At 45.2% G+C, this 72,089-nt stretch overlaps 1 protein-coding gene across 1 annotated transcript; it reads left to right on the top strand.

Annotated features, from left to right (window-relative positions):
- Positions 1-14,507: 14,507 nt before the first annotated feature.
- On the top strand, positions 14,508-39,900 carry LOC144833360 (keratin, type II cytoskeletal 7-like). The gene is made up of 9 exons (XM_078689159.1): positions 14,508-15,200; positions 15,889-16,106; positions 17,494-17,554; positions 18,536-18,631; positions 19,986-20,150; positions 35,511-35,636; positions 36,448-36,668; positions 38,682-38,716; positions 38,818-39,900. Exons 1-9 carry the CDS (start codon positions 14,607-14,609, stop codon positions 39,165-39,167), a joined length of 1,866 nt encoding a protein of 621 aa, XP_078545285.1. The 5' UTR covers positions 14,508-14,606; the 3' UTR covers positions 39,168-39,900.
- The last annotated feature ends 32,189 nt before the right edge of the window (positions 39,901-72,089 follow it).

Here is a 72,089-nt window from a genome sequence, read left to right as displayed (position 1 = left end):
TCACCGGACTCGTATCTCCTCCCTGGGGCCATACCTGGGGATTGGAAGCGGTGTTTGTGCAGCCGGCAGAGCGCTGACAGAGTTCACTCGAAAAGTGAAAACACGAGGGTCTGATGTCAATCAGCGACATGCGAGCCCTGCGCAGGGGTATGCGGCGGGAACTGTACTCGGAAAGGCGCGCTTTTCATGAGGCTTTTTCGCAGAGACTTGCCTGTCTGTCAAAATAATGGACCTTCTGGTCGGTCATATCTGGTGAGTGGGATCTGAGTGACTGACGGAGGTGCTGTCAACAGTCCGCCCCTCGCGCTCCCGTCAGGTGCCCCCTGAAGCTGTATGGATTTCGCGCCCTGGGGCCCTCGCGCTTCCCCGGATCAGCCTGGCAGTGTTTTGATTGGACGCAAAGGCAGTGGAAAGACCAATGGGGAATGCCGCTGTCTGACTGAAGTTACCGGAGTGCCGTGGGAGTCCGGCTCGTTTATTATTTATTTGTGTATATTTATAAAGCTCGGACTTTACCCGAAGGTGTCAGAGCGTTGTACAATAGAGCCAGTTACATTACAAAAGAACCGTGTGAAGTGTAGGCACGAAGGAAACAAAATTAAAATGGAGGGAATAAAAATATATAGATAAGAGGTGGGAACAAGGAAGGATGTAAAACTGGGAGACAAAAAGAAAACAAGTCAGGTCCCGGCCGGCAGCCAATCATAGCGCGGCCCGGGAATGACGTCACGGGGGTGTCCCGGGCCGGCAGCCAATCGCAGCGCGGCCCGGGACAAAGGGGCGGGGCTTAAAAAAAGCACCAGAAACGCCCCCGAATCGCGTTTTCGGGAGAAAGCGCGATTGACAGCCTCTGTCTCCCAATGGCTAGCCTCCATTTATGGAGCTAGCCAATGAGAGGCAGAGGCGGGTCATCGATCATATATAGAACTCAATAGGTTTTTTAGCGAATGCTCACTACGTGAGCATTTGCAGGCAAAACCTAAAAAGGGGGGTTGTGGAACACCATACACTTAAAGAGGATGGATTTCTATTTGTATGTATTATCTATGTTTCATTGAATTTTGGGGTTTCTTTGTATATCTGTACAGGACATTGTTACACCGTATGTCACATTAGTCACACTATTTTTATTTTTGTCCTGTGATTCACTTATGTAACAGCCTTACAAAAGAGGAGACATTTAAATGAAATATGTATGTATTAAGCAAAGAATATGTTTTTTTTGTGATGTGTTTTGACCAACATTTCTGTTTTGAAAAGTGATTGATTGAATAAGGTTACGCCAAACATTCACTGATTTTGATTGACTTCGCTATTGACATTAAGCAATTAGACGACCCAACTGAGCACATTTTAGTCTATACTACTTTTAGAAAGTTGGCATTTTCTTACTTTAATCATTCTGTGCCTTCTGCCTGTCTTTGAATACACATCTGGGATCGGTGACAGGTGGGCTTTGTTTATTCCCTCTAGACAGTCACACACAAAGAGATGCGAATGGCCTAATGGGCCATTCACATCCTGATGGGCCATCACCAGGCTGATCGGTCATACTGGGAAGGATGGGAGGGAGGAGCTGCTTCTTGCAACTGAATAGAGCTGTGCCTGTCCCCACACAAAGAGCTGCAAACCTCTTTTAGTGAGTCTGGAGCCAGGTGCCTTGTACACTTAAAAGGCCTCTCTTTAAAGTCTCCCCCACTTCAAAAGCCCAACTGGGTATAAGTATTGGATCCCTGAAACTATCAACTAAGTACACCTCTTGACCTGAAGACATTCTGCTAGGAAGAAGGACTGCTGTGCTGCTGAAAGGATTGTCACTCTGCTGGACTCTGCTGGACCTTGATTGACTTCTGCTTTGCTGTGCCTGCCCTGCTGCCAGCTGCCCTCCTTGTCCGGGAGTGAAAAGGACTGGACCTGCATCTCTACATCCTCAGAACCAAAGTGACTCTAAGAGCTTGCTGGTTCTGAAGTCTCAGGGACATTCAAGACTTCGAACAACCCAAGTGTGAGTTATGGCCTGCCAAGTGGTGCCAATCCAGCCCTGTACCTTTGGAAGTGTATTTTCTGTCTGTTTGCTGCAGAAACCACACATTGCTTTTGTTGCGCCTGTTGGAACCAATGGATCTGCCCTCGACGGCAATGCATTGCCACTACTGTTGAGGAAAAAGACAGCTTGTTGCAATCAAACTGATCTAAGCTATTAATACACTTTTTGAGTTTTAGCACACCTGGTTGTTAGCTTCATATCTCCAATATAAACATATATTTCGCTTTGCTAAATGCAGTTTGTGTATACCGAAGATTTTAAAAATGCAGGTCGATGTGAAAAGAACAGAGGAGAACAGTGACTCTGAAGAGTTCCCACGACATGACAGATGCCTTGGGTGCCCAGCATCGTTACATATTGGAATAGTTTCACTGCCATCTCTGGTCGGCTTGGTAAATCCAGCAATTCAGAAAAACAGAGGGTTCTGCTGAGTAAGGGTGCAGTTTTTGTTTTAGTCAATAAAGTGGCGCTCACATGTACTGAATGTGAGTGAGATACATAGTTACGCTGACTTCGGGTTGAGGATTTTGCTTAATTAAAACCATTAAGTGGCTTTATTGGCAAGTGACCCAGTATTATCAAATTGCTTTACATTGTATACGTTATTACATTTTACAATACTTCTCCTACAAGACTATCGCTTGGAATTGACAAAAGTGGAAAAGTTACAAACAATAGCCCTAATTATAATTCTAACTCAGTTTTTAGAGGATTCAATTTGATGTGACGAAGTATTTAAATGCAACTGTCTGCATTCTTAACCATTACCAAATAGTGATAAGTCTGTAGAGACAGTGAAGTGCTGCCTTTGGGGCAGGCAGAGGTACTGCTTGCAACTGCATTGTTGGTGATTGACACTCCCTGGTGAAAATATGTCACCAAGGCATATATTTTCTTTGTCAGGTCTGTTATTCATTAAGCTGTTAAATATTATCATACAAAAATTAACAACCAAGAGACATGTTAAATCGTACAAATCTGCGTAAATGAGCTGACCTCCCATAGTACTGGTATACACAATAATATAAGTGTTAGCCTAACAGTCACATTTTGACCACTGCTCAAAAATCAGTTTCAAAAACTCGCTCCTCAAATTTACCCTGCCCTAGTACTTGTATTTTTGTACATGATTTACACACTCAAAAAAAGATTTTGAATAACATATGTGAATGGTCTCTGCACCTATTTTATACACATTATTATTACCTAATTTCCTTGCTTTGTGCTCACAATTAACAATAGAAGCTGCTGTTCAGTTAAGTCACACAACCTGACAAATTATCTCTAAATCGGTGTCACTGTGATAAAGCGTCTTGAGACCTGCAGGTGAGCTGGCGCTATACAAACTAAAGTAACAATAACAAACAAACTAAAGTAACAATAACAATAAACTGAGCAATATTTATGACTACGTCTGTTGTGAATGTTAAAATGTTTACTGTTTCACAATTCTATGAACTAACCTGACGTAGTCAGTCACTAATATCAAGGTAGGAGTGTCCTTAGAGGGCAGCTAGGGGTAGACATTGCTACTCCAATGTTATTGGTTGCAACTCCCGTAAATTGCTTTGCAGTACGATGCACAAAATGTGCACTTTGATTTCCTGTTTGGAATGTGAATAGAAATAAACCACACGAAGAATTCTTGTGACTCACTAGGAGAAGGCTTGTGAGGGGGCTTGGTCCGTTCTCTGTAACTTACGAAGAAATGCATTAATATGTCACATCCACTTAGGCAGCAACATAGCACTGCTTGCTCAAAGACTTTAGAACCAGTCATAAAGCAGAAACAGGTCACGCATGGTGAGCAATATCTTTTCTGTGTGGTTCATCTGGTCAAACCCACTAAAGGTGATTATAGAATCTTTGCAAATAGTCTAAACCAGTGGCAATCACCCTAAATAACGGCCCAACCTACCATTTTTTGCCCACTGTGTCACGCTAGATAGAGGTCTGCCTTACACATATTAGTACTGACTGGTGCTCATTCCAAACTAACTTGCCAGGCTTCCTCCAGGAACGAACACAAGCAACCTTAGACTGTTTTTGACCTTATCTGTTGCCAGTTAAGGAATACCTTGTATCATGTGCCACAGCGAGCAAGGCATATATGTCTGGGGATACCCATGGCCACTTGGGATGTTACATTAAACACTGATAAGGTGATGGGAGGAATCCTTTAAACTAGTTTACGCGACTGGCAAATGTTTAACTGGAGTCATTAGAAGGATCAGGCAATGATCCACCTGGAAACCAATTAGAAGTATCCCAGCTTGCCCTTTTTAGGTCTCGCCTGTCGATGCACATAAGCATCGAGCTTGCGAGACTATGGGGGCTTAAACAGTCTTTAACCAACTTGCAAGGAATCGTGGCGATTCCTTGCAGTGCCCGTGAAAAAGCGCGTGCACATGCCCCCAGCCGCCTGCCTTGCATGTATTTTCCCTCAGCCTCCCTCCCGCGGGCAGCTTGGCCTCGGGTATTCACCCCAGCGCGACTTCTCCTCCCCCCTAAATACATGCCTGCTGTTTACTTCTTTCACGGCCACTCTCTCGCACATCAAAGGCTGCTCACACACACCATATGCCTGCTCCCCTCCCCCACCCCCCACGCCTCGCAACAGACTTCATTGGAATGCGCTCCATGCATTCTCCCCTCCCTTTCAGCCTCTTTCCCAGCTCCAAGCCGGACCCTCCTTTCTCACCTCCTCTTTCTTTATTTACAGGGAGAACTTGTATTTTTCCCCGAGGCAACCAGTTCTGACACTGCCCGTCCCAGCACACACCAACTTAGAGCTTGACTTGTACTGACGCTGTCACCCCAGCAGACATGCAATCTGCATCAAGCATCCATATGCATCAAACATCCACAAGCAACAGACATCCACAAACATCAGACATCCACAAGCATCACAAGCAGCAGACATCCACAAGCGTCAGGCATCCACAAGCGTCAGGCATCCACAAGCGTCAGACATCCACAAGCATCACAAGCAGCAGACATCCACAAGCAGCAGACATCCACAAGCAACAGACATCCACAAGCATCAGACATCCAAGAGCATCACAAGCAGCAGACATCCACAAGCATCAGACATCCACAAGCATCACAAGCAGCAGACATCCACAAGCATCAGACATCCACAAGCATCACAAGCAGCAGACATCCACAAGCATCAGACATCCACAAGCATCAGACATCCACAAGCAACAGACATCCACAAGCATCAGACATCCACAAGCATCAGACATCCACAAGCATCAGACATGCTTAGCATCAGACATCCACAAGCATCAGACATGCTTAGCATCAGACATCCACAAGCATCAGACATCCACAAGCATCAGACATCCACAAGCATCAGACATCCACAAGCATCACAAGCATCAGACATCCACAAGCATCAGACATCCACAAGCATCAGACATCCACAAGCAACAGACATCCACAAGCAACAGACATCCACAAGCATCACACATCCACAAGCATCACAAGCATCAGACATCCACAAGCATCACAAGCATCAGACATCCACAAGCATCAGACATCCACAAGCATCAGACATCCACAAGCATCAGACATCCACAAGCATCAGACATCCACAAGCATCAGACATGCTTAGCATCAGACATCCACAAGCATCAGACATGCTTAGCATCAGACATCCACAGGCAACAGACATCCACAAGCAACAGACATCCACAAGCATCAGACATCCACAAGCATCAGACATCCACAAGCATCACAAGCATCAGACATCCACAAGCATCAGACATCCACAAGCATCAGACATCCACAAGCATCAGACATCCACAAGCATCAGACATCCACAAGCAACAGACATCCACAAGCATCAGACATCCACAAGCATCAGACATCCACAAGCATCAGACATCCACAAGCAACAGACATCCACAAGCAACAGACATCCACAAGCATCACACATCCACAAGCATCACAAGCATCAGACATCCACAAGCATCACAAGCATCAGACATCCACAAGCATCAGACATCCACAAGCATCACAAGCATCAGACATCCACAAGCATCACAAGCATCAGACATCCACAAGCATCAGACATCCACAAGCATCACAAGCAGCAGACATCCACAAGCATCAGGCATCCACAAGCGGCAGGCATCCACAAGCATCAGACATCCACAAGCATCACAAGCAGCAGACATCCACAAGCATCAGACATCCACAAGCATCACAAGCAGCAGACATCCACAAGCATCAGACATCCACAAGCATCACAAGCAGCAGACATCCACAAGCATCAGACATCCACAAGCATCAGACATCCACAAGCAACAGACATCCACAAGCATCAGACATCCACAAGCATCAGACATCCACAAGCATCAGACATGCTTAGCATCAGACATCCACAAGCATCAGACATCCACAAGCATCAGACATCCACAAGCATCAGACATCCACAAGCATCACAAGCATCAGACATCCACAAGCATCAGACATCCACAAGCATCAGACATCCACAAGCAACAGACATCCACAAGCAACAGACATCCACAAGCATCACACATCCACAAGCATCACAAGCATCAGACATCCACAAGTATCACAAGCATCAGACATCCACAAGCATCAGACATCCACAAGCATCAGACATCCACAAGCATCAGACATCCACAAGCATCAGACATCCACAAGCATCAGACATGCTTAGCATCAGTAATCCACAAGCATCAGACATGCTTAGCATCAGACATCCACAAGCAACAGACATCCACAAGCAACAGACATCCACAAGCATCAGACATCCACAAGCATCAGACATCCACAAGCATCACAAGCATCAGACATCCACAAGCATCAGACATCCACAAGCATCAGACATCCACAAGCATCAGACATCCACAAGCAACAGACATCCACAAGCAACAGACATCCACAAGCATCACACATCCACAAGCATCACAAGCATCAGACATCCACAAGCATCACAAGCATCAGACATCCACAAGCATCAGACATCCACAAGCATCAGACATCCACAAGCATCACAAGCATCAGACATCCACAAGCATCAGACATCCACAAGCATCAGACATCCACAAGCATCACAAGCAGCAGACATCCACAAGCATCAGGCATCCACAAGCGGCAGGCATCCACAAGCGTCAGACATCCACAAGCATCACAAGCATCAGACATCCACAAGCATCAGACATCCACAAGCATCAGACATCCACAAGCATCAGACATCCACAAGCATCAGACATCCACAAGCATCAGACATCCACAAGCATCAGACATGCTTAGCATCAGACATCCACAAGCATCAGACATGCTTAGCATCAGACATCCACAAGCAACAGACATCCACAAGCAACAGACATCCACAAGCATCAGACATCCACAAGCATCACAAGCATCAGACATCCACAAGCATCAGACATCCACAAGCATCAGACATCCACAAGCATCAGACATCCACAAGCATCAGACATCCACAAGCAACAGACATCCACAAGCAACAGACATCCACAAGCATCACACATCCACAAGCATCACAAGCGTCAGACATCCACAAGCATCACAAGCAGCAGACATCCACAAGCAGCAGACATCCACAAGCAACAGACATCCACAAGCATCAGACATCCACAAGCATCACAAGCAGCAGACATCCACAAGCATCAGACATCCACAAGCATCACAAGCAGCAGACATCCACAAGCATCAGACATCCACAAGCATCACAAGCAGCAGACATCCACAAGCATCAGACATCCACAAGCATCAGACATCCACAAGCAACAGACATCCACAAGCATCAGACATCCACAAGCATCAGACATCCACAAGCATCAGACATGCATAGCATCAGACATCCACAAGCATCAGACATGCTTAGCATCAGACATCCACAAGCATCAGACATCCACAAGCATCAGACATCCACAAGCATCAGACATCCACAAGCATCACAAGCATCAGACATCCACAAGCATCAGACATCCACAAGCATCAGACATCCACAAGCAACAGACATCCACAAGCAACATACATCCACAAGCATCACACATCCACAAGCATCACAAGCATCAGACATCCACAAGCATCACAAGCATCAGACATCCACAAGCATCAGACATCCACAAGCATCAGACATCCACAAGCATCAGACATCCACAAGCATCAGACATCCACAAGCATCAGACATGCTTAGCATCAGACATCCACAAGCATCAGACATGCTTAGCATCAGACATCCACAGGCAACAGACATCCACAAGCAACAGACATCCACAAGCAGCAGACATCCACAAGCATCAGACATCCACAAGCATCACAAGCATCAGACATCCACAAGCATCAGACATCCACAAGCATCAGACATCCACAAGCATCAGACATCCACAAGCATCAGACATCCACAAGCAACAGACATCCACAAGCATCAGACATCCACAAGCATCAGACATCCACAAGCATCAGACATCCGCAAGCAACAGACATCCACAAGCAACAGACATCCACAAGCATCACACATCCACAAGCATCACAAGCATCAGACATCCACAAGCATCACAAGCATCAGACATCCACAAGCATCAGACATCCACAAGCATCACAAGTATCAGACATCCACAAGCATCACAAGCATCAGACATCCACAAGCATCAGACATCCACAAGCATCACAAGCAGCAGACATCCACAAGCATCAGGCATCCACAAGCGGCAGGCATCCACAAGCATCAGACATCCACAAGCATCAGACATCCACAAGCATCACAAGCAGCAGACATCCACAAGCATCAGACATCCACAAGCATCACAAGCAGCAGACATCCACAAGCATCAGACATCCACAAGCATCAGACATCCACAAGCAACAGACATCCACAAGCATCAGACATCCACAAGCATCAGACATCCACAAGCATCAGACATGCTTAGCATCAGACATCCACAAGCATCAGACATCCACAAGCATCAGACATCCACAAGCATCACAGGCATCAGACATCCACAAGCATCAGACATCCACAAGCATCAGACATCCACAAGCAACAGACATCCACAAGCAACAGACATCCACAAGCATCACACATCCACAAGCATCACAAGCATCAGACATCCACAAGTATCACAAGCATCAGACATCCACAAGCATCAGACATCCACAAGCATCAGACATCCACAAGCATCAGACATGCTTAGCATCAGACATCCACAAGCATCAGACATGCTTAGCATCAGACATCCACAAGCAACAGACATCCACAAGCAACAGACATCCACAAGCATCAGACATCCACAAGCATCAGACATCCACAAGCATCACAAGCATCAGACATCCACAAGCATCAGACATCCACAAGCATCAGACATCCACAAGCATCAGACATCCACAAGCAACAGACATCCACAAGCAACAGACATCCACAAGCATCACACATCCACAAGCATCACAAGCATCAGACATCCACAAGCATCACAAGCATCAGACATCCACAAGCATCAGACATCCACAAGCATCAGACATCCACAAGCATCACAAGCATCAGACATCCACAAGCATCAGACATCCACAAGCATCAGACATCCACAAGCATCACAAGCAGCAGACATCCACAAGCATCAGGCATCCACAAGCGGCAGGCATCCACAAGCGTCAGACATCCACAAGCATCACAAGCATCAGACATCCACAAGCATCAGACATCCACAAGCATCAGACATCCACAAGCATGAGACATCCACAAGAATCAGACATCCACAAGCATCAGACATCCACAAGCATCAGACATCCACAAGCATCAGACATCCACAAGCATCAGACATGCTTAGCATCAGACATCCACAAGCATCAGACATGCTTAGCATCAGACATCCACAAGCAACAGACATCCACAAGCAACAGACATCCACAAGCATCAGACATCCACAAGCATCACAAGCATCAGACATCCACAAGCATCAGACATCCACAAGCATCAGACATCCACAAGCATCAGACATCCACAAGCATCAGACATCCACAAGCAACAGACATCCACAAGCAACAGACATCCACAAGCATCACACATCCACAAGCATCACAAGCATCAGACATCCACAAGCATCACAAGCATCAGACATCCACAAGCATCAGACATCCACAAGCATCAGACATCCACAAGCATCACAAGCATCAGACATCCACAAGCATCAGACATCCACAAGCATCAGACATCCACAAGCATCACAAGCAGCAGACATCCACAAGCATCAGGCATCCACAAGCGGCAGGCATCCACAAGCAACAGACATCCACAAGCAACAGACATCCACAAGCAACAGACATCCACAAGCATCAGACATCCACAAGCATCAGACATCCACAAGCATCAGACATCCACAAGCATCAGACATGCTTAGCATCAGACATCCACAAGCATCAGACATGCTTAGCATCAGACATCCACAAGCATCAGACATCCACAAGCATCAGACATCCACAAGCATCAGACATCCACAAGCAACATACATCCACAAGCAACAGACATCCACAAGCAACAGACATCCACACCCTCACTCACCCTCACCCTCACTCACCCTCAACACCTCATCCTCAACCCCTCACCCTCACTCACACTCACCCTCACTCACCCTCACCCTCACTCACCCTCACTCACCCTCACCCTCACCATCACTCACCATCAACCGCTCACCCTCACTTACCTTCACCCTCACTCACCCTTACCCTCACTCACCCTCAACACCTCACCCTCACCCTCTCACCCTCAACTCCTCACCCTCAACCCCTCACTCACCCTCACTCTCACTCACCCTCACTCACCCTCAACACCTCACCCTCACCCTCACTCACCCTCACCCTCACTCACCCTCACCCTCACCCTCAACTCCTCACCCTCACCCTCACTCACCCTCACCCTCACTCACCCTCAATGCCTCACCGTCACTCACCCTCACCCTCACTCACCCTCAACACCTCACCCTCACTCACCCTCAACCCCACAGCCTCACTCACCCTCACCCTCACCCTCACCCTCACTCACCCTCAACTCCTCATCCTCAAGCCCTCACCCTCACTCACCCTCACCCTCACTCACCCTCACCCTCACTCACCCTCAATAATCCCTCACCCTCACCCTCACTCACCCTCAACACCTCACCCTCACTCACCTTCACCCTCACTCACCCTCACCCTCACTCACATTCAACACCTCACCCTCACTCACCCTCAACACCTCACCCTCACCCTCATCACCCTCACCCTCACTCACCCTCAACTCCTCACCCTCACTCACCCTCACCCTCACCCTCACCCTCACTCACCCTCACCCTCTCTCACCCTCACCCTCACTCACCCTCACCCTCACTCACCCTCAACACCTCACCCTCACTCACCCTCACCCTCACTCACCCTCACTCACCCTCACTCACCCTCAACACCTCACCCTCACCCTCTCCCCTGCTGCACTCTCCTGCTCTCTAGAGATGTGGCATAACGACCAGAGCTGCCATATAAGTCACGTAAATACAAAACATGTTGCATTCCAAATGCTATAGGTGTCACATTCGCGAAAGTTATAACTATTGGCATTGTAAATGACAAAGCCATCAATTTAGCAATTTTAACAACCAAAAAATAAATAATATATGTCATTTACTAGACCAATAACTACAACTTTTCTAATGCGAGACCTATTGCATTCCAACCCCACTCATCCACGCAACCCCACTCATCCACGCAACGCCACTCACACACGCAACGCCACTCACACACGCAACGCCACTCACACACGCAACGCCACTCACACACGCAATGCCACTCACACACGCAACGCCACTCACACACGCAACGCCACTCACACACGCAACGCCACTCACACACGCATCGCCACTCACACACGCAACGCCACTCACACACGCAACGGCACTCACACACGCAACGCCACTCACACACGCAACGCCACTCACACACGCAATGCCACTCACACACGCAACGCCACTCACACACGCAACGCCACTCATCGACGCAACGCCACTCACACACGCAACGCCACTCACACACGCAACGGCACTCACACACGCAACGCCACTCACACACGCAACACCACTCACACACGCCACTCATCCTCGCAACGCCACTCATCCACGCAATGCCACTCATCCACGCAACGCCACTCATCCACGCAACGCCACTCATCCACGCAACGCCACTCATCCATTTGCAAAACAAAAAAGATCAAACTCTTCTATTGCGAGACCTATTGCATTTTCAATGCTTGTTGCTTTTGGGCTGCCCTTACTACTCCTAGTCTCAAGGGTCCTGAAAGTAGTGGCAAACAGTAGAGAGTGACCAGGGCTCTGAGAGCCCCGTTGGCTTTCTCCTTTATTGAACTTCTTATCCATCCCCTAGCCCCTTTAGAGCAAAAAAGATTGTGTCAAAGCACTGTGGGCACAACAATGAGTTAACCATGTGAATTAATAGTCAATGGGTTTGATGTCACATCCACTACTTCTAGTAAATTGGTCAATTAACGGCCACAGTAATTCTCCGACACCACAGCATGCTTCCCCAATGCCATTGTCACACTGCACCAATCACATTCTGTCCCTTTAACGCGGCAGGGGTGCAATGCTATTGCATTATGTAACTAAAAACATGCAGATACATCAGTTGAACCTGAAAGGCTTCTTTCTCTTCCATATGTCACCTTTGAAATATTGAAGAGGTTGCCGGAGGATGCATCGCTGAGGGCATCTCCTTTGCTCAATGAAGGATTTATGCATCTGTCATTGCAAAATGTGCTAAGTCTCCTTTGTGCATCTGACCTCTGATCATTAAAATAAATCTGCATCCTGATATTTACATTTTTATTTGCACATTGTGCATGTCTATTATCAACCGTTCCTAAGAGTACGTTAAAAGCTGTTTCAAAAAACATACCTATACCGACTAGGTGGTCAATGATATTGTGAGGTCACATTCGATATTGTTTTTTTGCTACACCAGGACTTTGGTGAAATTACAGTAGTCATTCTGAATATTTCCCAAAGTAGATGCTCATCCCTTCTGGATTGAAGCCCGGGTGAAGCTGCTAACTAGCAATCCTAGCGACATACAGCGTGCCTGCAGTAGGGTGATAGCTCAGGAGCCTTAGGTCTCCGGCATGCCACTTAACCCTATAGATATAATTGCAAGTACTAAAAATTTAAAAAATGTGAAATCAGCTTTGTGTAAGAAGGAAGTCTTAAAGCTAGAACATAAAAACTAACGAGGCTTGATGTACAAGGGTGTGTGCAACAGCGGGCACCTCCCTTATTTACACAGCAATGTCTGTGCACCCAGTGGTGGTAAGAAACAATAAGACACGGTCTTCCTATTAGGATCTGGTTAAAACATATGACTCCATGGCAGGAATGAACCTGTTCCACTCAGGCATACTTCCACACAGTACCCAAATTCGTCTGTTCCTCGTACGTCAAACACAGCGCAGATGCTTGAAATGCAAGTTGCATATCCTGGATAAAGAGAGTCAGCTTCAAAGTCTAAACCTATGTTCCGTGCATGGTTAATATAATCGCATCCAAAGTACCAAATAACCAGTTGTGAACCACGCACAGCATTGTACAAATACCGAAAAGAACAGAGGGTTAAGATTCCAAGGCGCACTTTCTGGACATGCAGGGATGTTAAGAACTCTCCAGGAGTCCGATTCCTCTGCTACAAGTCATCCAGGTCCCAAGGTAGTTGGTTCCACAGGTACACCGTAGTAATGGTGATACTAGGGTTCAAACAACCTGATCGGGTACAGCCACAACCCATCGTCATCAAATTATGAACAATACAGTCCGTTACCAATGCAATCCCCAGTTTAAGTACTTAGCCTGTAGAAGAACAGTTCCTACACCAGATTTTGAGAAAGTCACGGTCCTTTGCCAATCTTTCTTTTGAGTTCAAAATTGATGCTAGTTCCTGGAGATTTCTCTGAAATATCAATCAAGGGCATCTTTGGCAGCTACTTAGTAACCGCTGGCGAAACCGATGTGGACTGTGTTTTTCTGAAGCAGAGAGATTTAACTACTTATGCTGTTGCACAACACAAAAAGACAAAACTGCCCCTACGGGTGTAGATGAATCTTGCATCAGACGCAGCTGATAAAATCTATAAGAAAAACAGTCGCCCAGAGATCTACATTTTCTTGCATACCTTAACTGAACCCCGCTCCCTGCAGGAATAGTAGATGCAAGTATTTCACAATGCCGAAGCCTGCAAGCAAATCCCTTTTATTAAATCTCGAACTCTGCGATAGGCGTAGTTCATTTAGCACTCCATTAAACAGGTTGTGAAGGAATTGTTGCTGCCAGGCATGCCAAATGTGCCAAGCCCCTGTTGATGAGTAAATTGGCTTGTTTAGCTGCCTGTGGCCCAGCCTACCTGCCAAAACATATAAAAGGCGACAGCATCTCTTAAAATCAAAGGGGCACTCTCTCCTTTCCTTTCGGCTCTCTCGTGCACTGTGACTTTTCTGATCATTCCTTGCTTCTGCTACTCTTTCAGGAAGTCACCATGAGTTACTCCCAATATTCAGTCTCTCAGTCTGGAGGAAGAGGCAAGGGTTTCAGTGCTGCCTCCGTTGGAGGAGGAGGAGGCGGAGGAGGAAGAGTCAGCTTTAGCTCTTCTTCTGTATCTCAAAGCGGAGGCAGTGGTGGTGGTTATGGCCGTACTAGTGTTGGTGGTGGCGGTGGAGGTGGTGGTGCAAGTGGTTTTGGCAGCAGAAGCCTCTATAACCTAGGGGGCACTAAAAGAATTTCCATCAGCACAGGCAGTGTTCGGGGTGGGGGTGGTTTCGCTGGAGGATCTGGGAGCTATGGCAGTGGAGGTGGCGGTGGTGGATTTGGTGCTGGAGGTGGAGGTGGTTTCGGCAGCGGTGGAGGTTTTGGTGCTGGAGGTGGAGGTGGTTTCGGCAGTGGAGGAGGTTTTGGAGGTGCTGCTCCTGCTTTCCCAGTTTGCCCTCCTGGTGGAATCCAACAAGTGACCATTAACCAGAGTCTCCTGACACCAATGAATGTGGACATTGACCCTACCATCTCCAAGGTGCGAACCGAGGAAAGGGAGCAAATCAAGTCGCTCAATAACAAATTTGCCTCATTCATTGACAAGGTAAGCCAAGAAACTATTTTCCTTCATTTTTATAGAGACAGCTTTTAATTTGCAATTCACTATCATGTAAAATAAAGAAATGGGCTCTTTCTAGATGGTAGAGGCTGCAAAGCTTGATTGTTTTCTTTATTTTTCCATATAGCATTAAAAATACAAATGCATTTGCAGTCAACAGGACTAACATTACTATCAGTGATGCAAAACGTTGAAACTGTATAAGGACTGTTGATATTAGTAACTCTTCCTGGATTGACAAATACTTAATTTTAAGATGATGTGAATGACTGATGCATAGTGAACATGTTCTTGTGCCTCGATTCTGGGATGCAAGATCTTGAAAAATAGCCTAATTTGTAGGCGTGTATGCAACGAGCGTTTTAATAAACTGTGTTCAGTCACAATATCTCCAGGCAGGCACATTGCCACTCACAAGCTCACAGGTCCTGCTGTAGGCTGCTGTTTCGATGATATCATTCGTAGATGTTGAAACGGCTTAATGACTGACTTATACAACTAGATGAAATAGTCACAAATTAACAAGCAAATGTTTGTGGTTTGTTTGGAGAAAACTCTCTCCATCCCAAAGTGTTCCCAAAGTGAGTAAAAAAAGGTAGCAAAAGGGAGGAAATGCAGGTAAGTGGAGCATCTACTACAGAGACTTAGCTTTCGTTTCTCTTATGACTTTTAGGTCCGATTCCTGGAGCAACAGAACCAGGTGCTCGAGACCAAGTGGAAATTTTTGCAGGAACATGGCCAAACTGGGATCAAAAGGAACACCATTGAGCCCCTCTTCGAGGCGTACATTAATAACATGAGGAGGCAGCTGGATAAGCTGGTCATGGACAGATCCCGCCTGGATAACGAGCTGCGGGGCATGCAGGACCATGTGGAGGACTACAAGAACAAGTATGTGAGGCTGAGTGTGGAAACCTAGGGCACAAGCAATATAGGGATCTCTCCTTAGAATTCCAGAAATTTTGCTAGCTGAAATAATTGCCAAGCACCAAGTGCAGCCCTTGCAGCAGAAATAAACACAAAGTGCTTCTGGTTGGTGTGCCCTGGAAAGATAAACAGGAAATGGCTTGTAATTGTATTTGCATTTATATAGCACTTACCACCCAAATGAGGCATCAAAGTGCTTTTTACCGGCAAGTAGCACGGTACTCTGGACCCCAATGAGGATTATTGGTGAATTAGTATAGGGAGATATGAAATTAACGTGAGCGATGGATATGTGTTTGTTATTTCAATTGAAAAAGGATAGTGGCGGGATAGAACTGGGAAGGGTTTGCATTTATATAGCACTTACTAACCTTGATGAGGTGTCCAAGCACTTTTTGGCAGTTAGCACGCTACTCCAGAACCCAAACAGGACTAGAGGGGAATCAGTATAGGGAAATATGAAATTATTTAGAGTGGTGGACATCTTAGTCTGTTAGCTGTATTTAAAAGGATAGTGGAGGGATAGAAGAAGGGATTTTTTTGGCAGCTCATAGCAGTAGGAGGATGTTTGGGATGAGTAAAGGGGAGGTGGAGGAGTCGAAGGGAAAGGTTTAGAAAGACTTGTTTTGGAGATTTGAATGGTAAAATGAGCATGAGATGATGCAAGGAAGGGTAGAGGAGGGAATAGTCTAGAAAGGGTTATTTTGGGGGGTTCATAGTAGTAGCATGGGGGTTGGGATGAGTCAGAGATAGGAGGTAGAGGAAATATTGAGAGAGGTATGGGGTGAGAAATAGGCTAATGCATTGGAGGGAGTAGTAGAATGAGGTTTGAGATGACTCAGAGACTGGAGGTAGAAGATATATTGAGAGAGGTATAGCGGGAGATATAGGGTAGTGCATTGGATACAGAATTAGAAGTAATACATATAAATATACATAAGTACATGGAAGGTATATATGTATAAGGTAGGTGATATATGTAGATTTAAGTTGCATTTAATAAACTCAGACTTTCAAGTGTTGCTGCATTTTACAGTGTTGCCCGGATCTATTTCAGAATCAGGTGTGCAAATGTGTGCGGAATTTTAAAGGCATATTTAAAATTCTACAAACAAGCAAGATGTTCCATCTAATGCAGACAGGGTGTAGGTGCTTTGTAATCAGATACATACAGTAAATAAAAAGGTGTTAGGTTTGGGATTGTGCACATGAACGGGGTCTAGTAAATGAACTGCGGCAGTAAAGGTAAACACAAGGAGTTTTGCGTTTTGGCTGAGACCTACAACTATTAAAACGCTGCTGCGAATCTGCCACGTCGTATCCATCCTTAATCCGTATCTTACTTCAACAGATACGAAGATGAGATCAACAAGCGCACTGCGGCAGAGAACGAGTTTGTGGTGCTGAAGAAGGTCAGTGGTCTCAGAAACAATAGAAACAGGGGCTGCTATGTACATGTCCTGAGATTGTGTTGTGATGTCAAGTGTAGGGGTCCCAGAGGCACAGGGGCTGCTATGTACATATCCTGAGGTTGTGTTGGGATGTCATGTGCAGGGGTCCGACAGCGGCTTCCATGTACATGTCCTGAGGTTGTCTTGTGATGTCATGTGCAGGTGTCCCAGAGGCACAGGGGCTGCTATGCACATGTCATGGGGTTGTGTTGTGATGCCATGTGCAGGGGTCCCAGAGACACAGGGGTTGCTATGCACATGTCATGACGTTGTGTTGTGATGTCATGTGCAGGGGTCCCAGAGACACAGGGGTTCCTATGCACATGTCATGGCGTTGTGTTGTGATGTCATGTTCAGGGGTCCCACTGGGGCTGCCATGTACATTTCCTGAGGTTGTGTTGTGATGTCATGTGCAGGAGTCCCAGAGGCACAGGGGCTGCTATGCACATGTCATGAGGTTGTGTTGTGATGTCATGTGCAGGGGTCCCAGAGGCACAGGGTCTGCACTACTGATCGGGGATGTGTTTGTTCTTCTTGTTCAGTATCCGTGAGCGAGCACTGCGTGCTCCTATCCTCCTTTGAGGGCAGGATCTGGGCAGTGTCCAGGATGAAGGACAGTAGAGAGGAGAACAGGTACCGTAGAAGGAACCAAAAACAGAAGTGAAAATACACAGGAGGGGGAAGATTAATAATGACTCAGTGGGGATAGAGAAATATGGGGACCACAGGCTCAGTATCATTTCATGAGACAGTACTTGAGCGTGAGCAGCATAGAGTAAGTCACCTGAGCAGAGAGGTTTGAGCCGTTTTTCTGTAAGTGCATAAAGGGAAAGCCTCTCGATGTTGCTGAAGAAGTCTAAATAGCCTGTAAAGGCCACCAAGTTGCAATCTAAGGGGTCCACCATCTGATGCACCGTTAACGTCTTGTGATTCGTTTCTCAGGATGTTGACGCTGCCTACATGCAGAAAGTGGAGCTGGAGGCTAAAGTGGATTCTCTGACTGATGAGATCGACTTCCTCAGGCATCTATACGAAATGGTGAGTACACAGTCGCTTTCACTCTGAAGTTCACCATCAGCACCCTCTTCTTCAGAGGGAATAGTCATAAAATGTCTTCTTTCAGGGATTAATTACAATACATACAGTCTTACATTTTTTAACATAATTTGTTCAGATTCCAGCCTGCTCCTCTGTAACTGAGCATCCCCTAGTAAAAGAGGCAGAAAAACATTCAAGCCCTATATGAATGCCGACCCAATCGATGGGGGTAGTGAAATATCTAATTGTTTTAAAATGTGAGCCTCCCTAATCCAAGATGGCAAAGAAACGTCCATTTCCTTAATCAGAGAGGGAAGAGTAAATTCCCGTTCCTACACAACAAAGCACGCAAAAAACCTGGGGCAAAAGGATATGCCACCCAATTGCTGCACTCCCCTTACCCCCTAGTAAAAGAGGGAAGAGGAGAATGTATCTCCCATAAAGATTAGTGTGACCATATCAATTCGAGCAATGCAACGTCAGGCACTCTAGAACTGAGAGCCTCTAATCCAAGAGGGCAGAGGGGCATTTAACTACTACAGAACTGACCACTCCCTATTCAGGAAGGCAGACAAGCAGCCTTCTGTAAGACTGAGCCTCTAATTTAAGATGGAGCAGAACATTAGATTGCTGTAAAACTGAGTACCCAACATACTTACTTACTTACTGAGTACCCAACATCAAAGAGGGGAGAGGCCTGTCCCACGTCTACAGCAATGAGACTCCCTTATCACCAAGACACAGGTACATTCACCTGTTTAGTACTGAATCACACATTGTCAATAAGCACAGAGAAACTTCTAGCTCTTGCAGCACTGATAATCCCTAATGAAAGAGGTCAAGTGAGCATTGAGCACCTACAATACAGTACCAGGACATCCATCTCATATAGAACCAATTGTTTGTAATCAAAGAGTGCAAATGGACATCCAGCTACCAGCGGTCCTGAAAAAGATACATGTTTATATGCCATTCGGCACAATTGCATGGCCCACTGTTTAATCCTTGTGTACTTATATGCAAACATACTGTGGCACTTTGTCATCTCTCCCCTTTGCCTCTTTGTAGTCCTAAAAGTCTGCGGTGCATCAAGTCCATGTGTGTGTGCATCATTGTTCCTGACCGCTGCTAAATCCCGAAAAGGAAGAGGCATTTATTCCTGTACAATACGAAGTGTGTGTGCAACGAACCTCTTCAAGTCTAGAAAGGACATAGTAACATAAAAGGTTCAGTGTCTGTACCTTCGATAGAAGAAAAACAGAGAGTGCAAGATGAGCAGTCACAAGAACAGCAGTAGGGGGTGAATCAAGGTATAGCATAACATCTGCTCAGTGCTGTGCTACTTGACTTGCAGGAACTTGCCGAGCTCCAAGGACAGATGTCGGACACGTCGGTCATCTTGTCTATGGACAATAACCGAGCCCTGGATCTGGAAAGTCTCATCTCTGGTGCCAAAGCTCAGTATGAAGAAATCGCCAGGAGGAGCCAAGCTGAAGCAGAGGCTGCCTACGCAAACAAGGTATGTGGCACGGGACCTGGAACCAGGGGGTAGGGGGCATCAATGAATCTAGGGAATGATATCACATTCTGCCGGGCACATAAACAACATATTGATTCCACAATTTGCAATATTGACAACATAACATGACATGGGGTGACATAACTTAAGGTGGTGGACTATCTTCCAGGTTTTATATGTCTTAAATGCTGGAATGAGATATTTCAGGGTTCACAGTTGTAAAACACTCAGCTGTCCAATGGTTTCTTTACAATAGACCATAAAAAGAAAATATATCGATGAGTATAACATGTTTTTCACCGGACTTAAGGCTAGATGTATGACAATTCCATTTTGCGAGGCTCAAATTGCAATGTTTTGCGACTCACAATTTGCGACCCGCAAAATGGAATGTACAACAGTGTTTGAGACACTTTGCAATTCTTAAATGGGTCGCAAGGCACCTGTCTCATTAATATTCATGAGGCAGGTCGCAATTTGTGACCCATTGGGAATGGCAAGCATTCACATGGATGGTGGCCAGCTGGGGTCATCATAAAGCACAAGGGAAACAGTAAACATGCAACCTAGTTAGTAATTCATGATTCATCTGATGGGCACCAGTTCAATAACAAATATCTTAAAAACGTCTAAGGGGGGAACATATTCTTGTTCAACACATAATATGATTATAGGTCATTCATTTAAGACTTCACCATTCGGCAATATCATAGAATAGGCAATACATTTACATCATGCTCTAATATTCTAGTAGGGCTCTGACTTTGACTTAATGGGATGGTGCCCTCAAAAGTTAAAGTATGTGAACTATGAATTAGGCCTGGGCAGAGCTCGCAGAGTTTCACTCTGTGGAATTCTGTAGAGTTGCCGAAAACTCTGTCAAATTCCGCAAAGTTCTGTGAGCAGATGGAGTATTGCTCAGCCACCCCTAATAAAGTCCCCTTGGCGGCTGAGGGTTGTTGAGGGCCAAGAAAACCTATAGTTGCCACAAGAAATCCCCCTACAGCGGGATTGCTGAGACCTCCTCTGAGGCCACTCCCCTTTCTCCATCACTCTGCAAAGGGGCCTCCTGGAACACTACTGGTTGGGAGATGAAATCTCCTTGGCTGCTGATGTTTGTTAGGGGCCAAGAACCCCTATTGTTGCCATAAGTAAGTCACCCACAGCGGGATTGTTGAGATATCATCGGAGGCCACAACCCCTTTCTCGACCACTCAGCAAAGGGGCCTTCTGGTGCACTACTGGTTGGGGAATGCAGTCCCTTTTGCTGCAGAATGTCGTTGGGGGCCAAGAAACCCTGCACAACGGGATTGCTGAGACATTGTCGGAGACACCTCTCCTGTTCTCAGCCACTCTGCAAAGGAGCCTTCGGGCGCACTACCGATAGGGGGATAAAATCACCTTAGCTGCTGGGGGTGGTTTGGGACCAAGAACCCCTATTGTTGTGACTTAGTAAGTCCCCCCACTGCGGATTGCTGAGAAGTTGTCGGAGGCCCTGCTCCATTCTCAACCACTCCGCAAAGGGACCTCCTGGCGTACCACTGGTTGGGGGATGAAGTCCCCTTGCCTGCTGAAGGGTCATTGTGGGCCAAGAACCCCTTTTGTTGCCACAAATAATTCCTCTACAGAGGGAATGCTGAGACGTCATCGGACGCCCTGCCCCCTTTCTCAACCACTCTTCAAAGAAGCTTCTGGTGCACTACTGGTAGGGGTATGAAGTCTCCTTAGCTGTTGGTGGAGGTTGGGGGCAAGAACCGCCATTGTTGCCATAAGTAAGTCCCCATAGCAGGATTGCTGAGACTTCATTGGAGGCCCTGTCCCCTTTCTCAACCACTCTGCAAAGGGGCCTCTTAGGGCAATGCTGAATTAGGGATGAAATCAGCTTGGCCGTCAAGGGAAGTTGGGAGCCAAGAACCCCTATTGTTGCCTCAAGTAAGTACTCCACAATGGGATTACTGAAACGTCATTAGAGACCCTGCTCTCTTTCTCAACTACTCTGCAAAGGTGCCTCCTGGCTCACTACTGGTTGGGGGATGAAGCCCCCTTAGCTGCTGAGGGTCCTTGTCGGCCAAGAACCTCTATTGTTGCCACAAGGAAGTCCCATACAGCGGGATTGCAGAAACTAGGAGTGAGCGTGCTGGTAAACTCCACTCCGCTGGCGGGTTGGCATAGTTTTTGTCAAACTCCACGTTCCAAGCGGAGCATGGAGTGGCAAACCTCAACCCGCAGAGCTGAGTTTACCGCCAACTGCATCTATGAAAGCATCCTCCTTTTCATACTACTAAATATCTCTGTGGGTTTGGAGAAATTGGTAATAAAGTAATGCAGAAAGCATTTCATGGTATTTGTTTTGACATCAAGATTACCAAGCACCTTCTCTCTCAGCCGAACTGATTTAGGTTTCAGAAAATGACAGGCATAATATGGTCTCTTGATTTCGGTGGAAATCCAAGCAAAGCTATGGAATAAACTAAGGGTTTCTGCACAGTTCCACCTTGTGAAAGAAAGGGTGTGGCTATGATTGAAATAGATAAAGCTTGGTTTCCACTGTCGCTCAAATCTGATACTATCACCATAAACAAAACCACTTTTAACTGGCAAACTTATGTTTAGAAAAAATCATTAACTAGAAGACTTTATTGATCAGTGCAGTTAAAAGGAAATTAAAATGCCATTGTAGAGAAAGTTCCTTGACAGGAGTGAATATGTAAACCAGTCTATAAACGTGGTATTTTAACTATCCTTAGAAAAATAAACTTATCCAGAGAGTTCTTTGAAGCCCTAATTGCAGGTTTTGCTTGTATAGGTGAATTCTCGTTTCCCCATGTTAAAGAATAATAACGGACAGAAAACTATTAACCAAAATACAATTGGGATCATCGTGGTTCTCCAGCACCCATAAGACCAACATGAGACGATTTTGTTTATATGAGCTTCTAGCCGGATTTTCCGGGCCTGCACAAATTACCTCCAAGCTCAACTTCAAAGAGTATAGACAGACATAATCTAGGATTTTAAAAACAGAATATGAAACTATTAGTTGATGAAGTGGTTGGAGTTTGCTGCTCCATTGGTGTGACAGTACATTTGCTATAGTGAAAAATAATTCACATGGGATCTCAGACAACTGTCAGTCCAGGAAATGATCAGATGCCATTTTGAGTTGAGTCCTTTAGCAAAAAGCCTGATCTGTGAAAGTGCCCTTATGCCAAAGATCTATTAAGAGACAATGGGTTGAGCCGTCATTCATGCATAGCATGATGCACCATTGCAAGTATGCTTGGACCTTTTCACTTCAGGAAAGATGGAAAACAACAATGTGCATGCATGTGATTGCTAGGGTTCCCTTCTTCATTTATTTGGTATTATAATACATGGAGTGCAATGGGACACCACTTTGCTTCTCTACGTAATATGTGGCATCTATGTCACCAAGGCAGATGGTGGATACCAAATGTCGATCAGCTAAGAATTACCAACACTTGAAAAGCTTTCACAGCTTGAAACTGGGTTCCAGATATGTGCCGAAGGCAAGTAAACTAAGAAACTCCACGTTGGAACAGCATTAAAACCCCCAAACTAGCAACGATGTTCAGTTGGCAGGTATATCACCGGCACACTGAGGCGTAAATATCATCTGGCAAATATATTGGCCTACTGAAGTTAATAACAGAAAATCTGCTCGATATTTAGGTCACAATATATATGTCAGATGGTGTTTTTGTTATCAGTATTCTGACATAGTGCCAGTCTTTCAATCCTGATCAATAGTGAATGAGGAAGGAGTCGCAAACTATCCTGGGAACAGAGCAGTGATGAATGTGCTGAGGGATGTGCGTGCACAATGTGACACACAGTTGTTTCCAGAAACCAGTTCAGGAAGAGGAGAGGTTTCTGGTCCATGAACAATGCGGTAGAAGAATCCCAATCGTCTGTGAAAACAGTGACCTGTATTAGAGAATAATAGAGTGCTTTCTGGTGACTCCAGTGGCTGTTCCCTCCAAAAGAGGGTTTAAAGACCATCTTGTAAACCAACCATTGGAGGACATTCACAAATATGGTTATAGCCTTGAGCATTCATAGTGATCTGACACCTCAGTTGCGTAAATTGTCCTTTTTCGACTTAGAATACTGATCATATTCATCTTGTATTGACCACAAAAATGACTGTCCATCTTTTATAAGAGGTCAACCTCCATTGGTTATCACAGATCCGTTTAACCCGACATGAAGTGCTGCAATACCTTCCGCCCTCTTGGGGACAGATATATGCAGAAAAAGTTAGATTTCAATCCTCTTTTGGGGATCCTTCTGACTTTTAATCAGCAAATGAACGTCATAACGTAATCTAGCCTCTAAACACACGGATCATCTATTGGTGCAAAGTGGCACTGCTCTCAAAACATAGTCCCGCACTATAATGCATATGCAGGATGAATAGATGGTAGTAATGAACCCTTCAAAGTCATCTTTATGCCATCCTGTGTCTTCCAAAGTGTTGCTTATGCAATCGCCAAGCCCCAAAAGTAGGTGATACTAATGCACCTTCCATTTCTTTATGCTGTTGTTATGTGTCTGGCAGACCTGAAGGCCAAAACTCCCAAAATTCTGCTAATGCAAATCAATATGTATTATTTAATGCTGAACCTTGAAATCCCTTTCAATGTATTTCTTTAAAGGCAATATACTTCTGTGTATTAATTCTAAGCTATAAATCACACAACCAGAAAGGGGGAGAGGTAACATCCCTACTCCCACCTCCCCAATCAAGAACTATGGGGCATATTACCAACAACTAGCGATAATTATCGCTATGTTGGTTTAGCGGCAACATAAATATCGCCGAGCTCCGCAGATTTTTATCTCTTAGGAGCCTTGCTATTATCAAGGTTTATCTCCTAAGCGATAAAAATCGGCTGAAATGCATGATTATCGCTGTAAAGTCAGCGATATTCATGCATTACCGAGCAAATGCTCTTAGCCATGTAATCCACCTACCAATGGATTACATGGCTAAGAACAGCTCTGGGCAGGCGTTAGCTTTTGGAGATAATCGCGCTTAGCGCGATTATTTCCAAAAGTTGGTAATAGGAGATAGAGATGTCAGCGACTGTTTCCAGTCGCTAACATCTTGGCACGCCCACTTTGCATGTCATTAGCGATAATTATCGCTGACATGCAAAGTGGGCACTTAAATGCCCGCTATCTCCTACTAGCTGTCGCTAACTGGTGTTAGCGACAGCTAGGTAATAGGGCGATACAATTATCGCCACTTTAGCGGGAAACATTCCCGCTAAAGCAGCGATAATGCCCTTGGTAATATGCCCCTATAACACACCGTAGGAAAGTGTCTTAAGAAAGTGACACGTGCTCAGTGGGTAAAAACTGCCCTCACTCACAAAATTGCGACATGATTCGTCATTGGGCTTGCTTACTAACACTCCTGTGCAATCTCTGCGACTGGAGTCTTTTTTTCATCACGTTGTGTACAGATGCCAACTCTGACTTTCATTTTTGTAGCTCGGTTTGTCGAAGGGAAGCCCCTGGTGTGCCACATGCACTTGCCTAGGTGACAAAACTGTGCAGCTACAGCAACAGGGGGTGCTTTCCTTGGCCCATACTTGCCAACATTCTGTGACGAAAAAAAAGCAGGCCTTTTCAGGGTTGGAAATCATTTATTAACACACTAAGGATGTCATATCACGCCACCCTTGGCTCAAGAATAGCATCACAGAATATCACAAAACATGAAGTGGGATGCCGATTAGAGGAATATTTTACGTGACTTCTGTCCTCGTTGACATCATGAGAAACACGGATTGGTAAAGCCAATAGGTTTGAGATTCGTATGGCATTTGGATTCGGCCGCAGTCATACAAAACTAATCACTTTGGCAATGCTTGTTTGACCAGCAGCACTGGGGAGTGAGCAAAGACAAAGGCATCTAAAAAATAGATGTTACAGAAAATACAGCAAATCGGTTGCTTCCCCAGTGCTACTAGGCACTTTACCAATTGATTTTACATGTAAAATACTCCCTCAATTATACTAATGGCGGCGGAAGGACACACCCAAACAGCCTATGAAGAAATTGTGCGAATAAACTATACCTATGACATGATTCAAGAAGTGACTGACTAAGCCTCAAGACAATTGGTCAAGGCTCTAGAGCAAAAGAAAGAGACTGACCCAAAGCCCCTTCAACAATATATGCATGTATGTGATGTTTGTATCACGTGGCATGACAAGTGTAGTGTAGCTGGCTGGACCGTCACGGCAGCGTGATGCAATATGATTGATGTGAGTGGTGCAAACATCAAGCACATCATACCTAACAACATGGTCAAGCTCACAAACTAACTTTTAAAGCCTTTTTCGAGTGAACATTTCATTCACCTATGAAAGAAAAAGTCCCTGTCATCACTGTAACTCTCTGGTTGCGTCATTGTGCAGATTCTTAGCAGTTTTATGTTTTATTTCTGAAGATCTGTTTCTGCCTGGGAGGAGGGCAGCCAAGACAAGAACACTGTCAGAGTACTGTATTGTGTTATATGAAAAAAAAAAAAATCACAGTCATAAAGAAAGGAGAGTATGTTCTTCATTGATTTGTAGCAAAGTCTATTTTTTCAACTCCACTTAAGTTAAAATAGCCCTACCTCCCATTTGCATTTACACCACTGTCAAGATTGGAAGAGTCTATTGTGGTACGAAGAGAAGAGAACATCTAACATCCAATTTAAGTTTAGAGCGAAAGAAAGAAACAAGTGCCTTGTTGGGCCCGTGGTAATTTGTGTAATTTTCCCTTAACTGAAATGTACACATTTTGGGGAAAATTCTGAGAAATTAGGTAAGTTGTGTAGGAGGTTTTGGCTCGGCATCATGCATAATTTTTCTATGAGAGGGCATATCTTGACTACAAAGGATACTCGAGGCAGCGCAGAAGACTGGCTCGAGCAGAAAATATCTCTCAGCAACCTCCTGGCTTGCAAAAATAATGTTATGCTTCATGTAGTGCAAATTGAAAAAATGTGTGGATTTGGCGGATTTGGTAAATATGTGGTATTTCACCTACGTAATGAACAGTATGCAAGGGCCTACTTCTGATCCCATTAATAACTGGAGACACACTGCAGGGGCGGGACCAGGCTTCAGCAACCTCTGGGCCAGTTTAATGATTTCCAGGTGCCTTCCAGAAGGAGTTAGTTAGTTTTATATGCTCCTGATCTTACTTTGAGGTAGTCTGGAGGAATACACATATCTTTCTGCTGGCAAAGCCCCATAAGGGGTCTCCTGGAGCCTCTACATGTGAAAGGATATACCTGCTATCCCAGGTCCTTCTCTGCAGAGGACAATGTGACCATAGCCTGATTGGTTATATTTTTGGGATTGTAGAATGCACTGGGCAGTGATACCTGGATCTGCCTGTCAGCTCTTTTAACATTTGCTGGCCTTGACCTGTGTGTTGGCTTTTTATACTGACCTGAATCAAATTGTGGAGAGGGTGTGTTGTCCTCTTTTTCTGGATGGGGCTAAGCCAAGGCCCTGCTTAAAGTCTTGCCCGCCCTGCTGCTGCTGCCCCTGCTCAACGTAGACATTTCCAGTCAGCACAGGAGCCCTGCATTGCTACTGAGAGCCTGGATATAGCTTCACCCTGAAGTATCTTTCATCTTGAAAAAAGAAGCCAAGATGTTGAAACTTCGACCATGTCAGACAAAGTTGTTCATCAACATCTGCTGAGAACCTCATACCCTTCATGTGTGACAGAGCCGGGTTGTAAAATGGTATTGATTAAGCCTGGCCAACATACCCCTCTTTGTATAACCTTTTAGTGCTTTTCTCTGTTTCCTCATTTGTCCCTGTGACCTGCCACATGAGGCTGGCTGGCATGTCATTTGGTACCCAGCTACCATGAGCCAATGACTTCTGCGGTCCAATCTGAAACCCTTTGTGGCCCTGGACTGTTTAGCCTGTGTATCTGTGATATTACTAGGTCAACATACCACTAGAGTACCCCCAGGTTGTGGGCATGAACTTCAAATCATTGCACTCTTATTGCTTCTGTTGTTTTTTGCTCTTATTCAAAAGAGAAAAACACTGGTGAATATAATCAAAGCAATACAAAACATCTATTTTTGGTGTGAAAGATTACAGTCCTCCATTTTCAATCGAAGTGTTCGTGTTTGCAAAATTTCAAAGGGATTAGCTGTCTTTGAACCCAATAGTAGGGTATTCACAATGCTTGCTTTGGGTCTGTGCCTTTTTTTTTAGGTCTCGCGTAGGAAGCTCCTGCGCTGTCTCTTTGAGACATGCTGTATTCAGCTATGGACTTGAAGCTCCGCCCATTTTCCTGCCCATCTTTTCAATTGGCTCCTGTTACTGTCCTTTCTAAGTGGTTGCTTTTGATTCGTGAATAGGTTTAGTAGTCCCTCCTAAGTACCACCTTTTCTACTTTTGTAACCTCTCATGAGGACTTGCCCTTTTACTTGTGTAGTTACTCTGCAGGTTTTTTTAACAGTCTGTGGGCACTATTTTCTTAAATGACTTCTCCTGCCTGCCATTGCAGGCAGGACATCCTTTCCAGCAACCTCTTTTTTGTTTTTTTAACCTGAGAGGACTGCATTGCGGCTGCACGCCTTTCTTAATACAGGCTGGCCATATTTACTGTAACAAACAAAGTCTTTGTTTTGTTTTTTCAAAGCGCGGCATGGTGCACTTTCACTTTAATGGCTGTCACGCCCCTTTCTTTAATTATTCCTAACAATAGTTCAGGAAGCACATAACAAATCACAATTTAGAAAGAACCAGTGCCTTTCTTCTTAATAGTAAGAGATAGAGAAAGGAAAAGAAGAAAAAAAGTTGGGGAAAAGTGAAGGGTTGTGAGAATGGAGTACAGGAATTTGTTTAGAAAATTGTAAAAATCAAAGAAACTATCATTCATCAAATTTGGAAAAATATCACAAAATTTATTAAAAAATAGTGCGCTCAATAAATATTTGCTGGTATATGGAATTGCAAACAACATATACAAAAAACCAGACAGGTGGCAAACAAATTTTGTGTTCTAAAAAGAAGGGATACAACATATACAATGATTATGTGCCCTCTAAAATTCATCAGCCACAGAGGCGTCGACGGCGTTTCAACCGCTTTCTGAGGTTGCGGTCATCATCAGGACAGAAACAATTAAGACGAGCGTTACAAAATCTATATAGGAGAAGCTGAGCCAAATATGCCCACAGGATTTTGTATCCCGGACCTTTGCGGCGTTTGGATGCAGCACATGCGGGCTCACAGACCTATTATCTACGCTGGTTCAGTGCAACTTGGAGGGACGATTGAACCTCCTTCCCATTAGAGGTTTGGTTGCCAAAAAGTCCTAATGCTAACTTCTTTTCCACGCTACTGACTCCTAATAAACCACCAGAACTGAATTGTGATTACATCGAGAGCCTGTGGGCATATTTGGCTCAGCTTCTCCTATATAGATTTTGTAACGCTCGTCTTAATTGTTTCTGTCCTGATGATGACCGCAACCTCAGAAAGCGGTTGAAACGCCGTCGACGCCTCTGTGGCTGATGAATTTTAGAGGGCACATAATCATTGTATATGTTGTATCCCTTCTTTTTAGAACACAAAATTTGTTTGCCACCTGTCTGGTTTTTTGTATATGTTGTTTGCAATTCCATATACCAGCAAATATTTATTGAGCGCACTATTTTTTAATACATTTTGTGATATTTTTCCAAATTTGATGAATGATAGTTTCTTTGATTTTTACAATTTTCTAAACAAATTCCTGTACTCCATTCTCACAACCCTTCACTTTTCCCCAACTTTTTTTCTTCTTTTCCTTTCTCTATCTCTTACTATTAAGAAGAAAGGCACTGGTTCTTTCTAAATTGTGATTTGTTATGTGCTTCCTGAACTATTGTTAGGAATAATCATTGACTACCCCTGGTTCAGGTTGGTGGGTTGCCCCATGTTGATATCAAGAGCCCCTTTCTTTAGACACAGCTTGCCATATTCACTTTAACAAACATTTTTTTGGGGGGGAGAAAACCGCCCAATGCCCGCTTTCACTTAAATGGTGGCCACACCCCTTTCTTTAGACACGGCTCACTGTTTTCACTTTAACAAACAAATGTGGTTTTCTGTAGAACCTCTCGTATGGGTGCCTCTCCTCGCTTCAACCGCCCCCTTCACGAAAACATCATGTGATCCATACTGAGCTTTCACTTTCAGAATGGCTGCAGCCTTTCTCTTAATAAGGCAGTAACGTGTCTTCAATGTTTACTGCTCCTCCCTCCCACAGCATTCGCTGTTCTGCCCGACCTCCTCCCTCCACACCCGGGGATCTCCCTCCTCCGCTTTACCATGGCACTAATGTACCCTACCTTTCTGTCAGGACACATTTCTCTCGGGTCTTCAGCGGCTGTTTGTCATGAATAGAACATGCCTAGTAACAAAGATGCCGAAAAGTATTTTCTGTATTAAACCTATTGCAAAGATGAGCCACTTTCGTTAATAAAGCGGCGGGGTTGGTGAGGCTGCCCGCGTGCTGCTATTATTTCATTAAACAATAATGATGGGAGTGTACACGAACACTTCCAAGCCTGGGATTGCAGTTCATTTTTACTTCACCACAGCCTATCACAGCACACAACACCTGTTTACTTTCTAGAGCTTGTCCGTCCACTCCCCTGTCACTAGACGTGACTCTGATGGGCTTCCCACAAGCCCTCCAGTGTGGGAGACTAGCCCATCTTCAAACTCTGCATGCTTGAGTGATGTAACCTAAAATTCTTATATATTATACCACTGTTAATTATCAGTGTGTTAACAGGTTCAACAAGACCACATGCAGATGCAACGCTATTTGTCATTGAGTACGGATAAGTTAAAATGGAAGCTACAGGCTAATTCAGAGCACACACAGCTCTGCCAGTGCATTTCAAACCCTGACTGCAGTGCATTCATTTATTCCAAAAAGGCCACACGCTTGCAGCTCTGCTAGTTCATCTCTATCAATAGTGAAGTGGCAAAGAGCTCTACTGGTGCATCTCAATCATTATCTGCTGTGCCAACAGCTCTTTTGTTACTAAGGGCCAGATGAAGGTGGCCATTTACTGTCCGGTAACGGCCGATTTTGGCCGTTACCGACCGGTAAATGGGTTTTTGGGATGTAGGGGGCCAATTTTACCGATTCGGTAAAATTACCAAATCGGTAAATTTACCGAATCGGTAACTTCTAGATGTAGGTGGGACTCTTCTGAGTCCCAAAGGCCTTTCAGATTCGGTATTTTACCACCCAATCCAATTGGGTGGTAAAATACCGAATCCAGGTGTGCTTGCACATGTGTGCATGCACACCTATGCCATGTGACAGACAGACATGCCCTTAGGGCATGTCTGTGTGCCACATGGCACACATGCCTGTATTTGGGGTGCTAGAGGGTGTCAAAGTGACACCCCCTGCACCCTTGCTGGAATCGGTATTTACCGAATCGGTAAATACCGATTCGGTATTGCCCATTGATTCCTATGGGCTTCAAGGCCCATAGGAATCAATGGGCAATACCGAATCGGTATTTACCGATTCGGTAAATACCGATTTTTACAGATTCGGTAATTCAATTACCGAATTTACCTAAATCTCCCTCCTTCTATTTTACCGATTCATAAATACCGAATCGGTAAAATTCGGTATTTATGAGTCGGTAAAATAGAATTACCTACATCAAGCCCTAGATCCCCCAAACAGCTGTGACAGTGCATCTCATCCCGAGTCTGGAGTACACCCCGTTGTACCCCGTTTACAGCCAGCCTTGCTTCTTATAAGCAAAGACTATAAGTACAAAGTGAGTGTTTACGCATCGCTTGCAGGTTTTCAAAACACATAATTTAAAGGCATTTTGATTTACAATGCCAATAGCTCAAACTCTCGCAAATGTGAAACGTATTGTATTGCAAATGATTGTTACTTCTTAATCCCAGTTAAATGCCATACCTTACACATCAACAGTGCCATGCATCTTTCAATGCTTTGTTACTACTTGTTGATAAATGCACCTACATCATTCATGAAATGCTTCTTGACAGAAGTCTCCAACTTCCAACACAGTACCGCAGTCACGCTCAGCAGACTCTCCCTTTGCATTTGAGTTTCCAGGGCCAGTCAGACAGCAAATACGAGGCTTCCAGCCTCAAAGAGAGACACAAATATCACAGTGATGACCCAGATTTATGTCTCTGAGGCCCATACTGCCGGAGCTTGAAGATTAGATTAGATTACAATACTTGTAAAGCGCATGTCTGCCTCGGCAATAAGGCGTCCCAGCGCTGAAGCAAGGCAAAGTGGGGAACAGAGGAGGGATTAGAGTTGAGAGTAAAGCCAAGTCTTCACAGATCGTCTGAAAACCTGGCGATCAGAAATGCTGTGGATGTGTAGGGAAGGGAGTTCCAAAAGGCAAGGGCCAGTCGCCTGAAGGAACGACTGCCAGATCTGGTCCTTCGAATGCGTGGAATTCTTGCGAGGATAAGATTTGCCGAACGCAGCGCACGCTGAGGGTGCACAAGTTGCTCAGAATGTCTGGGCCGGTGCCGGTCAAAATCTTGTGCACGGTGCAGAGCGCCTTAAAGTGGACACAGTGTGCAAGGGGAAGCCAGTGCAGGCGGAAAAGGAGATTATAAACTTGGCTGTACTTAGGGATGGCAAAAATGGCACGTGCTGAAGCGTTTTGGACCCGCTGCAGTCGGTTCAGCACAGACTTATTAGAGTCAAGGAAAAGCACATTACTGTAATCCAATCGGGCCAATATGTAGGCTTGGATGATCAGCTGCCGCATTTGGGCGTTGAATAACCCAAGTATCAGTTTAAGGACGCGTAGCAGCCCAAAACATTTCCCTGCCACTGATTTGGCGTGCGTCTCAAATGTAAGATCTTTGTTAAGCATAATGCCCAGGTTTTTCACAGCAGGCTTGGAGGCCGGGGGCGCTCCAAGAGCTGGAGGCCACCATTCATTGTTCCAGAGATGGGAATCTTTGCCAATCAGAAGGATCTCATATTTTGCAGAGTTCAGCTGCAGGAAGTTAGCTGTCATCCACTCTGCAATGGCCAGTATGTTTTCTTTAAATTTTGCTCTGTTCTGGCTGGGATTATTGGACAGGGTCATCACCAGTTGGGTGTCGTCAGCGTATGACACCAAGGAGATTCCCCTTGCTTTGGCCACCCGTGCCAGAGGACTCATATATATATATATTAAAGAGCGTGGGCTCCCCACCGAGCCCTGAGGGACCCCACAGCGCAGTGGATGAACACGGGAGGCAAGGGGAGGGGCTATCACTTGGAAGGTCCAATCAGCCTAGAAGGAAGAGAACCATGACAGGGCTTTATTACTAATCCCTATCTCCTCCAAATGGAGGAGCAAGATTTTGTGGGAGACTGCGTCAAATGGCGCACTCAGATCCAGCAGGACCAAAGCTGAGGTCCTGCTGGCATTTGCAGCAGATCACAATTGCTCTACCACCGTCAGCAGTGCAGACTTGGTACTATAGCGTGGTCAGAAGCCATTTTGGGAGCTATCAAGTATATGATTAACTTCCAAGAAGAGAGTTAATGTCGAATTCACAAATGCTTCCAGGATTTTGGACAGAAATGGAAGCAGTGAAATTGGACGATAGTTCTCTGACTTGGTAGTATCAAGTGAAGGTTTTTTGAGTAATGGGACCACTTTTGCGTGTTTACAAGATTTTGGGAACACCGCCGAGGTGAGGGATAGATTGAGTAGATCCAGACATTTCGGTAGGAGGACCTGTTGGGCTTTCCTGAAAGCGTCTGGTCTTAGGGAGTCCTCTGGGGACCCTGATTTAATTTTGATCACTAATTCTTCCAGATCTTTGAGGAGAATGATGGGTAGTGGTGTAAGAGAAACAGTCTCAGAGCAGGTGTAGGTATTCCTCATAATGGTGGCTGGGGTTACAGTATGATCGAAGTTATGATGAATACCCTCCACCTTCTCGAGGAAGAAGTTCGCCGGCTCTTCGCATTGTTGGCTGGAGGATCTAATACTGCCTGATGCCAAGGGAGGGGTGACCAGATCCTTTAGAAGAGAGAAAATGGTTTTGCTGCGATTAGTACTGGTGGTGATCAGGGTAGAGTAGTGAGCTGCCCTAGTTTTACGCACTAGTTTGTGGCAAGATTTAATAGCGGATCTATATTGTAGTTTAGCCTGGAGGTCATATGAACGCTTCCATGCTCTTTCTACAACTTTGCAGTTCTTCCTGGCTAGGGTCAGCTCCTCGTTGAACCAGGTATTAGCCCGCGCACCTTTAGAGTGTGTGAGTTTGAGAGGAATGCAAGTATCTAGGGCTTGGGTTACCCACCTATGAAAGACTGCATCAGCCTCTTCCATGTTAATGGCTCTATCAGGTGGTTTTGTGCTCAGGGCTGTGAGGAAGACCTCTTGGTCAAATTTATGCCAAGGCCATTTCAGTGAGGGGTTCTGATTTGACTGGGACTTAAGGTCGCCAGTGTTAGCTGCATTAGAATGAGAGAGTGATCTGTCCAGATCATGGGGAGGGGTGTTAAAACTTCCAGTGACTGAAGGTTAGAAAAAACAGGATCGAGGAGATGCCCGGCGCTGTGCGTAGCGCCGGGGACCAATTGGATCAGCTGGCAGGCTGCTAGGTCCCCTAGGAAGCTAAGGATGTCTGGGGATTCTAGCATCTCCAGGTGAAGATTCAGGTCACCGATAATATTGAAGTTAGCCGACTGGAGAGCTAGTACTGAGGTGGTATTTGCCAGGGCTTCTCCAAAAATTTTCGATGAACCGGGAGGGCGATAGATTAGTAGGTCAAAAAAGGTAAAGTGTGCACTTAGTGCAATTTTAAAAAGCGCACTCGCACAATCTGGTAGATCTTGGGGAGTGAAGCTGCAGGTGTGTATGGTTTTATAGACGATCGCTATGCCGCCTCCTCTTCCCCCTGTTCTATTGAGACTGCATATGACATAACCTGTGGGGAGGGCAAGGGACGGTATGGCCACAGAGGTCTTGGAGAGCCAGGTTTCCGTTAAGAAAAGGTCCTCAGGTGATCGATCCAGGAGGAGGTTGAGTACCTCGCATTGGTGTTTGGGCAGTGATCGGCAGTTGATACTCGGGATCGAGTGTGTCGGAGTCCTGGATGAAGATGATTATGGGTATTTTGGAGCTGCATATTATTTCATAAGCACAAGAAGGCTTCAGAATAGGTTGTGAGCTGAAGAAACTACACCAGAGAACATTAAGCGGCAAAATGTGATTCTTTAAAAACAAAATAACCGCTTTTATATAAGTCCTCTTTTTCCATTTCTGTGTCCTTCAGTTTCAACAGCTTCAGGCATCCGCTGGTCAGCATGGGGATCATCTGAAGAGCAGTAAACAAGAGATTTCTGAGCTAAACCGGGCAATACAGAGGCTGAAGTCAGAGATTGACAGTGTGAAAAAACAGGTACGTCTTGCGTAGCTATTATCACATGTACCTTGTTTTAGTGGTCCACAGAACCATTCATGGAGAAGATGGCAGCCTCCACAGATTGTGCTGCATGCTCAAGCACAGGAGGGTTTTTCTTGTACAACCATTGGGGCACATCTCAAGAAGGGAAGGGTGTTCCCCGGCTTCAAATGTGCAAGAGGGCTTACTTGAATATAAGTAAAAAAATATATTGGGATAGTCTCATTGAGTTTGTCAAGTGGCTGCAACACTTCTGAGATCTAAAGTCAATATCTTTATGATAACACAATCATTGTATCGGGTCAAGCTTGACTGTTTCATTAACACCTGTAGAATGGCAACAAAAGAAGAGACAGTCAAACGATTGAGCTTAATAAACAACCAGAAATACGCCCTTTAAGAATATAAAATGAGTATTGAATATTCATAAGCAAAGACCCCTGAGTGGTGGGAAAAGAAGGATGTATTAAGGTTGAATTATCAAGAGTGAGCCCTTCTAGTTACCACTATGTCGGATCAAGAGAGAACAGCAGTAGTGTTATTTATCCGTGGGTAAGAGTTCTAGAGCTATGATTGAGAGAAGTTCATCCAGGGGAGGGAAGACGAGGATATCAGATGTGCACAGCTCTGGCTGATCATACACTGAATGCCTCAAAGAGGGAGGATTTTCAAGAGAAGACAATGACTGCACCGTGTACTGAATCCTAGGTAGCCAGGAATGACACTAACCACATATAAGTGGTTAAGGTGGTAGCAACTTAATAACATTAAAAGTCAAACTACGCTAACTAATGTTTATTTCTTACAGTGTGCCAAACTGCAGACTAGTATCGCCGAGGCTGAAGAGCGCGGTGAGCTTGCCCTGAAGGATGCCAGGGCAAAGTTGGCAGAGCTGGAGAAAGCGCTCCAGAAGGCCAAGGAGGAGATGGCGCGCCAGCTGAAGGAGTACCAGGAGCTGATGAGCGTTAAGCTAGCCCTGGACATTGAAATTGCAACCTATATGACCCTGCTGGAGGGTGAAGAACACAGGTGAGTGAACTGTAACAGTGTGGAAGTGATCAATTTAATTGTATTTTGAGATGTTTCTAGTGCTCTGCTTACGGAAATCATGTTTAAAGTCAGGTGACATCCGAAAACCACACGTGCACCAGATCGGCTTCATGCTAGTTCATTTCACATGTGATCAATAGTCAGCGCCCAGAGTTTTTCAAGCAGGCACACGATTAACAGCATGGAACCGTCAAGAAGAATGCATGAACATATGTTATGTTATGTTAAGGGGATTTTGTATAGCGCACTGTCACCGGAGGTATCATGGCGCTGAAAAGGTGCTGAGGAAACAGAGGGGATTTAGCAGGATTGTGGGAAGAGCCAGGATTTTAGTGATTTGCGAAATTGGATGAGAGTGCCGGAGGTCCTAACTGGGAGGGGGAGAGAGTTCCAAAGTTTGGGGCCGAGAAAAGCGAATCTTCGACCCCCAGATCTACAGAGTTTAAAGGAGGGGACCACCAAGAGATGCAGGTGAAGTGATCTGAGGTTACGTGAAGGACAGTAGGGTCGGATAAGGGATTTCAGAAAAGCGGGGCAAGAACCAGAGAGAGACTTGAAGATAAGACAGCCAACCTTGAAGGCAGCTCTTAGGCTGACCGGGAGCCAGTGTAGTTTGACAAGGAGGGGTTTGGCGGACTGCCACCTCGGAATCCCGAGGGCCAGTCTCGCCGCCTGGTTTTGAATGATTTGCAGCCTATAGATGGAACATTTGGGCAAACCATAATAGATGGAATTTGAAAAATCCAGGCGGGAGAGAACAAGGGCCATGATGACTTGAAGCAAGGCATCGGGAGTGAGGAGGTAGGCCACCTTCCTAATCCTGCGTAGTTGGAACATGCAGGAGGAGACCACTGTCCCCACCTGCGGCCCCAGGGAGAGCCCAGCGTCAATAGTGGTCCCGAGGCTTTTCACCGAGGCTACCGGGGTGGGAGGGGAGCCAAGCTCTGTCGGCCAGAAATGTGGACCCCAGTGGACGGCGCTCTTACCCGGCAGGAGGAGCTCCGTCTTTCCTGGGTTCAATTTCAACTGGTTCTGACACATCCACTGAAAGATATGGGACATAACTGCCTGGAAAGTGGGAATAGCAGAGGGAGAGTTTAGAGAGAAAATGAGTTGTAGGTCGTCCGCGTAATTGAAGACGCGGACGTCCCACTGCCTCAAAGAAAAAAGAAGAGGTTGAAGATAAAGATTGAAAAGAAGAGGGGATAAAGAAGAGCCCTGGGGGACCCCACAAGGCAGATGTTCTCTAGGGGCCCTAAATGTACCTAGGCTGAGAGACTGGGATCTCCCCATGAGGAAAGATTTCACCCAGGCCAGCGCCAGGCCCTGGATGCCGGCCTGTTCGACACGGTGGAGAAGGATGTTGTGGTCCACCGTGTCGAAAGCGGCCGACAGATCTAATAATACCAGGGCCTGGTATTACATGTGCAAAGGTCACTAATCCTCCCTGAATAAGGGTCAGAAGATCCTTACCACTGGTATAATTCAAGCAAACTTCTGAGAACTACAAAAGAAGTACCAGTGAGTGGCTGATATGGCAGAGGGGGCTCAATATCTGGGTCAACGAAATGAAAAATCAGTTAATAAATTGGAGCAAAGTATGAAAAAACATTGTTTAAGGGATTCTCAGAAAAGACTGAATAAACAGAAAATGTCCTTTTCATTGAAATGTACCTATGATTTAACTCTCGTTCTTCAGGCCTAAATTCTGCACCGTTCACATTGAAACTCAAAGAAATATCTACTGGCCTTTGTCAGATGTAGGTGCACACTGTGATGTTGGGTTAGCCTACTGCGCTATATCTCAAAGCGTATGACATTCCCTGTAACAAAAGCAACAATTGAATGACACTTCATAAATCACCTTACTGTGCTCTATGCTGTGGACTTTGGACATTATATAACAAAAAACACACAAGCAAAAAGATGTTCCTCGAAGGTCTGTGTGCTCAACCTCCTGTTCTCACCAATGTTCTTTTCTTTCTCCTTCAGGATGACTGGAGAAATTCAGAATGCAGTGAGCATTTGTAAGTATCTCAACTGTTCTGGAGCAGTGCTGCATTTTGTGCATTCTGTTGTAGGTTTGCAGAAATGCTCAAATGTAATTCTGATGTGCTTTTTCTTGCAGCTGTGGTCAGCAGCGGTGGAAGTTACAGCTCTGGAGGAGGAGGAGGAGGTGGAGGATTTGCCGCAGGAGGCGGTGGATATGGTGGTGGCAGCGGGTTTGGTGCGGGAGGCAGTGGAGGATATGGTATGGGAGGCAGCAGTGGTGGGTTCAGCGGTGGCAGTGGGTTTGGTGCGGGAGGCGGTGGAGGATATGGTATGGGAGGCAGCAGTGCTGCGTTCGGCGGTGGCAGTGGATATGGCTCTGGAGGTGGGGCAAGTATTGGTGGAGCAGGTGGAGGAGGCAGAAGCAGCTCTGGGGTGGCAATTGTCCAAACAACCTCACACAGTACTTCAAGGCAAAGTAGACATTAAATGTAAAGTGCGGAATGGCTGCTCACCAACTGATTGAAATGTGCTCACTGTCTTATGGCCTCACCACATACAACACTCTCTTTCCCTCCCTCCCGACCGAAAACTCAGAACACATGCCTCTAAATTCCCATTTTAAACCGGCTTCAGCTGCCAGGTGATACAATGTTTAGAACCTGACGCCATGCCTACCAGATTGAACGGTACAGCGCCGAGACGCCTGCGGGCATTTGTTCGCGCTTAAGAAATGTTAAAAATAAATAAATACAATTCAGAACTATAAAGTCCACCTAACAGACCCTGCCCTGGAGAAGAAAACGCGAACTCGACTCCTGGAGTAAAACTAAAGTTTACAGAAATATGGTTTATGCTGCCAGGCCTTGGTCTCCTTTGCAGTATCTCCTTCTCAGGTCGCTGCAGATATCACTCGATGCTAGGATGGTAATCTTCACGCCCTCAGCGTCATATCTTGTCACCCAGGGTGTGTCAATGTCAGTTTTATTGAGCAGGCCGTTTAACCTGTTGTATAGTGTATGCCAAAGCCATATTTGTACTGTACACCACCACCTGCGCCCACTCAGTATGCACTGTCTGCCATTGCTTGGACTGTATAACACCCCCAACTCTTGTATTGTTATACCTGTTACCGACTCTAAACCCCTGTCTGTGTTTGGATTTCTTCTTGGGACGTTTTCTCTACCTGGCATACATCTATTAAACTATACATGCCACAAAATTATGTGTTATCAAGTTGTTTTTTAACGAGTTGTATTGTACTTTGCACATATCAGAAAACGGATTAAAAGGGTTCCCAGAAATCATCTGCTGAGGCCATGCTGTCATTAAAGTAACCAAAATAATTTTATGGAATTCGCAAATAATATTTTAAAGCAAAGACAAAAAATTAATTCTTGATGAACCGTGAGATCCAGTCCATGCCCTTGCAGGCCAAACACATATTCCTGTCTTAAAATCGACCATTTCCACCATGGCAAATATTTTTCCCCGCATGTGTATGTAAAAGAGAGATACCATGAACAGAATCAAAATAATGAACCTACGAAATGTAGCACTTGCCTGTGCATTACGCTGTTATTGCATACCATTACAGAGTAACGAATCTTCAAAGTATAAGTGTTTATGCAGTATGAATTTACATTGTGTTGTAGTATAGTAGCCCCATGAGGTATAGACTGTCTATACATGCGCATTCCATGAGACAAATGTTGTGAGAGAATAATCAACATGTGAAATCTAGAAAGTGTGTTTGTGTGTGACACTACTATTAATAAATGCTGTTACAGTTAAACTGTAGTGTGTATTGTACGCTACATTATTATAGCCTGCTGCTGCTGCAGAGTAAAGCACATACGTTAATTGACCCAGAAATCCATCCCTGATATGGTGTGATGTTTTAAGCCATTTTGCGGTGTCAAAGTCTGCAATTCTCATAATCACAGGGTTTGTGACTGCAAAATGTCTTTCTTAAATTTATGAAACCCATTTTGTGATTTCTTAAAATGTTGTAAAATCACAAAATGAGTCTAGAAAGGCATAACATATCGCTATCTGGAAGAGGCATATTTAGGGCATTCCTTCTAAACAGTGATTCGGTAAGGTATGTATCAATGTTTTGTGACCGTAATCCAGTCGCAAATCATTGAAAAGTTACTTTTTCCCGAGTTGGGGTGGAAACACATTCACAAAGGGGAAGGAGGAACATTTGTTGAGCAGTTACTAATGATCCATGGGATTACTGGTAGCTCTCAAATACTTTAAAAATATATATTGTTAAATGCAGCCAGGTATCCATTTTAGGAAAACGGGCTGCATTTACAAAAATGTTTACTTTACTAGAATGTGATTACTGACATGGTGGACTGATGTCCCCAGCAGGCCGCCATCTCTGTGATGGCCACTAATCATACTGATGAACAGAGAAGGGCAATCCAATAACTTCTTCTGAGCTTGTGTATAGTATATACTGTGGAAATTAGCCAACCAGAGAGCAGTACAGAATTCAGCAGGAAGGTCATTTATTCATATATCAGTGGTAGTATGTCAACAGAAAGTAAGAAAATATTACACTTGCCATGTAAGTATGATATCTACCTTATGTTAGACTTCTCTGCACCTTAAAAGCCTCTATGAGCATGGAAAAGAGCAAGGGCGAGAGAGGACACCCCTTTCTTATTCCTTTTCCAAGTGACATTAGCCCTCATAAATAACCATTAAAGTGTAGCTTTGCCATGCGGCACAATAAATACCTGGTAGAGCTCTCATAGGTCTGGGTCCCAAGCCACGTGTCTTCAGGATCTTCACCAAATATGAACGCCCACATGGTCAGATGCCTTTCCTCTATCCTCTTGAACTAATATTGCAGGAATCTGGTGTCTTCTTGATAAATCTATAAGATGCATATCTGCCTGTGGCTTCTCTACTTCTAATGACGTCCACAACCATATTTTTTCGTGCTTGTTGGCCAATATCTTTCAAAATATCTCAACATCAGTATGGAGATACAAAAAGCGAAGCTGAGGATTCTTTTACAATCTTGAAAGGACTGTTACACTGACTTCTCGTGCAGGCAAAGATACAGCTTCTCTCTCCACCAAATAATTAATCCATAAGCGGACCCAACAGTTTTTGGAAATCATTTCTAAGAATCTTTTCAAATAAATATGAAATGCCATTCAGACCCCTTGATTTAATGAATCTAAGAGTTTTGATTGCCTTTAATGCTTCTAGTTTCCATATAAGTTCCTCCAGAAGGACCCAATCACTGTCAAATTATTTTGAAACAATTCACAATGTTCAACTTTTCCCTGGTTTCCAAACTGCAAAAATTCTGATAACTTTACCAAATTCATAAAAATATATCATCTTCTCAAAATTGAAATGACCCACCTTCTCGGGTGTCATCTTGTTTATGTCATTTTGGCTGTGCCAAGTCTGCTTCTCACATCTTGCTATAGAATCTCATCTCTCTCATTTGCGCCATGGATGAGCTCATTGTCTTTGTTCAGACATCTTAGTGGACATGGAACTTGTCTATAAAGGAACTATTAAGCACCCTCTGAAAGGATTAATGGCGTTATATACTATGTGGGCTGCCCCCCTTATGAGAATATTTTAAAAAATCAAGTTTAATCAGATGTGAGTCTACTCAATAAGCTTACCATCATCGTGTATAAAGCTACAGTTACAATACATACCCAACATCATTTAGCCAAAGCATTTTGTCCTTATTCAATTGGGACTTTATTAGGAAAAGTGTGGGTTAGTTGATTAGCACTGGTGAATGAATTCTACTGCACACTGCCAATGTCACTTCTGATAATGTTCCTGTGTAGAACCTGCACCAAAGTAAAGTGCCAATTAGTATGAATCACTGTAAAAGTGGGTTATATTTAATTAAATCTGCTCTGGTAAGCCTACTCCAGTAATGTGCACAATTCTCTAGGCCTGTGCCTGTCAGAGTAGTAACCAGGAAAAGGATATAAATACTTAAAATAACTTCCAATTTCAACTAAGTAATCTTTCCGGTCCTGTGAAGAAGTACAAGTAAAAACCATGACTGTTTATGATTTGTTGGGTCAGGAAGCAGGGAAAGTTTGGTCATTTAAACCTTGAAAGCAAATTCTGTGCAATCTTCAACAAGCATCCCTCTTACTCCCATCGCATACTACCTCTTCCATGCATACTGATAATGCTCCGGTGTAAACCCACATTGGGCGAAGAGGAAAAGGGATATATTAACTAAGCTATTTACATATCGTAGGGTAGGGTCCTATAATCTGGTGACCTAGTGCCAGCCGCCATAGATTAGGTAAGTGCCAGGCTAGGCATTCAGCATCCTCTGGATCACTTCTCTTCAAACTCAACGTATGCACTCAATGAAACAAACACTTAAAATAAGCATAGGGCCCTGTAACGTTGACCTGAGAGAAAATCTAGAAAATCCACTGATATTCACAGTTAAAGAGACGTTATGGTTATGAAACAAAAGTGTTGAACTGAGAACAGACACTTCAGGCATACAGAAGTCCAATGTGCGATATGTGGAGCTGCTACTATAACAGATTCAGTCCTGTACACCGGATGGAGCCCTGATTGCTCAGCAGTTGCCATTGGAAGAAGATTTGAGTCAGAATTAAATCCTCATTCCATAATCCCATCTGTGAAGTGGAACCGTGGCCTTGGCCTGAGGTTAATTGACATTATTTAGCATTGTGAGGTCAGTGCCAGACTTTCTTAAAAGCATTATCACTGTAGATGGTGCAAAGTCCATAGTGAGGGTTAGGTTTAAGTAATGCCAGAGAAAGAGTGAGACTGCCATGACTATTTTCCTGAGAAAACAAGGAGTAAATCAATCTAAACTAACTATTTTGCTTCACTCCTAATTATTATTTTCACTCCTAACTCCTATTTTGTTGCTGGAAGTGTCAATCTCCTATGCTAGAAGGATCAGAAAACCTCCAGTCCTTTGTGTGTTGTAGTGAAATATTTGTAGGTTTGCAAGACATCATTCGCCTGCTCTGTTAAAATAAATATTCTAAAATGTCCATCATCCTTCTTAGAACAGGAAAATGTATATTTTTCAAAAATCCAAAACAGGTGCTGATGCATCACGACTCATGAACACGCATGCACATGTTTCAGCAGCCATCTTTGAAGTGTCATCTTTAATAGAAAGACCATTCTTAGGTAGCTGTCCATGTGTGCAGATGCATTTTAACTCACTAGCAGCCATCTTGGAAGGGTTTTCTCTTTAAAAAGATCTCAAGATAAGCACCCATCCATACAGATTTTTTTATTTTTTTTTGTAAAACAATTTTTATTGCAGAGATAATGTCAATCATACAGTTTGCACACCACATGATCTCCGGTACAAATGCAGTCATTGTCCAATTATCGTTTGTGTACACAGCCTCATGACCCACATCCCGGAGGCTGGGTGGCGGTCGATAACGTAGCATGGTGCAGTCGGTACAGGTAGAAATATCTCACTTATACAGTAATCTCCGCTTTTATTTGGTCTACGCCTATTGAGCCCGCTCACTCTACAGTTGTGCATAAACTCACTTCATCAAAGTAAACAGTGCAACTTTTCTCCCTCCCCCCTCCCCATCCTCCCCATCTCCCTGGTGTCTGAGCCTACGTGTCCTGTGTATAATCTCGGGCAAATCAGTGCGTTTAGGATTGTGGAAGCAATACTTAGGTGCGTGTGTCAGGTGTCAGTGTAGGGTCTAGTACCTCCTCCCTCGGGGCCTCCTGTAGCGCTACACCCTCCTCCTCATCACTCAACGCTGCACCATCCCTGAGCGCCTGGACTAGGGTTTCCCATGCTAGCGCCGCATCCTGAGCCTTCTCATTTGCTGTCCGCCGGGCCAGTTGGTATCTGAGTGTGCTTTCTGCCGCCGCCCATTTCAGAAATTCGTTCAACCATTTTTGGTGCGTTGGAGCTGTCTTTGATTTCCAACCCCTGGTGAGCTCCCTCTTTGCAATCATAAGGCCCATGTCAATAAATTTACTCGACATCTTCGTTTTGCGCGTGTGTGGGAACCAGTGTAGGAGGACAACCGCGCTATCATAGTGCAGCACTCTATCCGTGACCTCATTTAGGGCGTCTCCAACTCCCTCCCAGTACTCCTGGATGCGCGGGCAGTCCCTAAGCATGTGTTGCAAGTCAGCGCCAACTAGCGCACATCTGGGGCATGCTGCATCAACTACGCCAAAATACCTTGCTATCTTTTTCGGAGTGAGGTAGGCCCTGTGTAGGATGTAGAGGTGTATTAATTGGAAACGAGCATTCCTGGTGCTTTTCTTTGCTCGCTGAAGCAGTTGGGACCATGTTGTGTCTGGGATTTCCCTCTGCAAGTCCTCCTCCCATTGTGTTTTGAGACGTGTTAGGGGTGGTATGTTTTCTGTATGCATTCTGGAGTAAAGACATGTAACCGCTTTCCTCGTACCTGCTGACATCATCGTATATTGGCATGCCAATGACGTCGTAGGTTCCATCAGTCCCTCTCCCCAATGTGCCTGAAGCGCCCGCACCACCGCTGCATGCACCAAGTAGTCACCCCGTGGGAGATCATAGCGGTCCTGCAGAGTACGGAAGTCCATCAGCACCCCGTCCGAGTATAAGTCCCCTACCATCTGAAGTCCCGCCTCTTCCCACAGTTGGAGGTTCGACCAGTCCCCCCCATGCGGCAATGCCGTCAACATCCCCAACCGTATCTCTGGGGCATATGGGTGACCAGGGCCTGCCCGCTTTTGCATGCGATTCCAACACAGCCTCAGTGTTTTTTCCTCCTGGGTCAGCCCACTCAGTAATAATTTCTGCTGGAGGGCTACGTAAGCCAGCACATGGCGGGGGGTGCCTGCGTCCCTCTCATGGTCCGGTCCCCGGTACACTCTTGCTACTTCCTGCGTAAAGAATTGTAGCTGCGCCGCCAGATAATAGAGCTCAAAGTCCGGGACCGCTAACCCTCCCTGGTCCTTGGGGCGCATGAGAGTCGTCAGTGCTATGCGCCGCCTGCCGCCTCCCCATAGAAACGCTATTATGCTGGACTTCAGGCGCCTGAACACCTCTCCCGGTATCCATACCGGCAAGGTCCTGAAAAAGTATAACAGTCGCGGTAGGGCGACCATTTTGAGGAGGGACACCTGCCCCGTCATAGACAGGGGGAGGGTAGCCCAGAAAGCCATGTTGCCCTTCAATCCTCGGATACATTGCCCGATGTTCCCGTCCAACAAGGTGGCGGGATCGTGGTATATGTAGGTCCCAAGATAGTGCAGGCAATCAGGTTCCCAGCGTATGCTGATGCTGGTCGACGGGCATTGCTCCCCTTTCCGGAGCGGGAATAAGCATGTCTTCTCCCAATTCACTCTTAAGCCTGAGAGCGCCCCGAATCTCTGTAGAAGATTCTCCGCCCCCCTAACCGCCTCATTCGCGTTATCTAAGAACAGCAAAAGGTCGTCCGCATACAACGATATATGGTGGTAGGTCCCTCACACTTCCAGTCCGAGGTACGCATCCCCCCTTCTAGCCAGCATTGCAAACGGTTCCATGGCCAGTGCAAATAACAGTGGAGAGAGCGCGCAACCCTGCCTCGTCCCCCGGTTCACATCGTAGCGGTCCGATATCAAAGCTCCCACTCTCACCCTCGCTCCCGCCCGTGCATATAGCACTGTGGTCCATTTTATATAACCTTCCCCGAGACCGAATCTCCGCATCACCGCATATAGATAGTTCCACTCCAGGCTATCGAAAGCTTTTTCAATGTCAACTGACAATACCATGGGGGCCGATGCCGTTTGTGGGGGGTCCGCCAGTAGCCTGAGCAACCGCCAAATGTTGTGGGCCGTGTTCCTGGTTGGGATAAAGCCCGACTGGTCCCTATGAATCAAACCCGTCATATGAGCAATCAATCTCCCGGCCAGTATCGTGCTCAAAATTTTGTAGTCCGTCGTCAGCATCGACAATGGTCGGTATGACGCCGGGTCCGCGCTATCCCTGCGCGGTTTAAGCAATGGGATCATGATCGCCTCGCGCATCGATTGGGGCAACTCACCCTTCTCCCTGGCTTCATTATACACCGTTCTGAGTCTCGGGGCCAGTAGTTCCATATATTTCACATAAAACTCAATGGGGAGACCATCCATCCCGGTGTTTTGTTTCGCGCCATCTTCTTGATGGCCCCTCTAATTTCTTCTAGGCCAATCGGGTCCCCGAGAGCCTTAGCGTCTTCCGGGTCTAATTGGGGCAATTGGGTCTCTGCCAATAGGGCTTCCGTCGCCTCGGGTCGGGCCTCTACCCCCTTCCTGTATAAAGTGCCGTAATAATCTTGGAAGCACCGCACTATGTCCGGTTGCGTGTAATAGGTTACCCCGTCCGCCCCCGCCAGAGATAGTATTGGGGTGGATCCTCTGTGAGGGTTGGCCAGCCAGGCTAGGAGTGTCCCCGTCTTATCTCCCTCAGCGAGCGTCTTGGTCACATAAGCCTTATAATCGAAGCAGCGTAGGCGCTCCACTTCAACCGCCACCGCCTCCCTCGCCGTGCAGACCCTATCCTGCAATTCGGGGTGGCCGGGTCGCAATCGCTCAGCTTCTCGCAGCGTCCGTTCCGCCTTGTCCAAGTCCTCTACTAGCGTCCGCCTGGTCCCCGCAAATTTCCCTATACTGTGCCCCCTGGCTACCACCTTGAATGCGTTCCATTCAGCGGCCCTGGAGGAGGTGGTCCCCTCGTTCTCTGCAAAATATTGGGTGATTCTGAGTTCCAAGTCCGTCCTAAACGGCGGGTTATCCAACGTGTCCGGCCGGAGCCGCCATGTCGGAATCGGTGTAGACCCGTTCATCCAGGCCAGGGTGAGCAGCAGGGGATTGTGATCCGAGATCGTACGCGTGAGGTATTCTGTGCGGGCCACTGCCGGGAGAACCTGGTGTGAGCATAAGAATTCGTCAATGCGGACATGTAGGTCGTGCATGCTGGAATAGAAGGAATAGTCCCGCTCAGCCGGGTGTTGTGCGTGCCATATGTCAGTGAGACCCCACTGCCCTTGCCAATGCATCCTATGTTTCGCTAGTCTGTGCACCGGGGAAGCCTGGAGCGGTGGGTGTGACCTATCCAATGTTGTGTCCGCTATAGAGTTAAAGTCTCCCCCCAGCAATATTGGACCTGCGAGGTAGGTTGCTAAGCGCATGGAGAGTTTAGTGAAGTAAGGCGCTTGTTCAGTGTTGGGCGCATAAACGCTGCATAGCGCTATAGTACGGCCCCTGAGTAAACCCTCAACTGCTACGAAACGACCCTCCAGGTCCACAGTATGCCTAGTGACTTGGAAGGGGATCCCAGCCCGAATCCATAGCAGCACCCCCCTGGCAAACGCTGAATATGTGGTGTAAAACAGGTGACCCCGCCACCTCCTTTGGAGCGCTACCACCTCTTGTCTGGTCAGATGTGTTTCTTGTAGGAAGGCGATGTGAACCCCTCTGCGGACTAGGTAAGAGTGAGCTTTGTGCCTTTTAGTCATTGAGTTCAGACCCCGCACGTTCCACGACACACATTTTAACGATCCCACACTATCCATAATCTCGACATTGAAGGCTAAGAGCCCTGTTCCACAGTGGCCAGACACCAGTAAAGGCCCCCCCGTCCCCCTTCCCCAACCCATTGGTTCCCCACCCCCTTCGCTCTGCAACCCTCCCCAACTCCGCTAACTTCCCACTACCCCCCTCCCCGTCCTGAGTGACCCCAACATCTCCAGACATCCACCCCCCCTAGAACAGGACCTAACTGCAGAAGAGTTACCCCCGTCCAAACAAATGAGCAAAGTGCTCTCAAAACTTTCTAGCCCGCAGTCTGTACTGCGGCGGCCTTAGGGGCCTCTGGGCGCGTGTACTAGCTGCCTCAGCAACAATAGCGTCCCTCATCCCACTCACCCCTCAATGTACACCCAAACTCACGATTGACCAGTCTCACGTCAGCCTGCTCCAGCGGCCAGGTTCGCCGTTCTCTCCAGGTCGACGCTGCTAGCCCCCTCATCCCCCAGTTCAACACTCAGCTGCCGAAGATCTCCTCCGCTGTTTGTGGCGTTACCGTCGGGCCCTTCGCGCTATCCACCTCCGACAGTTCAGTTTCCGACCCCGATTGCTTGCCCTCCGAGATCGATTTTGTGTCCCCCTCCTGCTGTGACACCTCCGCTCCCGATACCTCTTTCACCGCTTGAAGTGCCGCTTTCCTTTCCACTGTCGTCTGCGACTCCGTCAGTCTCTTCTGATGTTGGCCCCTCTTCCGGAGCCGTCTCGAGCGCCTGACCGAGCCCCGCTGGAACTCCTCCGCGGCCGCCCTTTGGTGAGCCCCGTCCGTTCCAGCCTTGTAGGAGTCCCACCAGTCCCAGGCATCCGCTGATGAGTTGAAGAACAGAGCCTTCATATCCACCGAAACTCGGAGTCTCGCCGGGAACAGCAGTGAATATTGCAGCCCCTCCGTTCGCAGTTCCTTTTTAATGGAGAGGAATGAAGCTCGTTGCTTTTGGGTTTCAAAGGTGTAGTCCGGAAACAACGTGACTGCGCTATTGTCAACCTGGAATGGGCCCGCTTCCCTTGCTCGTTGCAGAAGCCAATCCCTGTCCCTGTAGTGGAGGACTTTGATCACCACCGGTCTCGGGGGGAGCCCCGGCTTGGGGGGGCGGGCAGGTACTCGATGAGCCCTCTCCAGCGTGAAGAAGGGGGAGAGGCCTTCCGGTGCCACCACTGTCCGTAGCCAGTTGTCCACATAGCCCAGCATGTCCGTCCCCTCACTTTTCTCCGGAAGGCCCACCAGGCGTACATTGTTCCGCCGGCTTCGGTTTTCCGCATTTTCCGCTCTCCTTTCCAGCGTCTGGATACGCTCCAGGGCGTCCGTAAGTTTCCCTTCCAAGGCTTTCTGTCCCGGCACCACTTCCTTCAGGATTATTTCTGTGTCTTTGACCCTGTCGGCCAGTTTCCCGTGGTCTGCCCGCAGGAGCCCCAGGCCCGTCGACACTTGAGCGATGTCTTGTTGCAAGGCGGTCCTTGTGGCCGCTATAGCTTCCAGGATTCTGTCCTGCATCGTCAGCAAGTCCGACTGGGTATGTGGCATGGTGTCCGGAGCCTCTGTGGCCGTTCCTGCGTCACCTTTAGGTCCTTTCGGCTTCCCCATGCCTCCTCTGGGCTAACCGCCGGGCAAACACGGAGGTGGTCAAGACTGACAGGTCACTCAGCCGGTTGGCCGATCGCTTCGTCGACGTAGAGCCGCCACCGACCAGACAGGTGCAGTCCGCGGTCCGTGAGGCCAGGGGCACTCACCCGGAGTAGGTCCGCCGTTAACCGCTCCCCGCCACGGGCCAGGTCAAACCCCTGTGCCGCACACCCCCACTATCGCGGGCCGCCGAGGCCTCCGCCGTCGTGCAGGGTGACCGCGGTCAAGGGATCTTCACTGCTGCCGGTGCAGGTTTCTTAGTGGCGGTCCCGGTCGTCGTCCCAGAAGTGGGGTCGCCAGTCACCAGGCAGTCGCCTCACCGCAGTCGTCTGTGAGTGTCACAGCACCCCGCTGGGCCCCAATCCATCCACCACTCCGATATCCTCACTCACTAGCTCACCTCGCTGTGGTTGGGTAGTCCCGCTGGTCAGCACCACGCTGAATACCCCCTCAGGCCGTCGCAGGGTGTTGTTTACTTCGGCCGGCTCCTCCCTGGTGGGAGACAACAAGCGGGGCAGCTGTGCGAGGGGGGGGGTCACAACCCTCGGGACAGGGCGCCCTGCCCGGTGTCTCAGTGCCGTGCTGGAGCCCGCCGGGCCCCCACCCCGGTACTGCAAAATGGGGCTGCTGGGTCTTCAGTCCAGGCCCGGTCTCCGCCCCACCGGTGTTGAGCCTCTTCTCACGCAGCCTCCCGCTTCCCTGGTCCGAGTCCGCCGGGCGCCTCTGAATGCCCGTGGAGGTGCTCCGCTTGTGCTCTGGGCTCGGCGGTATCCTCGCTGCGTGTCTCTGGGTTCCTCACGTTAGGGCAGGATCGGGCGCCGCAGCACCTCCGCCAGAGCCTTCCAGGCCCAGAAGCCAGGACCTCAATTTTGGAGTCCCCCAGGGGCACGGAGCACACCCACCCTCCTCCACAGCACCTCCGCTGGGTCCGCCAAGACCGCCGCTGGTTCCGCCCAGACCTCCGCGCTCACACAGCCATTCCAGGACCGCTCTCTCCCTGCACTGTCGGCAGCATCCGATCACCGGGCTCCAGGTCACCCAGGGCGCAGTCCGGCGGTTCCCGGAGTCTCACGCCGCCATTTTGGGTCTTCGTCCCGTCCGGGACCGACGGGGGCCGCAGCACCGGATTCGGGCGACGCACACGCTCGGCGCGCTCCCCGGGCAGGCTCCGATGTCTGGAGCGGACTCGACCCAGTTTTCACGGGGAGTCCGCGCTGTTTAAGGGATAATATTAGGATTTATTGGGGCTTGGGATGAGAGCCTCGTTAGGCTGCGTCTGCTGGCATCGGCCGCTAGCCACGCCCCCCCACCCATCCATACAGATGCATGCACATGTACTTTCGTGTTGCTAATGACAATGCACATAAGTGCTGGCGAATTTTAAAGTAAAAAACAATTGGCTTTACCAAAGCTTGTTCTTTTTATTGATAATGTAGTCCTCAAAATCCATTGGTTATGAAATAAAGGCACACATTAAATCATCGTTTTGTGGCTGTGAATTCCTCCTGCTGATTATAAGTATGATAGTTTAGAAGATAAACAGGTATGGTCTACTCGAGACCCTTTAACTTGAAGCACCAAAGCTTTTTAGCTACACTCATAACCACCATTAAATATATCTCTATTTATATTTTGGTAGGTGAGGTGCCAAGGCTGTCGACTCCTCAGAGTCTTTTCAAACTCCTTCTACTCAGTTTCTTTGTACAACAGCTACATGTTACGAGCATGTAGATGTAGATCTTAATGCATAGATGTTGAAGGTTGGCCGAACTTATTCTTGTATCTCTCCCCAACCACTTCAATGACTCATAGATTTCGTCAAAGGTGTTTGGCTTACATTTATAGTTGTCCATACTCTCGAAAATCCTCCATCTCCTACTAAACAAACACCAGATTGAACTGACACAGTCCCCAGTGATGGTTCGACTGGATTACTGTAACATGGTAAACACAGGGATACCAACATAGTTCAGGGAGGAAACGCAAATGTTTCAGAATTAGATAACAAAACCTTTTTCAAATCATCAGAAACATAACCACAATAAACCAGCAGTCAGTGCCTCCCAATGGTTCACACTTGAGACAAAGTTCACTGTTAAAATTCTTTACCCCACCCATAAGATCTAAGGAAACAAGAACTGGTTACCTGCAAAAGTTGTCTCTTCATTTTGTTTCAGCCAGAGACCACACTCATCCAGCTCAACCTGATTACCAACCTGTCTGCAGATATAAAAATGGGAAGGTAGATGTTTGGTCATTCAGGGACATAGACCATAAAATGCCTTAAACCACATCTTGAAAGCAGAGCTCAACCAATAAGTTACAGAAAATAGAACTGTAAATCAGACTTCCGATTAAAGATATTTGACAGTGAGAGCTGCGAAGTATATAGAATATGGGTATGTTTAACCCACATTCTATTGCACTTCAACACTTCATTATGGAATTTTGTTTCAAAGCACTTTAAACCTTCAGACTGTAACTAATTTTGGCAAAGGCATTGCAACACATAACTTACTATTGGGAACAATGCAATATAATAGAAACTACTTTAAGATCTGGTGTAGATCTTTCCTTTGGATATGCTAACGTGAGAGAACATCGCATTTCTTCATATACCTGTTTGCAAATAAGTAATAAAGAAATTATTGCCTCAAGTACACCTGCAGATGACATTGTCTATTGTTCTGTTTGTTTTAATTCAGATCCTTCAGAAGACAAATCAATGCCTTTAAAAGGTACCGAAACAGGTGAATTAATTAGTAGGTGTCTAACTGTCTAAGCAATAACTAAGGTTTCCAGGCTTAAAATGTTATCTTTAACGCAGACAACATTTCCGGGTATGCTGAAGGCACTATTTTTAATGAATACCCAACAAGCAAAACAAACTGTTCCACTTCGGGCCATAAAATTACGGCTTAACCATGGTGACAAGGGAATGAAGGGGAGTTGGGAAGCTGCAAACACAGCAAGGCATCCAGTAGCCAAGAATGCAATTGAATCAGTGAACTCCTTTTTAATAATACAAAACCAGTATTGCCACACTATCTAATTAGTGATAGGAAAAGTTTTACTTCTCCTTTCCAGATTTACAACTTTCACAGAAATGGTCTAGTCTTCATAAAACAGTCCCACCCAAGATAAAAGGATAGCCTACACAGGTCATTTGTATTATGAAAGACGACCTAGTGTTATTCCCCGCTAGCTAAGTTACATTAATACAGTCATATCTAGACAAATGGTGCAGATATCTAATTTAATTTCAATTAAATGTTTATGTATGAATTTCACCCCTGGAATGGCGGCCCGTTTTAGGTTTTTGTCTTTGGAAGTGTATTTTTACTAATTGTGTGCAATCGGACTTGGATGTGCATCCATCTAAATTGATGTATGCTTAATGTAACACTGAAAAGCAATGTGTGTGTGTGTGTGTATATATATATATGTATATATATATATATATATAATAAGGGAGTCCTTCAATGCGCCTCAATATAAGAAAAAAACAGGATGCAGCACACCAGGAGACAGCACAAATAGTTTATTGTGCACCAACGTTAAAGACGGCGCGTTTCGGCATTTCACCTTTGTCAAGTAACTTCCTGTACAACTACTTCCTATAGAAATAGGTTCAAGAGTTCATAGGCATAGACAACATACTTCATTTGTCCAGTATCTTTTACAATTACAATGCATTGAAACTTCTAAAAATGGAAATTAAATACATCATAAAACAATGTAAATTGCCTGCATTTCATTGTTGTGAGCTTCGCAATCAGTGCTGTTAATTATTGCTAAATGCGTAAGAATCATCGGCAGTAGCTTGTTCATGATGTCTTGGTACAATAAAGTTTACAAACCTGCCATACCAATAGCGGGTCCTCTACGATATTGGTCAAGTTTATAAAGGGCATGATTGTTAACTACAAATACATTATAATGCAACTATGCATGTTCCATGATAATGACAATTTAGCTTGCAGCATGAATGCTGCACAGTAAATAAAGTTTTGAATTCAAACTTCATCTTCACTGTTCATTCGAACAAGTGAGGCACTTAACAATAATTCAAATACATGTGGTACTTAGCAATGGTTTCTACGCTGTGCATAAATGCAATTTTTAAAAGGTTTCTTTGAACCCCACTGTGGTTTTATGAGAAATGACATTTAATAAACCCATATTTTGCGAAGCATGTCAACTAATTAATCTGTGAGCCTTTACTGATGTAATATAGGTACCAAAGTACTTCTTCCATAATGCTGCCTGCGAATTCCTTAAAGTCTATTCCCCAGATACATCAAGCACCCATTTTGCGATTCCTTATTTGCGAAAAATGAGGATTTGCTAATAAGGAATAGCAAAATGCTATGCATGAAGATCTCGCTTAAAAAATTAGCGATTTCTTAAAATTCCTTAATTGCGACTCACAATTAAGGAATACCTCCCCAATCATTTCCTATAGGCCTAGAGGCCCATAGGAATGAATGGGAAGACAATCTTCAATTTGCGATTCTCAATTAGAGAATCGCAAATTGAGATTGCAATTTCAAGGGTGCCAGGGTGTCAAAAGGACACCCTGTTGCACCCCTGAAATCTGCATATGGGTACATCTTGCACACACAAATGCCCTAAGGGCATGTTTGTGTGTAAAATGGAACTTTGAAAAATGCACTTTAGTGCATTTTTCAAAGTTTTTGCAAATTACCGTGAAGTTCAACTTTACCCCCAGATGCATCAACAACACATTTTGCGATTCGTTAGTAGCGAAAAATACCGAGAGTGCAACAGTAGGGAAAGCGTTGGATAGCGTAGGGGTAAAAATTACTATTCCCACACCAGAGAGTGCAACAGTAGGGAAAGCGTTGGACAGTGTAGAGGTTAAAATTACTATTCACACTCAAAAGATTGCAACAGTAGGGAAAGCGTTGGATAGCGTAGGGGTAAAAATTACTATTCCCACTCCAAAGAATGCAACAGTAAGGAAAGCGTTGGATAGCGTAGGGGTAAAAATTACTATTCCTACTCCAGCGAGTGCAACAGTAGGGAAAGTGTTGGATAGCGTAGGGGTAAAAATTACTATTCCAACTCCAGCGAGTGCAACAGTAGGGAAAGCGTTGGATAGCGTAGGGGTAAAAATTACTATTCCCACTCCAGAGAGTGCAACAGTAGGGAAAGCGTTGGATCCCGTAGGGGTAAAAATTACTATTCCCACTCCAAAGAGTGCAACAGTAGGGAAAGCTTTGGATAGCGTATTGGTAAAAATTACTATTCCCACTCCAACGAGTGCAACAGTAGGGAAAGCGTTGGATACCGTAGGGGTAAAAATTACTATTCCAACTCCAGCAAGTGCAACAGTAGGAAAAGCGTTGGATAGCGTAGGGGTAAAAATTACTATTCCAACTCCAGCGAGTGCAACAGTAGGGAAAACGTTGCTTAGCATAGGGTTAAAAATTACTATTCCCACTCCAAAGAGTGCAACAGTAGGGAAAGCGTTTGATAGCGTAGGGGTAAAAATTACTATTCCAACTCCAGCGAGTGCAACAGTAGGGAAAGCGTTGGATAGCGTAGGGGTAAAAATGACTATTCTCACTCCAGCGAGTGCAACAGTAGGGAAAGCATTGGATAGCGTAGGGGTAAAAAATACTATTCCCACTCCAAAGAGTGCAACAGTAGGGAAAGCGTTGGACAGCGTAGAGGGTAAAAATTACTATTCCCACTCCAGAGAGTGCAAAAGTAGGGAAAGCGTTGGACAGTGTAGGGGTTAAAATTACTATTCCCACTCAAAAGATTGCAACAGTAGGGAAAGCGTTGGATAGCGTAGGGGTAAAAATTACTATTCCCACTCCAAAGAATGCAACAGTAAGAAAAGCGTTGGATAGCGTAGAGGTAACAATTACTATTCCTACTCCAGCGAGTGTTACAGTAGGGAAAGTGTTGGATAGCGTGGGGGTAAAAATTACTATTCCAACTCCAAAGAGTGCAACAGTAGGGAAAGCGTTGGATAGCGTAGGGGTAAAAATTACTATTCCAACTCCAGCGAGTGCAACAGTAGGGAAAGCGTTGGATAGCGTAGGGGTAAAAATTACTATTCCCACTCCAGCGAGTGCAATAGTAGGGAAAGCATTGTATAGCGTAGGGGTAAAAATTACTATTCCCACTCCAAAGAGTGCAACAGTAGGGAAAGCGTTGGATAGCGTAGGGGTAAAAATTACTATTCCCACTCCAGCGAGTGCAACAGTAGGGAAAGCATTGGATAACGTAGGGGTAACATTTACTATTCCAACTCCAGCTAGTGCAACAGTAGGGAAAGCGTTGGATAGCATAGGGGTAAAAATTCCTATTCCCACTCCAGCAAGTGCATCAGTAGGGTAAGCGTTGGATAGCGTAGGGGTAAAAATTAGTGTTCGCACTCCAGAGAGTGCAACAGTAGGGAAAGAGTTGGATAGCGCAGAGGTAAAAATTATTATTCCCACTCCAGCGAGTGCAACAGTAGGGAAAGCATTGGATAGCGTAGGGGTAAAATGTACTATTCCCACTCCAGAGAGTGCAACAGTAGGGAAAGCGTTGGATAGCATAGGGGTAAAAAGTACTATTCCCACTCCAGCAAGTGCATCAGTAGGGTAAGCGTTGGATAGCGTAGGGGTAAAAATTACTATTCCCACTCCAGAGAGTGCAACAGTAGGGAAAGCGTTGGATAGCGTAGGGGTAGAAATTACTATTCCCACTCCAGCGAGTGCAACAATAGGGAAAGCGTAGGATAGCGTAGGGGTAAATTGTAATATCCCCACTGTAGTGAAAATAAGTTAATATAAATCACATAATTATAAATTAATCAATTAATAAATTTAATTACCAATTAAGAATTAATTAATTACCAATTAAAAATTAATAACCAATTTATTTAAAAAAATACCAATTAATTAATTATCATGTTTAATTAATAATTTTAAATTACTTCCCACCCTATTCCTCTATAAACCAACAACCCGCTACTAAAAATAAAATAATATTATTCACATAATTATCAATTAATCAAATAATAAAAATTAATTATCAATTAAAAATTAATTATTTACCAATTAAAAATTATTTGACAATTTATTCTAAATAAATACCAATCAATTAATTAATTAACATATTTAATTACTTAAAATTAAATTACTTCCCACCCTATTCCCCTATAAACCCACACCCCTCTACAGAAAAAAAAAAAATATTCACATAATTGTCAATTAATTAAAATGAATGATCAATTAACAATTAATTAATTATCAATTAAAAATGAATGACCAATTAATTCAAAATAATTACAAATTAATTAATTAATATATTTAATTAATTATAATTAAATTACTTCCCACCCTATTCCCCTATAAACCCACAACCCGCTACAGAAAATAGATTACTAAAATGTAATTATTTATCAATTAAAATTAATTACCAATTATATTTTAATTAATTACCAATTAATAATTAATTAACCATTAATTCTAAATAAATAACAATAAGTAAATTAACATATTTAATTAATTATAATTAAATTACTTCCCACCCTATTCCCTTATAAACCCACAACCCGCTACAGAATTATTTTACACAAAAAATAAAAATTAATATTAACTTACCTAAAATTCGATATTTTTGTTGTCTATATTATGTTTAGTCGATATTATGTCCATTCTATATTTTTGATTCGATATTATGTCCATTCTATTCGATATTAACATTTTCTAGTCGATATTTTGGTAGTCTATATTATGTCTAGTCGATATTATGTCTATTCTATATTTTTGACTCGATATTTTGACTAGTTACCGTGTGCGCAACATGAAACTTTGAAAAATGCACAAAAGTGCATTTTTCAAATTTTTTGCAAATTACCATGAAGTTGTACTTCATGGTAATTTGCGTGCCCTATCAGCGAATTCGCTATTTTTAAAACTTTCATGCATTGCATTTAAGGAATCTCAATTTGAGATTCCTTAAATGCAAATAATCGCAATTTAGCGAATTCTCTATTTGCAATTTTTGCATTTGGGATGATTCATCCCAAATGCAAAAATACCACTCGCAAAGGGGCAGATTCTCAGAATCTGCCCCTTTGCGAGCAGATTTTTGTTTGATGAATCTATGCCTTACTCCCCCTATTAGCGAATTCTCTAATTTTTTTACTTTTATGCATTGCATTTAAGGAATCTCAATATGAGATTCCTTAAATGCAATAGCAATTTAAGTAATCGAAAAATTTGCGATTTCTTAAATTGCGATTTTTGCATTTGGCATGATGCATCACAAATGCAAAAATACCGGTCGCAAAGGGGCAGATTCTGAGAATCTGCCCCTCTGCGAACGGGTTGTAGCTTGATGCATCTGGGCCTATATCTGCTTTTCTTAAATGCAATCAAGACTGCGTAATCGCTTTTTTTCTCTGCATTTAATATGCTTCTGAAACAAAGGACGATAGGACTTTAACATCTCCAAACAGGAATAAGCCTACACGAGGTTCAAAGTAAATGGGACTAGACTGAGTGAATGTCCCCTAACACTGGTGAAAATAGTTGGAACCTGAACAGGGCGTCACACTTTATGTTGGTTGCCTAGTCATCCTAGGAACCTGTGTAGTAAGACACAAATGTGTACTTATATACTACACTATGATGCCACTATGTGGCTCAATATTGACAGTGGACAAATCTTCTTCCTGATTAAAATTGTGAAAGAGTGACATAAACCAAAAAAATAAATAAAATAAAATACAAACCAATGAATAGATTAGAGTAGCAGCTAACTGTTACTTTCTCCATATTTAGCACCAAATGAGAATTGCAAGCTCCTCCCCACTGTTCAGACCTTTAGGGGTTTTACAATTCCAGTCAATGATGTATTTTGACTCTAAAATTCGTATATATATATATATTCACTGAAAAAACCATAGGTTATAGACCATATATAGTTAGGAATTAGCATTTACAAAACCTTGAAAATTCACTGAAAAAACCATAGGTTATAGACCATATATCGTTAGGAATTAGCATTTACAAAACCTTATTTTACTCACACAAAACCATTGAAATTCCATATATAGTTAGTTGCACTAACTATATATCGCGCACCCGCAATCCACTGCTGATGATGTCACATATTACATCATTCATGACATGGTCAGTGACATCACTGATGACATCACTGATGACATCTCAAATGACACCACTGATGACATGACTGATAACAACATCCAGTGATTTTTTGTTTCTGTAAAGTTTAAATATGTCTTACATATTGAAGATTGAGTGGATGTGTAAGTGTCTGGACGAAGGATTTAGTAGGTGCATGACTAACTGTATGAGTGAGTGATTAAATGTGTCTCACTGAGTGCATGGGTTAGTGACTAAACTGTCTTAATTTGTGCATCATTATGTCTGTTGTTCTGTAAACTGCTGCATGTGTTGATCAGTAGCTGTATGAGTAACTATATGGGTTATTGATTGATTGCCCAAGTATTTGTATGGGAGACTGAGTGTGTGTGTGGCTGGCTGGGAGGTGTGTGACTCTGTGCAGATCAATGTGTACTTGTATCAATGATTGTATAAGAAGGTAAGTATGTGTTAGTATATGTTTGAAAATGTAAGGTGCTCTATGTTTAACTGTATAGACAAGAAAATGGAAGTGTCATTGATTCTTTACATGACTGACTAGGTGAGTGAGTAACTCCATGGATGAGTGGCAGACTGTGAGTGTCTGTATAGGTGTATGAGTGCATATGATAGTGTTGTAAAGATGAGTGATTGTATGTATGAATGATTGTATGGGTGAATGAGTGAAGGTGTGTGTAGACGTAGGAATCAGTGAGTGCGTATGTAGTAACTAGTATTGGTGTGTCAATGGTTTCAAAAATTATACTCTGTATTTAACACTGGGTGAAACAGAGGTTATATTAAAATGTGAGGAGATGCATTGTATTGTCACATGAATGATATCATCAGTGATGTGGTCATTGATGTCAAATGAGAGGTCATCAGTGATGTCATCAGTGATGTCATTTGAGATGTCATCAGTGATGTCATCAGTGATGTCACTGACCATGTCATGAATGATGTAATATGTGACATCATCAGCAGTGGATTGCGGGTGCGCGATATATAGTTACTGCAACTAACTATATATGGAATTTCAATGGTTTTGTGTGAGTAAAATAAGGTTTTTTAAATGCTAATTCCTAACGATATATGGTCTATAACCTATGGTTTTTTCAGTGAATTTTCAAGGTTTTGTAAATGCTAATTCCTAACTATATATGGTCTATAACCTATGGTTTTTTCAGTGAATTTTCAAGGTTTTGTAAATGCTAATTCCTAGCTATATATGGTCTATAACCTATGGTTTTTTCAGTGAATTTCAATGGTTTTTTAATAGCAAATATCATAAGCTGTCGAATGTCAAGTACGTGGTAAGTAAAAACATTTTCGTGTTTATGCACACTGATCTGCTTTGAATGGTGCCCCCCCCCCCTCATTTCTATTAGGAGTACTCTCTCTTTGCAGATAGTGAAAGGTAGTTAACGCAGGCCTTTGCCCCCTTTGTAATACGTCCTGCCTGCTTCTCTCTCCATTTGATTGATTGTTATCCAAGCATTTACTGTTTTAGAATTGGTTCTCTTTGGTTCATTCTCTATTTACAAACAAACACAGAGTCGCAATACTCTGTTTAGTCTTTGCAGATAACGAAAAATCGTGTAAAAAAAAACAAAAGGAATCGAGCAAAATCAGTAGGCCACTAATGGGATCTCTTTTTGATCTCGCTAAAATAGAAACATTAGGAACAACCCCTCATGACAAATACGAAACTAGTGAGATGAACTGAACTCCACACAATGATGGCTGCAAAACAGCTCGGCTCCGCCACCCACCCCGCCCAAAATAACGATAAAGAGCGGCTGCCATGATTGGTTGCGGAATGGCCACGACGGAGCTACGAAATGGTGGTGCTCTCATGCTAACCCCAGCTTCAGTCTGAAACATCCAGAAACACTGTAGACTACCAATTCGATCAGTTCCGGTAGCGCCCCAATGTAACCCGGTAGAGAAGAACTAGCCCTCCCCTCTTTGACTGATGGTTCTTGTTGCCTGTCCCTTCTGTTGTCATTTAACAGAACTATATAGCCTGCTGAAAGGGGTTGTGTTCCGACCGCTGGTTGGTGGAGACATTTTGACTATATTCTGGACCTGCGTTGTCGCGTAATGCGTCATATGACGCGCCGCGTTAGCGCATCCGGAAGTCATCCGGGGCGCGACGCGCAACGCGTAACGTAAGCATAACAAGTCATGTGACTTGTTAATAAAACTTTTCATTGGTTCATTTTACTTTTCTTATTCTAATGATGAAAGGCTTGGTCATATGACCTAAAAATTACGCTTTTTATTACTTCCGAACATTATTTTTTCTTAAATATATGTTATAATGTTCCAGGCTAATGTACTTTCCCAGAAAATTTACAACTGTCCTGCAAGTAAAATATATTCTTTTTTCGAGAAAAAGAGCATTTCTTCGTCCCATGACGGAGCCGTTGAGCAAAAGAGGGTCGACCTGCTGTCTTAGTCGCCGATACGCCTGAATATGAGATTCTTATCGATCACTTTATGTTGCAGGAGTAGAAAACACAACAGCCCTTGACCATTTATCTTTACTGCGTTCCTGCGTATTATACCTTTTACCCTTCATGTAATTGGTCTGCTTTATTTCACTTGCCTTTTAATGATTCTAAAACAGTGACTATTATTAAAAACTTAACCAATGTATATACTACTACCATGTTTTCTTTTAAAAACCTTTATTGTGAAAATTTCATTATACAAATACGAGCCTATAACCACGTGGGCCGGCCACGGAGCAAACTGTAATCGTATATGATGAGTAGACATTTACACTGTAGAGGAACGTAACGGGCGGGCCATTAGGTTGCAAGAACTAAGATGTCTAACAGTTGCGGAATTGGTGGACGTACATTTTATAATTAAAATACGACAGGGCCAGTTACAATAAAATTATCTAGATATACATTTGCGGGCAAGTACCATGGGTGACGTTAATTCGAACTTTCAATAGTACAGTAATCAATAACACATCAGAACTTAATATCAATAGGGATGTCGAAATATTCAATCAATTCTCGTCCCCGCCCGCCATGTGCTTCAAAACTGCATACGTATCTCGTGATTTCAAGGTTCTGCAACCAGTACACAACAAGGAGTTACGAGTCCCATTTATTCTGGCGCCATTTTGGGCGAGGACGGGCAGGTCCAGGATATAGTCAAAATGTCTTTACCAACCATCGACTATGATGATGTTCATATGCTGTATTTATTAGAGTAACACTCATCTGTCCACATGAAATTAATTTGCCACAATCTAAACATGTCATTTTAATCTTTCCAAAGTTCTTCTAAATATTTGGGACGTTTCCCTTGCCTCTGATGCTGTCAGTGCCACTTCTTTGATGAATGTACTGGCAGGTCGGGGGTTCTCCTCCAAATCTCTCTTTTATGCAGCACTATAATTAATTGGTGCCACCTCTCCATATGACGATGCATGGTATAGTTACCATAACTATATTTTTTTTCGGTTCCTCTGGAGAGTACATCGTGGCAGATGAAGCGTGTAACGTACCGGGCATTTACCTTTTTTTGCATGTACAGGAAAGGAAAAAAAAATCGAGCGTCCGAGTTCTAAGGTGTCCCAGGGCCATTTTAGTGGACCAGGCCCAAATCCAAAGAACAGGCCGCCATTTTGAGAGTCCTGTTGCAGCCGCCTGTCGCTGTAGCATCAAGAGCAGCCGAAACTCAGCTGAATGGCAACTGAAACGGTAAAGGGGCGCCCCACTACAGCAGACGAGCCTCCACCTAGGAAGGCCCGTTCACGCCGCCTCCCCCCCCCCTTCGGGCACCCCACGCTGTTATTCGGAGCAGTATTGTAGGATGGCCACACTAGTGCGGCAACTTGCTAGACATCACCTCGGTGGTAACCGAATCTCAGCGCCTTGTGGTGTCTTCTCTTCAGAAAATATTGTTGCGCTGCCTTTGGCCCCATTCGCACATCGGTCCGCTACTGACGCCATCTCACAGGCTAATGGGGCGCCCCACGCCGAGTTTCAGCATTGTAGGATGGCCACACCAGTACAGCAACTTGCTAGACATCACCTCGGTGCCATCCGGATCTTGGCATCTCAGCGCCTTGTGGTGTCTTCTAGTCAGAAAATATTGTTGCGCTGCCTTTGGCCCCATTCGCACATCGGTCCGCTACTGACACCATCTCACAGGCCAACAGGGCGCCCCACGCCGACTTTTACCATTGTAGGATGGCCACACCAGTGCCACAACTTGCTAGACACCACCTCGGTGCCATCCGGATCTTGGCATCTCAGCGCCTTGTGGTGTCTTCTATTCAGAAAATATTGTTGCGCTGCCTTTGGCCCCATTCGCACATCGGTCCGCTACTGACGCCATCTCACAGGCCAACGGGGCGCCCCACGCCGACTTTCAACATTGTAGGATGGCCACACCAGTGCGGCAACTTACTAGACACCACCGTCGGTGCCATCCGGATCTTGGCGCGTTGTGCTGCCTTCGGCCTATTCGCACATCGGTCCGCTACTGACGCGAACTCACAGGCCAACGGGGCGCCCCACGCCGACTTTCAGCATTGTAGGATGGCCACACCAGTGCTGCAACTTGCTGGACACCACCTCGGTGCCATCCGGATCTTGGCGCGTTGTGTTGCCTTCGGCCTATTCGCACATCGGTCCGCTACTGACGCCGCCTCACGTGCCAACGTATTTTCTCCGCATTTTATACCCTATGCCGTATAACAGGTCATGTGACTTGTTTATAAAACTTTTCATTGGTTCATTTTACTTTTGGTTTCCTAATGATGGAAGGCTTGATCATATGACCTAAAAATAACACTTTTCATTGGATGAAAACTTTTTTTTTTTCCCAAACGATGAAAGCCCCACCTTGTTTCTGGATGTTTCAGACTGAAGCTGGCGTCACCATGAAAGCACCACCATCTCGTGGCTCCGTCGTGGTCATTCCGCGAGCAATCATGGCAGCCGCTCCCCACCAGAAGCCTGCAGGAGTCGGGGGCCCCCAAAACTTTTGATGAATCCTCAAGGCGGAGGGGACGCTTTCGAGAATGGGGTCCAAGACCTAGCAGACAAGCGTCCGATTTCCAAGGTGTCCCAGGGCCATTTCAGTGGACCAGGCCCAAAAAGGAAACAGCCTGCCGCCATTTTGAGAGTCCTGTGACAGCCGCCTATCGCTGCACCGCAAGAGTGGGCGCAACTCAGCTAAATTGCGGCTTTTGACACAGTGGACCAAAAGCAGACGGAATGGCAACTGAAACGGTAAAGGGGCGCCCCACTACAACAGACGAGACTCCACCTGGAGAGGCCCGTTCACGCCGCCCCCCCCCCCCGGGGCGCCCCACGCCGTTATTCGGAGCAGCATTGTAGGATACCAAAACCAGTGCGGCAACTTACTGGACATCACCTTGGTGCCATCGTTCTGCTGCCTTGGAACTATTCGCACAACAGTTTGCTACTGATGACCCACCCCCCGCGACGCCCCACGCCGGATGCCGAAATCAGTGCGGCACCCAGGCAACATCACCTGGGTGCCGTCCAGAAATCTGGACGTTGTGCTGCGTTGGGACTATTCGCACAGCCGACCGCTACTTCGTTGTTTTTCCCTAAAAATGTTTATATGTTATTACTGTTTTTGTTTTGTTGTATATATTTATAAGTTATTAAAGTTTTATAATCTTACTACTTTGTTGGAGTGCTATATATTTTTAATGTGACACATAATTGTAAAAACTTTGATGTACAAAGAGTCATCCCTGGAATCTTTCGCTTCAGGCTCGGTCCCCTCCCCAATCACAATACAGGATGGTTTTCAGATAATAGGAACGCGTCTGCTGTGACGGATCTCATCGAGTGTGGGCCTTGATCTACTATAACTTCTTTGAAGAGGGGTGATTCTTTACAGCTGGGGCCATAAACTACATCTGCAGGGCTAGCTGATACCCTAGGACCGGCCTGGACAATCGGACACAGAGGAAAAGGAGTGTCAGAGGGTGCGGTAGTGAATAGGGCGAAAGGGAGGGGTCGGGCGGGCACAGGGTGTGATTCTCAGGGAAGAGCAGCGCAGATGGGGGGTGGTTTATTACCCATGCATAAGACAGAGAGCGGGGGTGACCACTGCCTGGGGGAGATGCTTGCGAGGGTGGGGAGCCATGCTAAGGATCGACAGCGTGCAGAGAGTGGGTCTGGTCAAGGCATCTAAAATGACTGCCGTGCACGACAAAAGTGTGGCATTTGAAAAAAGGTAAGATGGCGCAGACAATGTTTTTCAACACTTCCTGATTTCCTTCGAATCGAACGTTAACAGACGTTGGGGCATATTACCAAAGTTAAGCGATATTTATCCCTAACGATGCTTAGCAACGAATTTTTTACCGCTAAGCATCGTCAGAAATTATCGCAGATAAACCTTGCTATTATCAAGGTTTATCGCAAATACGATAAAAAACGACCGCAATGCATTAATATCGCTGAAAACTCAGCGATATTCATGCATTACCGAGCTAATGCTCTTAGCCATGTTATCCACCTCCCATTGGATAACATGGCTAAGAACTGCTCAGGGCAGGTGGTAGCTTTTGGAGATATTCACGCTTATCGCGAATATTTCCAAAAGTTGGTAATAGGAGATAGCGATGTTAGCGACTGTTTCCAGTCGCTAACATCTTGGCATGCCCACTTTGCATGTCATTAGTGATAAATATCACTCACATGCAAAGTGGGGCCCAAGATGGTCGCTATCTCCTACTAGCGGTCGCTAACTGGTGTTAGCAACAGCTAGATAATACAGAGATAATTTTATCTCCGCGAAGCGGAGCGCTGATACAGATATATATCTTTTTTTGAACGTTAATTTCTCAAAATCCACTGAAGCACATATATTGAGACCTAGCAAAGGCACATCGAGCTACCAGTCCCTACAATTTTGCCAAGTTTCGTGCAAATCCATTCAGCCGTTCGATTATTATCATTATTTTTTTTTTTGCCCCGCGGGGCCCTTTTAAAACCTCCACATCAAACCTAAGAGGTCAAGGAGGATCTACTATGCCCCCTTATGGTCATTTGCCCCTTCGCTTTGGCCTCCTCTTGTCTCTCGATCCTACCGAGAGACAAGATGGCGGCCGCTACGGACTGTTTGCAATGTTTACAGACGCCGGAGAACCAATCAGCTTCGCAAAGCTCCGTAACGCGAAAAGTACGCGAAGCGGAGCGCTGTTACAGATATATATCTTTTTTTGAACGTTAATTTCTCGAAATCCACTGAAGCACATATATTGAGACCTAGCAAAGGTACATCGGGCTACCAGTCCCTACAATTTTGCCAAGTTTCGTGCAAATCCATTCAGCCGTTCGATTATTATTATTATTTTTTTTTTTCCTACCGAGAGACAAGATGGCGGCCGCTACGGACTGTTTGGAATGTTTACAGACGCCGGAGAACCAATCAGCTTCGCTTCACAAAGCTCCGTAACGCGTAAAGTCCGCGAACCGGAGCGCTGCCTGGTCCGCTGTTACAGATATATATCTTTTTTTGAACGTTAATTTCTCAAAATCCACTGAAGCACATATATTGAGACCTAGCAAAGGCACATCGGGCTACCAGTCCCTACAATTTTGCCAAGTTTCGTGGAAATCCATTCAGCCGTTCGGCCTAAAAGTGAGGCCAACCGCCCTATGGAAAACTCAATGTTAAAAACACGTTTTGGGACCCCCCTTTTTTCTCGGCCCCCCCTTGACGAACCCCCCCCCAAATTTCCAGGGGCTGCTCAGAAACAAAATGTGCCATTTTCCTGAAAATTTCAGCCAATTCCGTCCACAAACGCCAAAGTTATTAGACATAGAATTTTCAAAAAACCCATAGAGAAAAAATCCTAACTATATATACCTACTGGCGACCGCCAGTAGGTAATATATATATATATATATATATATATATATATATATATATATATATATACGCTCCAGTTTCAACAAAGAAACACGCTGCACGCTCGGGACCCCATGGAAGATTTCTTTATTTTTTTATTTTTTTTTATTTTTTATTGCAATTTCAATAAACTTGGCAGTAATTACAGAAATCATTCATACTACATTATTGATTCAAGTACATTCCATCTGTAAGTGATCAGATTATTATACGTTACGTAACTTCATCTTATGTCTATAACCCCTTCTCGCAGTTCCCAGTCTATATCTCCTCAGCCTCTTCATCCGAGTTATCATCGTCCGCTTCCTCCAGTGGTTCGCAGATGTCCCCCCGAAGGCATTCCAGGGAGCCCATATTTTATTCCATTTTTGAAGGCATTTCCTCATGGTATGCACAGTACGTTCCGTAATCATTGTTGGGTCCATATTTTTGCACCAGGCTGATAGTGTTGGCGCTTCTACTGCCCCCCATTTCTGGGCAATGTCTCTTTTAGCAATTTATAGCCCTAGTGCGACCCATATCAGTCCATATCGTGTGAGGTCATTGGGCTCCCATATGTTTAGCAGACATCGTCGTGGTTCCAACATTAGCGAAATTTCTGTTGTCTGTGAAATGGTGCGTAGTACCTGTCTCCAATAGGTCCTTATAATAGGGCAGTCCCATATGGTATGGTAAAAAGTTCCCTCTTCCCCGCAGCCCCTCAGGCAGTACGAGTGTGGTGCCCTCTGTATTTTGTGTAGTGTTACCCTAGTATAGTATATTCTATGTAGAATTTTAAGCTGTACCAATCGCAGCCGTGCTGAGATTCCCACCTCCTTAGGGGATGCTAGGGCTTCTCTCCATTCTGGCTCATCTATGTCCCCCACCTCCTCTATCCATTTCCCCTTCACGTTACTCATAAGATCTGGTAAGTTATTGAGGAGCTTCCGGTACGTGAGAGAGGTGGCTTTTTTTTGTCATGTGGTCCGTCAGGAGTCTATCCTCCAATGGGGAGGCCTCCGGAATTTCAGTGTTCGATGGAATCACCACTAGTAATGCGTGTCTTATTTGCATATATCTAAACTTTTCAGTCTGACCCAGCTCGTATTGTTGTTGCACCTGTAGAAACGGGACCACCTCTCCCTTGTCCCACATATCCCCCACTGTGGAGATTCCTATATTGTCCCAGTTTGTAAAGCCCTTACACCTTCGCAGCTGTCCCAGTTTTTTTGTGTCCCAGAGTAGGGTAATTTTTGTTATCACTCCTTTCCATCCCAGCCTGGCGTGTGCTGCATGCCATATCAGTGCCGTGTGTTTGGTAGGACCCACTAAATTTGCAACCATGCCTTTGTTGTAGAGCGCCACTAGTATATTATTAGTTCCTAGTTGGGCCCTGTCTGCGCTGTATGCTGTATCGTCATGGGGTGCGTGTATCCAGTGATTTATAACTTTGAGTTGTGCGGCCCAGTAATACAGTTAGAGGTTTGGGAGTGCTATCCCGCCATCGTACCAGCTGCCATACAATTTTGTTTGGGCAATGCGCGCCAGGCGATTGCCCCAGAGAAGGATCGAGACCAGCGCTGCCACCTGCTTCAAATATCGGGGTGGGACCATTTCGGGCGTGTTTTCTAAGACGTACAAAAAACGGGGGAGAGCTTTCATTTTATACAGTGCTGCCCTTCCGGGAAGTGTGAGGGGTAGTGCTGCCCAGTGTTTCACGTCTCGCTTAAGCCTATCTAGCGGGGGCGCTACATTTTTGGAAAAGAAATCTGTCGTTGAGGCAGTGATATGTATCCCTAAGTATTTGAATGAGTCGTCGGCAATCAGCAGCGGACAGTTCACCGAGAGAGTCGGCCGTGGTCCCTTGAGAATATACATAACAGATTTAGACCAATTGATAGTATACCTTGAGAGTCTACCATGGGTGTCACAGATATTGAAAAGTTCCGGTATGGCGCTATTGGGCTCTGATAGATACACCAGCATGTCATCTGCGTATAATGAAATCCGGTCTTCCCATCCGTCTTTCCATTGGACTCCCTTTAACAATGGAGTTCGCCTAATAGTTGTCGCAAGCGGTTCTAACACCAGTGCGAACAATAGTGGCGAATGAGGGCAACCTTGACTTGTGTCCCGCGCCAACTTAATCTCTTCCGATATGTGACCATTGGCTGTTATCCTAGCGACCGGATTGGTGTAGAGGAGCTTTATCCACGCACAGAATTTCGGGCCGAACCCCACATGTGTCAAGACTGCAAATAGATACTGCCACTCCACCATGTCAAACGCCATTTTTGCGTCTAATGCCAAAATAACCGCCGGGTCCGTCAGGCCTGAGGCCCTTGCCATTGCTCCTTGTACTCTCCTGAGATTAAGGGCCGTATTTCTGTGCCGAATAAATCCGGACTGCTCCGGGTGTATCAGGTTTGGCAAATGTGTTATCAATCTGTTTGCCAGAAGTTTTGCTAGGATTTTGCCCTCTGCATTTAGCAGTGATATCGGACGGTATGATGAACTTTCGGTAGGTGGTTTATTTGGCTTTGGCATTGCAACTATCGTTGCATTTTGTTGGTCTAATGGTAATTCCGCTGTCTCTAGGCTCTCTTTAAACATGGCTAGGAGATGGGGCCCTAATGTTTCCGCCATCGTTTTATACCAATTCTACTGGTATACCGTTCGGACCCAGTGCTTTCCCCGATTTTACTGACTGTATAGCGGTTTGGATTTCCTCCGTTGTTAAATCCGCCTCTAATTCTAGGGCTGCCTCAGGGGCAAGAGTGGCCATATCAATGCGCCGGAGTGATTCTCTTATGTCCGCCTCTGCTGGACATGTGATAGGGGTATATACTTCTCGAAAATGATCCGCTAAGATATTCACTATATCGTCTGGGTGTGTTGTAAGCGTCCCTTCCTTTGACCGGAGTTGTTGTATGCCTCTTACACCTTCTTTGCTCCTATCTAACCAGGCCAGCATTTTGCCTGCCTTATCATCTACATCGTAGACTCTTTCTCTTGTCACCGTAATGCTCTCAACTGTCCGTGCTTTTAGGTGATCCCTATATTGTTGCTGGCATATTTTCAGTGGATGTGTTGTGTCAGCTGTTGGATTGGTCGAGTGCGTGATTTCTGCTTCCTGAAGCGCCCCTTCCAGCTCCATTAGTTCTTTGTGGCGCTCCCGCTTATACCCTGTGATAGATGCTATCGCTTGTCCCCTAAAGACAGTCTTATAAGCCTCCCATAACGTAATGGCCGAGTCTACTGAAGTCGTATTTTCTTCAAAATAGAGTTTGGGTGAGCGGCGAAGTGTGTTTTTAATGGTTGGTATTGCCAGATAACCTGGGTATATGGGATAGAGACGTCTACGGGTTTTTCTCGGACAGGAGAGTGTAAGAAGTAATGGTGAGTGGTCCGAAATACCCCTAGGTTTAATTACAACATCCTCAATGTTTTGTAATCTCATATTTAACATAAGGAAGTAATCTATGCGGGATAGGCTATCATGGACCGCAGAGTGATGCGTGTACTGACCTGCCCCTGGGTGTGTGTGCCTCCATATATCAATTAGGCCCATTGCCTCTAGGAAACCCTGGTAACGTGAAGGTCCAGGTGCCTGAGTATGGGCTGGGGATCTGTCCACTGTTGCATCTAGTACGGTGTTGAAGTCTCCTCCTATGATAAGATCTCCCTCCGGCATGCCCAGTAGGAATTTGCTTAGTGCCGGTAGTGCCACTGCATGTAGTGCCGGTGGTATGTAGACCGATACAATATTTAAAAGTTTCCCTTCCCATTGCCCCTGGACAGCCGCAAATCGTCCCTGATCATCAACTTTATTCTGTAAAACCAAGAACGACAATGACTTTTTAATTAATATTCCAGTGCCTCTGGAACCCGTGGAGAATTCAGAATGGGCAATCATTTTGTATCCCCATCTATCCAATGCTTTCTAGGCCGACCCTGTGAGATGTGTTTCTTGTAGGAGTGTCAGCACCGGATTGTGTCTCTTCGGTGCCTGCAGTACCAGTCCTCTCTTTATATTGTCGTCCAGCCCTCTCACATTCCAAGTCATGATCGTGAGGGGCGGCACTAAGATTTCTTTGTTACAAGGACGTGTTTCGGCGTTGTGCCTTCCTCAGCTTGTTAAAGATTGTGCTTCATGTCCTGATGATTTTTTAAACAGGTAGATGCAATTTCATTGGTTGGGGCAACTAGACATAGAAAGGGGACTAAATGTATTATCGGAGCAATGTTTTTTTGCTCAGATGTATTGTGGGAGTTGCAGTCCGATAATTATCATGTGGGTTGAATCAGGTCTCAATGTCCTGCCCTTGTATAGGCGAATCCCACAGATAACAGTTCTTACAACAGTTTAAAGGCAAAGGCTTGAACCTCCCCTTTACCTTCCTCCTTCCTAAGCACACTTTGCAATCTCCAGGTGCTATGGCAGGGTGCACTGTGTTCGTATCTCCCTTAGGGGGCCCCTCGTCAAGCCCCAGAGTCTCTCGGCACCTGCCGCTGGAGCAGGTCGTATGGCCGTCACTCCAACAGTAACAATGACTGTCGACTTCGTCGGCGACTGTGCTTTGTTTCTCTGTTTATATATTTTCTTTTACTGTTTTCTGCTACTTTAATGGGCTACAGCAAAAATAAAGTATTTTCTACTCCTACTATACAGGTCATTATGCAAAATGGAAAGTCTGTGGGTCAGTAAATAGCAAAGAGTCACGTTTCAGTGAAAGCTCAGATCCCCAGATCACAACATCCCCACCATGGCAGAATACTATTGATAACCTTTTGTTTAATCCCAAAAATAACAGGCAGTGGAAATCTTAATTTTGTTCACAAACCTGGAGAAGGCTGCTTGCAGCTTTTCCAGCCACACAGCCTGTATAAACATAAGTTTGAAAGATATGAAAGAGGTGGGCTTTTGTTTTGCTTAAGGGTGCAAGGCCAAAAAAGATCTGTTCTATTCTAATTTTGTTGCCTCAAACACTCAAGAAGCCAGGACAGAGATAAGCACAATAGGTATTGAGAAATGCAAAGAGCTAAGAGAGGATGGAAACTTAATAACTCAAAACTGTTCCTCCTTTTTAACACAGTGGTTCTTTAGTTTCAAGCCAAGTACGGCAATATGACACCCCCTGGCGCCTACATCATAAGAAT

The sequence above is a fragment of the Lissotriton helveticus genome, chromosome 1_1 (assembly GCF_964261635.1).
Source record: "Lissotriton helveticus chromosome 1_1, aLisHel1.1, whole genome shotgun sequence".
In the NCBI taxonomy this organism is placed as follows: Eukaryota; Metazoa; Chordata; class Amphibia; order Caudata; family Salamandridae; genus Lissotriton; species Lissotriton helveticus.
The sequence above is the reverse complement of the archived record's forward strand: the minus strand, read 5'-3'. Positions and strand labels throughout refer to the sequence as shown.

What these genes read in the sequence shown, in the direction of transcription:
- LOC144833360 (XM_078689159.1), top strand. Translation starts at nt 14,607, where the DNA reads ATGAGTTACTCCCAATATTCAGTCTCTCAGTCTGGAGGAAGAGGCAAG. An exon ending in TTGCCTCATTCATTGACAAG is followed by an intron (nt 15,201 to 15,888) that starts GTAAGCCAAGAA and finishes TATGACTTTTAG; the next exon opens with GTCCGATTCCTGGAGCAACA. An exon ending in GTGGAGGACTACAAGAACAA is followed by an intron (nt 16,107 to 17,493) that starts GTATGTGAGGCT and finishes TTACTTCAACAG; the next exon opens with ATACGAAGATGAGATCAACA.